General features: G+C 33.8%; 2 pseudogenes; both read right to left on the bottom strand.

Annotated features, from left to right (window-relative positions):
- Window positions 1–36,382: 36,382 nt before the first annotated feature.
- On the bottom strand, window positions 36,383–39,191 carry LOC149529155 (isoleucine--tRNA ligase, chloroplastic/mitochondrial pseudogene; annotated as a pseudogene).
- A 3,341-nt stretch (window positions 39,192–42,532) lies between these two features.
- On the bottom strand, window positions 42,533–46,350 carry LOC149529154 (isoleucine--tRNA ligase, chloroplastic/mitochondrial pseudogene; annotated as a pseudogene).
- Window positions 46,351–72,089: the final 25,739 nt, after the last annotated feature.

The following is a 72,089-nucleotide window of genomic DNA, read 5'->3' as shown; positions in this document are numbered from 1 at the left end:
GCCCCAATCTCAAAGTTTACTTTCCCTATTCTATTTCTAACAAATCTTGTCTTTTCGAATAAAAAGACAGAGTAAAAACTATATTCAAAATGTGAATGAATAGTAGAACTTTGTAAGGAGTCTATACCATGGGTCATGTCAAACCAATCTGGAACTAATTATCTAGAAATGTGCATCTTACATTCAAGTTGTGATCTCTAAGGGTTATGCTTGTATGCTCCACCTATAGTGAGAAAATAAGAATAAAGCCAAACAATTGCAATAAATATGATAACAACAAATCTCTCAACATAGGTTTCTTTCTAGGATCTCAAATCATCACAACTACATTTAGAGAGATTATTTTCTTTGGGTACCCTTGTATCTTGCAACTTAGCTTCATTAGAAAGGAATCATTAACTCTTATGAAGTTAACATAACTTCTATGTAACTACCTACCAAGCTTGATCCAATTATTGGCAAAGATTATGAAACCAAGAGAATTGTCAGAATTCTATCTCGAAGAATTAGGAACATTCTAATGTTAATCATAGAGGCTAGCATTGGAAAGAATTTTGTGGTGGAATGGATAGTTCAAAGGATTGTTGGAGGAGATGTGCCAAGGAAAGTTGTTTTCTACTAAACAGGTTCTTATTTTTAGTAATTTCAGAAAAAAAGAAAAAGCTTAAAGAGAAACATTTGAAGTTTAGGATATATTTTTAAAATATTTTTACTTGTAACTCTAGGTCTCCCTATGGATAAATGGAAGTAGATTTTTGATATTTGTATAAGGATTTTGTAAAATTAATATTTTTGTTTAACTTTACATTCAAATTTTTCTTTCGAATCAGTCTGTACATTATCCTGTTCAACATGGCACACCTTTTTTTAATAAGAAATTGATAGTTCAAAAGATACAACAAAATCCCCACTTGATATATTACTACACAAAGGAATTAATAAATCAAGAAACTTACACAAACTATTCTATGCTCTAGATATTTGGTTACCAGAATTCTCAGTGCATCCTTGTTAAAGATTGACAAATGTCCTTAAAAAAAAAATTTGTAACTCACCATTTTATAAAAATTGATGGACTTCACTATTTAACTAGGATTAGGGAAAGGGTTGGCATTAAATTACAATTTATGTAGGTAGTTTAAGACTATTGAAATTAGTCAATTGCCCCTTGAGCCAAATGCCCACCTACCCACCTAACACATTAAACTTGGTAGGTGAGTTTGAAAATAAAAAAGAAGGGGAAAGTTTTTGAGACAAGTCAAAAAAGAATGAAGTCTCATTCATTCAATATGCAAAGGATCGATAGAGAAAGGAAGGAATAGAAGAAAGAATATTAGTGCAGGATGTTCAGAGTGTAGAAGGAACAAGAAGAGTATCAAAGTTGCAATAGCACAGGATCAGCTCTTTTGTTCTCTACAAGTTCATTTTGTTTATCTTGTTGAAACACTGATTGCTCCAAGCATTACTATATGCAGCTCTTCAATGTTGTAAGCTTGTATTACAAATAATAGTTGTAGGTGAAAGTATTTTGGTTCTAGTTGAAGCCTTGTGCTTCCAAATTTGTATTTAGTTGAATCGGTTTATGAATAGAAAGCTTTTTGGCTCATTATTGTCTTGTTTCTATCTACTTTGCATTGTATTTAATATTTGAGAAGATCATAGTTGCAAGTTCTTTGTTATTATATTTTTTCTTTAATGATGGAATACACTAGACATCAAATCTATTAATGACTCACTTGGTTCTCTTGTTATCAGATTCCTCTTGTTAACTTAGTTAGCATTATTTGTGTTGTATCTATTGAGTTACAAGTGAGTCCATCGAGTTCCATTCCCGAGCTTACCAAATTCACACGGTCACTATATCTAGCAAGTTCACTTAGTCTAGTGTTGTTTAAGCCCTTATGTGCCAAGATCTTTTTGCTGGTGACTGAGTCACTTAGGTCCCATTGTTATTGACCTACTCAACATTTACTAGAGTTGAGTAAATCTTCACTTAGCTCCTTAATGTGTTGAGCAACTAGACACTCATTGCCTATCACTTAGCTACTTCAAGTATCGAGTAACTCAACATTAACTATTTTATGAGAAAATTTATTTATGAAGTTATTTTTTCCACATGGTATCAGAGCTTTAAGGCCACACATCCTTATGATTTTGGGCATTTGTTTTCTAGGTATTTGACATGGAAGGAGATGTAGGAAAGACATGGTAGTAGCCATTATCCTTTAATGCATAGAATTATGACACTTGGGCAAAGAAAATGAGAATTGTTATGGTTTCTAATGATTTGTGAGAGTTTCTGATGAATAGGTTTAATGACACAACCAACTCAACATAGTATGCTGCCCTCATGAGACTCAATTGAAGGAGTTAAGAAGAAAGGATGCAGAAGCCTTAAGTCTAATTCAAGTAGCCATGATAGAGACAATCTTCTCTAAGATAGAAAATAATAATTATTCAAAGGAATCATTTAATATTCTTGAGACAAACTTCAAAGGGACTAATAAAGTATAAGTAGTAAAACTATAAATGATCAGAAGGTAGTTTGAGAACCTTCAAATGAAGGATAATCAACCTATTTCATAATTCATCTCAAGAATCTCCATTTTGATAAACCAACTCAAATAAAATGGACAAGAGTATGAAGAGAAAAGGATTGTAGAGAAGATATTGAGGAGTTTACCTCAAAAATATGATAATTTTGTGATCACCATTGAGGAAGAAACATTGACAATGGATGAGTTGATGGGAACTCATCAATCCCATGAGCACTGGATTAACAGGTCAAACACATCTTCTCAAGAAAAATCTTTCAAGGCTCAATAAAATTCAAGAGGCATGAGGAGAGGAATAAATAGCTCTGATAGAGCCTCAAGAAGTAGAGGTCATGGAAGAAATGGTCAAAGGAATGTTGGTGTAGAAAGCTCAGGACCAAGAAGAAATCAAGAGGGAGCAAGTAGCTCTGAAAATAGCTCTAGAGGAGGTAATAAGAATTACAACTCCAATAAGAGAAATGTAAAATGTTATTATTGTCATAATTTTTGGAATTATGCAAGTAAATGTTGGAAGAAGCAAGGTGATTAGTCAAGACAGAATGCAAATGTTGCTGATGTGAATATTGAAAATGCAAAAAATCCCACATCCTTCAAGATCTGTAACATTGGTGAAGAAGGAAGCCCTGAAGTATGGTACTTGGATAGAAATTACAACCACCACATGACTAGTAATAAAATTTTATTTTCTTTCATTGATAGAAATTTCAAGTTTGAAATTAAGATGGGAAATAATAGAACCATTCCCGTTGTGGGAAAAGGATCTATTCTGGTGTGCACCAAGAAAGGTGAGAAGAAGGAGATACGAAATATATATTTTTCCCTAGGTATGAAACACAATTTGATGAGTGTTGGACAACTTATTCAAAATGGTTACAAGGTGATGATGGAAAATGAAAAGTGCATCATTCATGAAAAGGATGGGAGTAAGAAGATACTTGTAGTAGTCCAAATGACAAAGAACTGGAGGTTTCCCTTGAAGATAGAGACATGATTCTCTTCTCAAGTCATTGTTGCACCTCCCAAGCAAGCATGTACATTAGTACATCAGCAATCAGCTCTCAGAAGTATGATTGAAGACCCCTCCAAGATATGGCATCTCAGGTATGGACATCTTGGCTTTGTTGGTTTAAATTGATTGTCCAAGAAAAGAGTGATAGATGGTTTGCCAAGCATTGTAGATTCATGTGACATATGTAAGGCTTGTATTTTGGGTAAGAAACATAGGCTTCCCTTTAATTTTGGTAACTCAAGAATGGCAAGGACACCATTATAATTATTGTATTCTAATTTAGTTGGCCCTATGAAAATCACACCTATTGGGGGGAGTACTTATTTCATGACATTTATAGATGATTTAAGTCATAGGACATGGGTGAATTTGTTGAAAAGAAAATCTAAAGAATTTGATAAATTTGTTGAATTTAAAGCCTTGGCTGAAAAAGAATGTGGACACTATGTAAAATTCCTTAGGTTAGATAGAGGAGGGGAGTATACCTCCAATTTTTTTGGAATTTTTTGCAAGAAGAATGGCATCAAAAGGAGCTTATAGTCAGTTATGCTCCACAACAAAATGAAGTGGCTAAGAGGAAGAATAGGACCACTATTGAGATGGCAAGGAACATGATGAAAGAAAAGGGACTCCCAAATGAATATTGGTGAGAAGCTATAGCAAAAATAGTATACATGATAAATAAGTGTCCTACAAAGTTAGTTCATGACAAGATTCATCTTGAGGCATGATCAAGAAGTAGATGGATAGTTAAGCATTTGAGAGTGTTCAGATGTGTAGCATATGCAAATGTGTCAAAGGAACAAAGAAAAATGATGGATGAAAAAGGTGTGAAATGCATCTTCATTAGTTATAGCTCAAAATCAAAGGCTTATAGGCTATATGATCCAATCACCAAGAAGATCGTCATTTCAAGAGAGGTGGAGTTTCTTAAAAATCAGCCATGGGATGGCTTAGAGTGCCAACTATAGATGAAGAAGAAGATATTGGTGATCAAAAAAATGATGGAGCAGAAAACATAGATAGTTGCAGACAAAGGTGAAAAGGAAAGCAACCTCAAACATGCATAGTTTTAGCTCCTAGCAGCTCAAGACAGCTTCGAGTTGGCATGCAAAACAATAGTAGTAACAATACTTAAAATTCAGATGTTACTCTTGCCTCCCTATTTCCAAGAAATAATAAGAGTCTAAGGGAGATATACCAAGAAGAAAGGCATGATGAATATTTTGATGAGAGTGTTAATTTTGCACTATTTTCTCATAGTAATCCAATCTATTTTGAAGAAGCTATGAAGGAGGAGAAAAGGTGTAATATCATGGATGATGAAATAGATGCTATTTAGAGAAATGAAACATGGAAGTTAGCTACTTTTCCTCCTAAGAAACATGTAATTGGAGTTAAATGGGTTTACAAGACCAAGTGCAATGTTGAAGGAAAATAGATAGGCATAAGGCACAATTAGTGGTCAAGGTGTACAATAGTAGTATAGCAGAGATTATGATGAGACATATGCCCCAGATACAAAAATGGAAATAGTGAATGTTTTCATAGCACTTGCAGCCCAACACAAATGGAAGGTATATCAAATGGATGTCAAGTTTTCCTTCTTGAATGGAGTCTTTAAAAAAGAGGTATATGTGGAGCAGCCACCTAGTTATGAAGTTGTAGGTGAAGAACACAAGGTGTATAGATTGAAGAGAGCTCTATATGAGATTGAGCAAGCTCCATGGGCATGGTAAAATAGGATTGACTCATACCTTATGAGAAATGGATTTAGAAAAAGTGATGGTGAGCCCTCACTCTACATCAAGGCAGCAAGTGGTAAGGTATTGATTGTTGTCTTGTATGTAGATGACTTAATATTCGCTGGAAATGATAATTTTTTAATTGGTGAATTCAAAGAGGCCATGAAGAATGAATTTGAGATGATAGGCCTAGGTCTCTTGAAGTATTTTCTAGGCATACAAGTAAAACAAGTGCATGATGGCATATTCATCTATCAAGAAAATAATGTAAATTGGATCTTGGAGAGACTCAAAATGAAGAATAGTAAGGTAGCCCCAACCCCAATAGTAGTAGGTCTAAAGTTGAGCAAGGAAAATTTCAAAAAAAGTGTGAATCCAACATTATACAAGAGTACGGTCGGGAGCCTAATGTATTTGATAGCAACTCAGCCTAACATGATGCATGCAACAAGTTTGATTTCTAAGTTTACAGAAACACCAAAGGATTCCCATTGGAAAGTGGGAAAGAGGATCATAAGGTATGTGAATGGTACCAAGGGATTTGGCATTTTTTACATTATAGATAGTAATTTTAAGTTGGTTTGGAATATCGATAGTGATTGGCTAGAAGCCTAGATGATATGAAGAGAACTTCCAGATACATGTCTCATATGGGCTTGAGTACAATTTCATGGGAATACAACAAGAACCCCATTTTTTCTCAATCTATAGTAGAGGTTGAATACATAGGAGAAAATGTAGTAGCATGTAAAGCTATTTGGTTAAGGAGAATTTTGACAGATTTGAATAAAAGGAAAGAGATGGAACCACACTCTTTTGTAACAACATTTCCTCAATTGCATTGTAAAAGAATCCAATCTTTCGTGGGATAAGGAATCACATAGAAATCAGATATCACGTTATCAGAGAATTGGTGAAGAATGGAGAAATCAAAATGTAATTTTGCAACTCTAAGCAATAGTTGGAAGACATTTTCACTAAGCTTTTGGGCATAGCAACTTATGTGCACCTAGGAAGCAATCTTGGTATAGTTGATTTGGATTAAGAGTGATTCTTTTTTTTTTTGGCTTGGGAGAAAGGGGGGGGTGTTGAAATTAGTCGGTTGCCCCTTGATCCAAATGCGCATGTACCCATCTGACACATTAAACTCGGTAGGTGAGTTTGAAATTCAAAAAGAGAGGGAAAGTTTTTGGGACAAATCAAAAGGGAATGAAGTCTCATTCATTCGATAAGTAGAGGATCAGTAGCAAAAGGAAGGAACAAAAGAAAGAATATTAGTATAGAGTGTCCAAAGTGTTGGAGGAATAGGAAGAGGATCAGAGTTGTAGTAGTATAGGATCATCTCTTTTATTCTCTACAAGTTCATTTTGTCTATCCTATTGAAGCAGTGATTTCTCCAAACATTGTTGTATGTAGATCTTTAGTGTTGTAAGTTTATATTACAAGTAGCAATTGTAAGTTAAAGTATTTTGGTTCTATTTAAAGCCCTATGCTCCTATATTTTTATTTAGTTGAATCATTTTATGAATAGAAAGCAAACAATCAGGTGTATTAGTTAATCCAATTGTTTCTCTCATTTTTTTCTTGTTTTTATCTACTATGTATTTTGCTTAGTATTTTAGAATAGTAGAGTTGCAACTTCTCTATTATCATCTCTATATTTTAATGGTGGAATAGACTAGACATCAAGTTTATTATTGAGTCACTCAATTCTCTTTTTAACTGAGCCCTTCTTGTGTTAACTTGATCAACATTGGTTATGTTGTACCTACCGAGTTACAACTAAGTCCATTGAGTTCCATTCCCAAGCTTACCAAGTTCACTTGATCACTATATCTATTGAGCTCACTTGGTGTAGTGTTGTTTGAGCCCTTAGGTGCCAAGCTCTTCTGTTGGTGATTGAGTAACTTAGATCCCATTCTTACTGAGCAACTCAAAATCCACTGTAGTTGAGTATATCTCCACTTAGCTCCTTAATGTGTTGAGTAACTCAGCACTCATGGCATGTCACTTGACTACTTGCCAAGGAAAATTTTATTTATGCGGTTAATTTTTTCACAGGGACTTCATTAATTTTTTTCTTTGACATAATTTTTTTTGAAATGTTGGTATAATTTTCTTGAACTTAGGATGAGAGAATTGGATATGAGAGTGTGAGTGGCTAGATCAAAGTTTAGGGGTAAGTTTGAAGAGAGACTTAAAATTAATTTGAAGGAGGTTGATGAATTCCAAGGTGGATAATTCCCAAGGAAGAGTAATTATGTTTATTGATGAAATAAATTTGGTTTTTGGTGTTGGTGAATTTTTATTTTTATTTTTTTGTATTTTTCTTTCTCCTTTTAATTAATCTAAATAGCTATCATTATATTTGGCTCTCTTCAATTTGAAAAAGGTGTTTTTCCACAAGATTTTTTGAGGTTTCAATGAATACTACTAATTTATTAAAACCAATTTTGGCTTATGGCCAATTGAGGTGTGTGAGAGCGACTACACTATAGGAGTATCAAAAACATGTAGAGAAAGATGTTGCATATTGATCATTGATTCTAGACATTTGGCCCTTGATTTAATTTACCAGTGCATTTTATTTCTTGGTTCACACTGCTATAGGATCACCTTGTGAGTATCTTATCTTATCAACTATTTTAATAGGTATATGTGACTGAACCAAGTGTGGCCCACACAATCAACATTTTGCATAGTCTAGAAGAAAAATATGAAGATCACCATGGTGTGAGGATGGATAGAGAAATTCTGGTTGTAGCCTTTTTATCCATTACTTATATAACTTTTATGTTCTTCAAAATGATATTTATATGGTAATAGAAAAAGATGGCATTATTTGACAAGTCTTAAGTTAGGAAATCTGATCATATATGGATGGAGTTTTCAAATTTAATCAAATTATTGTGTAGAATTATTTGTTTCATTTTAAATTATAAGAAGCTAAATGAAGTTAAAATGTCCATCAATTCTTTGGATCATTCTTCTTTATTAGGATTAATAGCATTATCATGAAATGTAAAGTTTGAAACATTAATTTTTTATTAAGCAGTATGCAGTCATTTTGTGGGCTTCGTAAAATTTATTAATTGTTTTTTTTTCTTGTTTTGACTTTGAACATACTAACATCTTCCTAAAAAATAAATAAATTTAATTTATGAAGCTTGTACAAATGTGAGAATACAATTGGATAGTTAAATTGAAGAAATTGAACCACTTGAAAGGAAAAGAGTCCAACTAGAAATTGAGCCCCATGTTGTTGAAAAGGATAAAGAGAGAGCAAGCAAGGATTGGCTGGTGGAGGTTAGCAAATCTACCTTTCTTTTAAAAATCTTATTTTTCTATGTTACATTATTATTGTATATCTACACACCAATAAAATATTGTTGTGGTATACAAGGGGTTTTTTGTAGGATATCTTATTTTTCCAATTTTACAAGTTCAAAATGAGCTTGATATTCTAAGAGATAAGTTGTACCCTCTTAAAATAAAATGCAATTAAAGAGAGAGAGAGAGAGAGAGAGAGAGAGAGAGAGAGAGTGGATGGAATTCAATGGCTGAAGTATAAATGTGAATAATTACCATATACTCTGCTAGAGGAAAAGCATAGGATAGATTTGGAAAGAGTTGTTGATTTAAGAGATGGGACTCTTCAATAGATAGATGCAAAAATTTCTCAATATGAAACTAGTGGTCAAGGATATTTAATGTTAAAATCAGTTGTAGGACTTGATCAAATTGTAGAGGCGTGTGTTAGAATATATAGTCCACCAATATAACTAAGAGGGGGGTGAATCATTTATCCAACTTTTATCACAATTATCAACCTTAATGAGTATTAACCATATGAGAAATATAATTAGAAACCATTGCAATATACTCATGTAGAATAGCACTAGATATGTTGACTAGGGAAACCCTTGATCAAAGGGACAACCCTGGTGGGAATGGTACCCCCAAGATGATGTACTAATATAAATATTCCTTGTTAGAGGATGGACCATATTAGGAGTCTGTGATAACATTCATTACATACCAGTCCATTTTATTAAACTTTGAATCTCTATTAGGAGATTCCAACCCTGTTAGGAGTTGTGCCAACCCTGATAGAAGATGTAGAATGTAGATCGACCCACTGTCCATATAGCTTCAGGGGTAAGACCAATAAAGCCACTATCCAAATCATCTCTATATTATTCCTTGAAAAATCATAGAATTTAATTGTACTACTCATTCCTTTTTCTCTATCTTATCAATTAGACTTATGCTCCTTCTAATATCAATACTAGATCACAAAATTCATATCCAATAATCCCTTAGATCACTTACTCACATTTACCAAACACTCTTCTCTTGTTTAGACTTCTTTGAACACTTCACATTCCACACCCTTTACAACCAAGGAAAATAATTTTCTTTATACCAAGTCCTCAAAATAATTCCTTGAGTTGGCTTTGAGGCTTTCAAATCAATTATAATAGGACCATAATAAGATAATTAATTATTTCATAACCACATAGCAATGTGGGCTCAAATTCTACACAACTTCTCATGTGTGTGGCTTTAGGAGTTGTGTTGGTGTCATTAGCATATTGTTCTCTATCACTATATAACTTTTTGTTAATTATACCTCTATTAAGAGATAAAATCCAATCACCAAAAATTGCTTCTCAAGTACTCTATTTTTGCACTACTCTCTATAAATCATGTATATCTTCTATATATCTTCAAATTATGTTACATGTACTTAACTTCATCATAAGCATACAATGTGGAACATGTCCTTAACTATGTTTCACCTAATCATTAAAACTCTATTCTTATGATCGTGATCTTTGTCTACTACTTTTCCAATCTTCACAAAATTACTGCTATGTTCACATCAATGAAAAACATAGTCATGAATGCAACATATCAATACTTCCACATGCTCTCCAATTCTTAGGATAATCCCACAAATGAATACCATTAGAATTCATGCTAAATATCCCCCCCTTCAAAATTGATGCAAACATAGATGAAAAACATATAGGTTCAAAGAATACCAAACAATACTTTGTTGTTGCTACTATTGTTCTCATCTTTGTAAATCCTCTCCATCAATCAAATCTAAAATCCTCTAGAACACTACTCTATTCTAAATCTCTTAGGATTGGCATTAGTTGTTCACACACTAAACAACTATCGACTTCTTCCCCATACATTGTATCTCTTCATGCTATATATCTCCTGCATAGAGATATTCCTTCTTCTTGCTTACATGAATCTTTCTAAATCTCTCTAATAAAGTAGAGATTTCTATACAAAATTATATTCTCCCCAATTCATACTTAACAAAAAATTTTCATGCATTCTCTCCCCTATTGACATCAATTTTAAAGACCTCATTATGTCAATCATCTACTCCAAGTCTTCAACTAGATCAAGTGTCCAAAGATATTATTTAAGACCAATTATCAAGATTCCTTAATGATCTACTCATCATAGATACTGCCTCATATAGGAAGCATCAACATTCAGTCTAGTCTAACAATAGTGCTATGTACCATTGGACTTATGCATTCTTTGCATCATCTACTCTAAAGTAGGTAGGAGCATAACCCTAAGCATACCTCTCAAATACTCAAATGTATCTTTAGGTAGGGGCTTTATAAAGATATTTGCAATCTGATCTTTAGTACTAACATACTCCAATTTGATCTCCTTCTCTACTACTTTCTCTCTCAAGACATGATACTTAATAGATATATGCTTAGCCTTAGAATGCAATACATGATTCTTAGACACACTTAGTGTTCTTGTCTTATCAAAATATATGATAATAGGTTCTAAAAATTCTTTCCCAACATCCTTTAGCATATGCTTCATCTACATGACCTGATTACAATATTTACTATTACTACATACTCTACTTTAGCTATGCTTTGTGAAATACAATTTTGTTTCTTGCTTAGCCAAGAAATCAATCTTCACCTAGGACAGAATGCTCCACCACTAGAACTATTTCTATCACCCATACAACCTTCCCAATCTGCATCAGTATAAGAAAATAAAGTGAAATCACTTGATCTATCATACCATATCCCATTATTAGATGTACCCTTCAAATATCTTAATATCCTTTTTACTGATGCATAATGATACTTCTTAAGATTAGCTTGAAATATAGCTACAATCCCAGTTACATTTGCTAGAGCTAGGCTAGTGCAAGTTAGAGATTAAAAACCTCCAATCATGGATATGTACTTCTTCTACTCAATTGTAGGTGTCTCATCCTTGCTAAATAACTTGTGACTGGCTATCACTGGTGTAGCAATATGCTTACAATTTTCCAAGCCAAATCTTTTTAGTAGGTCATTCAAATACTTAGCTTGTGAAATGAAAAAACAATCATTGTTTTACACAATTTGTAAACCTAGAAAGAACTTTATCTCTCTTATCATGCTCATTTCAAACTCATTCTTCATTTCTTCAAAAAACTTATCACTTGTTTCATCATTACCTCAAAAACATATGCCATCAACAAATATTACTATTATTGCCAAATAATTCTCTATTTCTTTCAAATACAAGTTACTATCTATTGTACCTTTAGAAAATCCAAGTTTTTTCAAATACTTGGAAAATCTTGCATACTGAGTTTTAGGTGCTTGCTTTAGACCATATAAAGATTTATTTAATCTTCATACCTATTTTTATCATCTTTCAAAGGGAAATCTTTAGGTTGTTTAATGTATACCTATTCTTCAATTTCTCCATTCAAGAAGGCTAATATGACATCCATGTGATATACTTTGAACTTCTTATTTTATGCATAAGCCAAGAACATTCTCACTACTTTCATTCTAGTTATAGGGGCATATGTTTACTTATAATCTATTCCTTCTTGTTGTCAATATCCTTTGCATACAATTCTAGCCTTGTTTCATACAACTTCTCCTTGTTCATTCATATTATTTTTGAATACCCATTTGGTTCCTATAACATTATTGTCCTTAGGTCTTGGAACTAATTCCCATGTGTCATTCTTCACAATCTAATCCAATTCTTCCTTCATTTCTTGAATCCAATGATCATCTTTGCATGCCTCATCGGCACTCTTAGGTACAACTTGATAAATCCAATATAACTCCTCATTTACTTTGTTTCTTGTCCTCACTTCTTTTTCTTTGCTTCCAATTATCTACTCTAGTGGGTGATTCTTCCTCATGTTCCTATTATAAATAGGATTTGTTAACTCAACTCTTGTCTCTTTTCTTGGTTCAAATCTTTGTTCTCCTCTTTGCTCAACATTTTGCACATCATTCTACATATCTTTATTAGTCTCAAGGAAAACATCTACATTCTCTCTAACTATTCTAGTATTTTCTTCTTCTTTTGCATCAAAATTATAATCCATCATCTTTTTCTTAATTCCAAACTTTTCATCAACTTTTACACTTTCACATTCACCTATTGTCTTATCTCTATGATTAAAAAATTAGTAAGCTTTTCTTTTCAAAGAGTAACCAAGAAACATACCTTCATCAGTTCTTGGATCAAACTTACCAACATCATCATCTCTCTTTATGCAACACTTGCTTCTAAATATTCTGAAATACTTTTTTGAAGGTGAATGACCAAACCATAATTCATAAGAGTTTTTATTCATACCTTTCTTGATCTACTCTATTCATGGTGTATATTTTTGTATTGACTTCTTCTCTCCAAAAAGTATTGGATATATCATTCTCAAACATCATTGCTGTTGTATTGACTTCTCTCCAAAAAGTCTTGGATATATTGTTCTCAAACATCATTGCTCTTAGTACCTTTGATAATTGTATGTTTTTCCTTTCTGATATTCCATTCTTCTCAGGGGTCTTTGGTGAAGCTAAATGTCTCTTAATTCCATTGTCTTCACAAAACATGTTAAATTCTCTAGAGGTAAACTCTCCTCCTCTATCTAATCTTAAATATTTTTTCTTAACATTAGATTCATTCTCAACTCTATTCTTAAATATCTTAAACTTCTCAAATACTTCAAATTTATCTTTAAGAAATGCTACCCACGTCATTCTAGTGAAATCATGAAATACTTTTTTCCATAGAATCCTCTTGTGGGATTCAACCAAACATTATCCATTTTAGCAACCAAACATTTCATCTTAGTGGGATTCAACTAAAACAAATTACCTCTAGATCTTGTAACTATTCTAATTAAATTACCATCTTTATCTTTGATAATGCAGGTATTTTTTATGAATTGTGACTGATAATATTTATCTACCAGCTATCCAACACTCAACAAGTTATGTTTTAAACCATCAACAAAGTAAACATCGTTAGTGTTAGTCTTTCCATCAAAAGTAATAGATCTTATCCCTATAATATGACAAGATACATTGTTTCCAACTCCAACAATGCCTCCATCGTGATTCCTAAATTTAACAAACTTGTTCATATCACCAGTCATGTGATGTGAACATCCATTGTCTATTATCCAATCAGATTTACTTCCAACTTGAGAAACTAGAGCTTTCTCCTCTCTAATTTCTATTTCAAGATCATCTTATTTAATGGCTACAAATCCTATCTCATCATCACTTTCTCTCTGAACTCTTTCATCTATTTCCTCATCTTCATTTGCATACAAACAATTTCTAGTTCTTCTAGGCTTAAATTTTCTTTTGTACTTTTTCTCTCTTTTAAGACACTTAGATGTATAATGAGAAAATTTATTACAAGTCCAACATTTATATATATTCTTACCATCTAGTTATCTTCTTACAGGAATAGCTTTACCTTCTTCAATCTTCCTATCTTCATCAAATCTAGTTCTACTACTAGTAGCAAAATCTTCAAGAGTGCTTACACTTCTAGATAGACATGGATGAACACTTAAGACACTAAAAGTTGTCTCCACTCTTGTCAATTCTCTAGACTATCTTAAACCAGCTTGTATTGCTTCCCATCTTCCAAGCAAAAGTTTACCTAGTGAACTTATCAATACAGGGTATCAAAAGTTCAGTCATTTGTGCTACTTCCTTTAATAGTGGTGCTAAATTTTTCAAGATCTTCTACATGACCTCATATTCTTCCTTGGATCCTCCATTTGACTTGATTCCTACAACAATCCTAGATATTTTACCAGTATAGCTCCTTACATATTCATCTTCCATCATTGTAGCATCTTGAAATAAGCATATCTGGTTCTCTAATATTATCCTTTCTATATGTATATCACCTTCAATTTTAGATTCTAAAGCTTTCCAAATTTGATGAGATGTATCTAGTGACTTTACCTGACTATATTCACTCTTAAGAAGAACTAATAGTAAGGCTTCTCTAGCTCTCATATTGTCTTTCTGCTTCACTGCATTCTTCATGGTTGGCTTTTTACATAATCTTTTTGTTGTCTTTTATCAAAATCCAATATCTTCGACCCTTACATAGTAGATGAGCCTTCATATTTTCTTTCTATGTATCATAATTAACTCCATCAAACTTAGGACTATCCTTTTTGAAATGACTTACCATTGATCTCCCAAAGCTGTTAATATTTTCCTTGAAGGACTTGATGTTGTGATACCAATTATTAGAATATATAGTCCACCAATATAGTTGGGGGTGGGGGTGAATTAGTTATCCAACTATTATCACAATTATTAACCTTAATATATCTTAACCATATGAGAAATATAATGAGAAACCACAACAAGATACTCATGCACAATAACACTAGAAATATTGACTAGGGAAACCCTTGATCATAGGGAAAACCTAGTGTGGATGGTACTGACCAAATGATCTACTAATATAAATATTCCTTGTTAGAGGATGGATCTTGTTAGGAGTCTATGAAAACATTCAGCACATATCAATCCTTGTTAGGAGACTTTGAATCCCTATTAGGAGATTCCAACCTTGTTAGGATTTGTGTCAACCCTATTAGGAGTTGTAGAAGGCAGATGGACACATTGTCCAAACAACTTTTGGGGAAATACCACTGAACCCACTATCCAAATAATCTCTATATTATTTCTTAAAGAATAAATTAATTTAATTGTACTACTCCTTCCTATTTCTCTATCCTATCAACTAGATTTCTCCTTCTTATCTCGATACTAGATCACAATATTTGCATCCAATAACCTCTTGGATTTCTTACTTCCATTTACCAAACACTCTGCTCTTATTTGCACTTCCTTGAACACTTCACCTTCCACATCCTTTACAATCAAGGAAAATACTTTCCTTTATACTAAGTCCTCAAAAAAATTCCTTGAGTGAGCCTTGAGGCTTTCCCAATTAATTATAATAGGGTCATAATAAGATAGTTATTTATTTTTCAACCACAAAGCACTGTCAGCTTGCAATCTACACAACTTCTCACACATGCAACTTAATGACTTGTGCACTCTCTAAAACCATTGTCAGACTATCCTCTATCAATACATAACTTTTTGTATCCTGATTATACCTATATTAAGAGATATAATCTAATCATCAAAAATTGCTTCTCAAGTACTCTATTTTTGCACTTCTCTTTATAAATATATGTATATCTTCCATGTTTATTTGACTAATGTTATGTGCATTTAACCTCATTATCAGGACATAGTATGGAACATATCCTTAATCACATATCTAAAACAACATTTTCTTGAAAGAAAGCCTAATGCAACTGTTAGTGGTCTAATTTTTCTTAGTGTTACGCAAATAGAGATCAACATCAAATAGAAATGGGTAAGAGTTTGTGAAAATGGTATAAGGAATAATTCTATTAGATTATCTTACTAGATATTATTTTGAGTTTGAAAAAAAAGTAATGAATATTATAGAAATAAACATTCATGAAACCTTGGCCAATGTTGATCCCATTTTGTAATTCAATTTATTCTCAATGAAATAATAAGGGCATAGTCGACAACATTTTGTGTCTATGAATTGGAGAATGACATAACACAAAAATATATGCATGTGTATGGTTTCATTGATTTTGTAATTCAATTTATTCTCAATGAAATAAGAAGGGCATAGTCAACAACATTTTGTGTCTATGAATTGGAGAATGAAATAACACAAAAATATATGCATGTGTATGGTTTCATTGATTTTGCAAAATTGAGAGGGAAATGAATACTACCCTTTCCCCTAGTATTAGGTACAAGCTCCTAACCACAATGTTTCCCATGGGTGGAAATGTGCTTGAGATATCTATGTAAATAAATAAGGTTTTGGGGCCTTCTATTTTTTTATTTGTGAGGTGGTAAAAATAAGAATTCCCATAGATTTTAAGTCCATTAATGTCCTCCTACTTTCTTGTCAAATGCCTCTCAATTGCTTTTACTTCGTAAATATGACTTTACATGTTATTTTCCATATCCATAGTACAAATGGACTAAACATAAAATGTCTACATTAACGACATGGAATAAGTGCAACAAGGAGAATTTAGTTATGAAATCTAGCACATTGATGCACATTAAGAATAAAGGGAAGAAAAATAAATGGAATAGCCAGCCAAAGATGCCAGAAAGACTACATGAGGATCAGTAGATGAAATTGAAGGAATTTTGTCTAGTGATAAAGTGAAGTTCTAATAATTAAAGAGAATGCAAGAAAAAATACTTATTTTGAGGGAAAAGGAAAGGGCCACAAAATTAAGGAGATAGGGATCTATTTAGTCATGTTAGCAAAGCATGCAAGACACATGTGTTATACAATACAACAAATGGGTGGAATACAATAAAGCTTATTTTTATGTAAACAAAATCAAAATACAATCGGAAAAATCATCCCAAGCCAATAGGAGACTAGGAAATTTCAAGAGGAAAATAGTGAAAAATAGAAATACAGTAAGCAAGAAAATTTTTGTGGCATTGTTTTTTGTGTTTTGCTCAAATCTCAAGGTATTAACTACTAGAGAAATGCAATAAAAACATGAATCCCTACCTATGGGTTGTAGGGACTAATAAATTATGTAATCACTACCAACAAATTATAGGTTCCTATAAGATTAAGCATATAAAAGATATATATAAAATGCATAATCAAATACCAAGATCACATTGATACTTAAATAAATAGGAGTCTTTCCTTTCTTTATCTTTCCTTCATTTCTTAGTTTCCTTGCACTTCTCATTTTTTATTACTCTGCATGGCTGGGTCAAATACATTCATTTGATAGCTTTTATAGAAAAAGAAACTCAACATGCATGTAAAACATTCAATAGAAATTCTAGTTGTTTCTAAGAATTTTGTGAAGGTTGTAGAAATGGGCATAGATCTAGTAAGTGTCGGGCTCCTTCATGTTTTAGAATGTTCCCAATCTTTTGAAACTATGATATTCTCGATGTCATTTCCAAATGAAAACCTATTTTTCTTGCTATTGATTACATGCAATATATAAAATTCCTAGACAATTGGTTTGAGTATATTTGTCTAGATAAATTAGGGGACCAAATTTTATTTTAGATTTGTCCAAAAGAAATTTTTCATAAATTCTAAAATCTTATGTTATGTAAAAACTTTTAGTTATTCAAAAAAATTAGAATGTAGACCGATGCATTTTTAGGGTTGTAAAATGGGAGCCTCATATTGTCCATGATAAAATTTGGCTCTTCCATGAATTCAATTGATCACTATTAAGAATACACCACAACTTTTTATTGTTAATTATGTTACGTATTGGATAGAATTTTTTTTTTTGGGATGTTGATAATCAATTTTTTTCTTTAATGTCAATGTATATTTTATTTAGCTATTGGTTGTTTCTAATATATTGTGATTTTCGTTATTATATGCAAATTGGCATATTTGTACTGACATCATACAATTCTTCAAAGAGTGTGGTCATGGTTGTATCATGTAGAAAGAAAATAGAACTTAGGAATAGTTTTGCACGGTTTAATGTATTGATTTGCAAGAGTTATAGTTCTTTTATGAAGATTGGTCATAAACTACTGATAGGAAATTATGCCAAAGTCAATCTTAATATTTTTAGTAACAAATGATTGTGATTAATATTTATAGGATGTGAGAATCATACATAATATAGGACTTGGATTAAATTATATCATGGTATCTTATGTCTTAATTAGATCATGGCATGATTAGCACTAGTATGTGAAAATTACATAATTTCTTTTGGAAGCTAAGTAAGTGGTGGGGATGGCACCCATTAAAATAGTGTACTCATATATAAGTTCCTTTTACAAGGACGTAACCCTTAAAGGATTAAAAACTAATGCATTTTGTATAATAACACCTATTCAAGGATATATCCATGTTAGAATACCATGAAACCTTGTTAGAATACCATGGAACCTTGTTAGAAGGTTCTAACCCTATTACAAATTGATGAGAACAAAAAACACACTACCTGAGATCACTTCTCACTAGATGATGTCGGATCTACAATTGTTGAGAGCTTAATTGGAACAATTTTATATTGTCATTGATGTCAAACCTATTAGTAAGACAAGTGTCAAACCTACTAGAGAGAAATTCACTAATAATGTAGAATTCTATATCATTTGATTGATGAAGAGGATTTAAAAAGAAGAGATCATGAGATGATTTAGTGAAAGGTTGAGTTGAGATGTGTAAGTGAGATGGAATTACAATGGGCACTTGATAAATTAGTGCTTGACAGGATAATTTATTGATAAGTAGGAGATTTTTGCAAATGGGGTTTCAAAATTTTGATTTAACCATGGAGGAAACTCTATAGTTAAGTGTGCTCAGGTTGGAGTAGTACTAGGATAGGTGACCTCTTGGGAAGTTCCCATGCTTCACCCTTGTGAGCATCACCTAGATCCAATGAGTGCTAAGTGTTCCATTTATTCTCATGAGAGATGTATTCATGTTGAATCACTCCTCATGAAATATGGATCAATGAATTTGACTCAAAATCACATAGTTAAATCTTGATAGCAGTATCACAAGATAATTTATTGTTTCATCAATATATGAAGTGGAGGTGATAGTTGAATTAAGCTAAAAGTTGAAACAAGTCAAAATGATAAGCTTAATTGTGTATTAGTGTTGCACAGTCAATGAACAAGTTGAAGCAGAATATTAAGGAACTTGAGCATTGTCAAGCATAACATTGTTAGTCAAGTATTTGTGTTGGTTGAGTGATAGAGATTTCCAAGTGATAGTATCAATCAAGTTGAATAGTGAATACCAAGAAGAAGGATATAGTGATTATGAATTAATTGAGTGAAGAATGAGCAGAAAGGCATAGTGATGGCCAAGTAATAGAAAAAGGATAGTTATGAAAGAATCAAGATTTGTAGCTAACATAGTTGAAATATTGGAATAAGAAAAACATGTTTATGATAAGGATTGATGATTTGTATTATTTAATGAAAGGAAAGGATTAGTTGAGTGATCAAAGGATAATGTTTGAGAAGATGTTTCTAGAAGTATTTAGAAGAGAAGAAGAACAAGAAGATGGGCAAAATCAATGAATCTTTTAGATCTAATCGTAAACCCTAAGATATATGATTGTGATCTTAAGTGGAAAAATATCAAAGATACCTATTTAAGAAGGCATCCGATATGTTTTCTTTTGTTTTTGTTGGATTGAAAATTTGTGAAGACAAATGGTGAATAGACTTGAAAAGAGTTTTACAAAGTTGTGATGTGGAGGATTCTTGAAGAGTTCCAAGAAGATCTGAGATGATGATATTGATTGAGTCTAGTCAATGAAACAGACATGAGTCAAACAAAGTTGTAAATTTCCAAAGTGAGTTGTATGTTATGAGATTAAAGTTTTGTTGTGACTTTCAAACCATGTATGTGCCAATTATAAAATCCTTTTGATAAGTTTGACCTAATAGTCATTTATAAATCCTTTAATGAAGGTGATATTCTAATGGAATGTCTTAAGTCCTCTAGCAAGGCCACTCCTATAAAGGTGATTAAATTCTTTAGCAAGGTCACACCTAACCATGTTTTTTGTAAAATTAAACAAGGTTGGCTCCTAACAAAGATCTTTAAAAGAGTAAAAAACTGGTAGCATGTGATTGGTGGTATTTCCCAAATTAGGTTTTCAAGTTAAATACTGGTGTCAAACATTATGTAGATGTTTTTTGTGTTTTTATGCTACTTATTATTTTAAGTTTAAGTTTATTGTTAACTATGATAAGTTTCTACAAGTCGACACATATAAAACAAAGAGTTATAATGGAATGAATAAGTTGGGATTATTGTGAACAATTTTATTTAGTGATTTATTGGGTTAAGTTTCAAGTGTTTGATTTATATATCTAGAATTAGGAATAATTGATTCACCCTCCCGCTTAGTTATTCCAAATATTGTAACAATTTGTATCAAAGTGTTAGTGCTTATGTGTATGATTGAAGGACTTAAATCTAAAGGTTGAGATGTATAAGAGAGAGATACCTAAGATGAGCAAGGAGAATTTTTTAGCGTGGCAAAGTTTGATTAAATTTCATCTATTAGGTATTGGAGATTCTGCACATGATTACATTAAATTTTTCAAACCTCTAACTTTTGAGCAAATGAAAGAGAAGCAAGAGCACATTTAAATGATGCTTGAACTTGCATCTTCTCTAAGATATCCTAAATTTTATGAAGTAAAAGACCATACAAATGCAAAGCAAGTATGGGACAAGTTGACACTAGTTCATGGAGGTGACACATATGTGATGAGAGCTAATGCAAAAATTCTAAGAGAAAATTTTGATGACATGAGAATGGGTGAAGGAGATAATATAGCACGATATGTGAGATAAAACAAAGAAGTTGAGAATTCTGTTAGAAGTTCTGGAGGTGAAATATTTGAGGAGACAATGATCAGCAAGCTACTAAGAACTTTATTTCATATTTATTCTATTAGAGTTTCTATGATACAAGAATTGAGATGCACACCTGGTAATGATTTCACATTGGATAGTCTAGTTGGTAAACTCACATCTTTTGAGTTGGGTGATTTTGATATCTATTCCCTTACTAACTTTGAAAGTGCTTTCAAAGAAAAACTAACTCTTGATGGTTCTAGAAAGGAGAAGGAAAATGGACATGTAAATATTGACAGTGTCTGAGATGAACAACCTGGTGAACTTGAACCATTACTAGCTAAGGGGATACCTAGAGGAAATGGTATATACAAAGGTAAACTTCCTATTATCTATTTAACATGCAATAAAGTTGTTCATATTGCTTCAAGTTGTCTTGATAGAGAAGATAAGGATGAGAGGAAGGACAACAAGTACTGAGAGAGGAGAGATAAAAGTGATGGCACACATAACAGAGACTACAAAGGAAAATGTAAGAAATCTTGTTACTTTGTTGAAAAAAAATTTAGTAGTGGTACTTATGAAAATGATGAAGTTATGTATGTTGCTATGAAAGATGATTCTGATAGAGATGAAAGATGTGAAAATATTTCTCTAATTTCACACATTAAAAAAATGACAAATGGATAATTGATAGTAGATGCTCACATCATATGATTGGTGATAAAAGTAAGTTTGAAAGTTCATTTATTACAATGGTATAGTGTTAAAATAGGAAATGATGCACCATTTTATGTGAAAGGAAATGATCAATTATTCTGAATGATAAGATGAGATGTGATAGTGCATATTGGGTTGATGGTTTGAAATATAACTTGTTAAGTGTGGCATCGTTGATCAATTCTAGTTATAGGGTTGAATTTCTAAATATGAAGGAAAAGACCTATGATTCTATTGGTGAACTAATTGGAAGTGGAGAGAAAATGAGAGGTAATTATTCTATCTAGACATATCTGAAGATACATGCTTATTTACACAATATGAAGATGTTTGGCTATGACATAAAAGTTTGTGTCATGTAAATTTTGACAGTTTGATTGAGATCAGCAAGAAAAGAAAAGTAAGAGGATTGCCAAGATTAAGTAATACATATAAGGTGGTGTGCAAACAATGCCAATCGGGGAAAATGACTAAGTCTAGTTTCAAGAGAAAAACTTTTTCTTCTGGTGTTATTTTGGAATTAGTTCATATTGATTTATGTGGTCCTATATTGGAGTGCAGAGCTATTGTGGAGACAAGTACTTCATCATATTTGTTGATGAATTCTCTAGAATGATGGTTGTAATGTTTCTTAAAGAAAAATTTGATACATTTTAAATTTTTAAGTGGCATGTGGCTAGAGTGGAGAAAGAAATAGGTAAGAGTCTGAAGTGCTTGAGATGGAGAGTTTAACATATTCTACAATGATAGAGGAATCAAAAGGTAGATGTATGCACATAGTACTTTGCAATGAATGGTATAGCTAAAAGAAGGAAAAGATCCATAATGGATTGTGAAAGAACATTGATGATGGAAAATAATGTTTTATCAATGTATTGGAGAGAAGTTTTTAGCACTACACTCTATACGTTGAACCAAGTACAAGTCAAGAAAGATACAAAAAGAACACCATTTGAGTTATGTTATGGACATCCACCTAATGTAAATTATTTCAAAAAATTTGGAAGAAAATATTATATTTTGAAAAATTCATGGAATGGAGAGCTTGATGCTATAAGTGATGAAGCTATATTCCTAGATTATTCTATTAGAATTAAATCTCAGACATAAATAACAATTACATAAAAATATAAAAAAATCAGAAAATAATAGATCACATAGAAGAGGATACAAGACACCAAGATTTAAAATGGTTCACCCAATCCATGGGCTATGTCCACCAACAACAAGTCCAATATTGTTATTATCTAGTAATTACACCCTAATTAAAATTTGTAATCCCTTATATCTCAATACTACTACAAGAAGCAATTTTTGCATCACACCTTATGAAACAATCCCTAACCCTAAGCCCTTCTATACAAGTATTTTTTCTACTTTAGGGTTAAAATTATTTACAACATGTCCATAAAATGTTGATAAAATAGCCCCCAAAAAACATCTCAAGGGCTCCACCCCTAAACCCCTAATAGTCATGGCCTAATGGCCCTAGCTATATTGGGGGTTGTTGGCCCCAAACCCCCACATGGTGTTAGGATTAAACCATGGATAGAAAATAACAATTACATGCAAATATAACCAATAACAAAAAATAATAGATCACATAGAAAAGAACATAAAGCACCAAGATTTAATGTGGTTCACCTAATCCCTGGCTACTTTCATCAAATAACAAGTTTGATATTATTACAATCCAGTGATTACAACTTAATTACAATTTGTAATCTCTTATAGCTCAATACCACCGCAACAACCTATTTTGCATCACCGTTATATAAAACAATGCTAACCCTAAGCCCTTTTATACAAGTATTAAACCACTTTAGGGTTATGACATGTTGGCCATCAATTGGTGAATATTAACCATTACTTTAGTAGCAAATCTACGAATGGAAAATCTATGAATAGTACCAAATCAAAATAAAAAAGAATTTATGAAGTATGTACACTTTCCTGATCAGTCACCACAAACTAACAATCTCCCACTTGGGGACTGATTAGGCTCCACACTAAACAACAATCTCCCACTTGGAGACTGATCCTATAGTGATGTCATTACTCCATGAGGCTCCCACTAGATCAAAAGATTCTATTGTTTTGTTATTCATGTTCAGTCTAAAAGACCAACCAAAACTAAAGACGAGTTCAACTTCTCCCTTGTTATGTAACCTTTGTCAACATATCTGTTGGATTATCATGTGTATGTATCTTCTCTAGCTTTAACTACCCATCTTCCAAAATTTATTGAACAAAATGGTACTGCAACTGTATGTGTTTGGTCTTTGAATGCAGAGCTGAATTCTTTGCAAGATGAATGATACTCTAACTATCTGTGAACAAATAATTATCCTTTTGAGGATGTCTCAATTCTTCAAAGAAGAACTAAAGCCATATCATCTCCTTGGTTGCCTCTATAGTAGCTACATACTCTACATCTGTAGTGGATAAAGCATTAACCTTTTATAACCTAGAAACACAACTCACATCTGCCCCACCAACAATAAAGACATAACTTGTAGTACTCCACCTGGTATCAATATCCCCTACCAAATATAAGTCAACATAGTCTTGTAAATCATTAGTAGAGCCCCCAAAGTGTAAACACATATTGAATTTTCCTCTCAAAACATCTAAGAATCCATTTGACTACATTCCAATGCTCAATTCCTAGATGACTCATATACTTGCTAACAACTACCACTACATGTGCAATATCTAGCCTAGTACATACCATAATATACATCAAGCTTCCTACAACTGAAGCATAGGGTACCTTGTAAATCTTCTCCTCTTCTTCTTGTGTCTTAGGACACATCTCCTTAGTCAACTTCAAATGACCAGGTAAAGGTGTGCTAACAGCTTTAGCATTCTCCATAGAGAAATTTTTCAACACCTTCTCAACATAATTAGCCTAAGATAGCATCAATGTTATGTTCTTCCTATCTCTACAAATCTTCATACCAAGGATTTGTTTTTCTGCCCCCAAATCCTTCATAGAAAATGCATGTGCTAATTGGCGCTTTAGCCACTTAATGTGATCCATGTTAGACCCAGCTACAAGCATATCATGAACATATAAACATAAAATAATGTATCTATCATCATCTAGCCTCTTAAATTAAACACAATGATCTAAATGAAACCTATTATAATCATGCTCATGCATAAAATAGTCAAATTTTAGATATCATTACTGAGGTGCTTGCTTCAAGTCATATAAAATTTTCTTCAATTTGCACACTAAGTTCACCTTACCTTTGACCGCAAATCCCTATGGCTAGGCCATATATATCTCTTCATCCAAATAACCATAAAGGAAGGTTGTTTTAACATCAAGCTACTCTAAAAGTAAATCTTCAGTAGCCACAAGACTTAAAATAGAATAGATAGAAGTCATCTTAAGAACAAGAGAAAATATCTCATCAAAATCAATTCCTTTTTTTTTGCAAATCCTTTTACAACTAACTTGGCTTTAAATCTTTTCTTACCTCCTTCCTCTTCTTTTAACCTGTAAATCCACTTATTCTATAAAGTCTTTTTACCTACAAGAAACTTACATAAATCCCATGTTTTATTATGTAGCAAAGAGTCTAGTTCATCTTTTATTCCAAACTCCTGCTGAATCTTAGTATCCACCTGCATAGCTTCATCATAACTTTCAGGTTCACCAGCATCAGTAAGTAAAATAGAATACAAAGAGGGAGAAAATCTTTGTGGAGGTCTAATTTTCCTTGTTGACCATCTAACATTCACTGGTGTGTGTGATATTTTTGTGGTGGTTGTTGCACATCATGAGGAATGGTCGGAACATCAACTTTTGTAGTATCATCCAACACTACATAATCATCTTCTTTCTTCTCATGTTGTTACAACAGATCTTTGTACAACACATTCTCATTGAATATGACATCCCTGCTTCTTACAATTTTTTTATTTTCAAAATCCCAAAGCCTATAACCAAATTCATTCATTCCATATCTAACAAATACACATTTCTTTGACTTAGCTTCTAGCTTGGTTCTATTTTCAGAATCTATGTGACCAAAAGCTTCACAACTGAAGGTTTTGAGAAAAGAATAACTCACCTTCTTACCAGTCCATGCCTAATCTAGAATACCATAACCCAAAGGAGTACAAGGACCTCTATTAATCAAATATATAGTAGTATTAACAGCCTCTACCCACATGTGTAAGGGAAACCCAGCATGCAACCTCATGCTCCTTGTGCACTCCATTATAGTCCTGTTCATACATTCAGCCACTCCATTTTCCTATGGAGTCCTTGGAACAATTTTCTATGTATGAATACCATTAGCAGAGAAATAATATTCAAATTCATGACTATAATACTCACCACCATTATCAGATCTGAGACATTTTAATTTCTTACCAGTCTCATTTTCACCCAAGCATTTCCATTTCTTAAAAGTTTGAAATACATCAAATTTATGTCTAAGGAAATAAACCCATACTTTTCTAGTTACATCATCAATAAATGTAACATAATAATGAGATCCGCTAAGGGAAGATACTTAAGCTAGTCCCCATACATCGGTATACACAAGCTCTAATTTCTCCTTTTTGTTTCCCTTCCTAATCTTTACAAAACTCACTCTCTTTTGTTTTCCATATTCAACTTTCACAAAAATCCATATTAACACATTTCAAACGTGGTAAAAATTTCTTTGAATGAAGTACTTTCATACCTTTCTCACTCATGTGCCCAAGATTGTTGTGCAACAGTGCTATATCAGAATTTACAATAGCTATTTGTTCTCCATGTTCAACTATAGCAATTGTTCCTGATTTTTCCCTGAAACAATTAAAGTAGAAGGAACAATATGACCTATACAAAGATATAAGATGTCTACTTTCACACCTTTTGCTACTACAAGGGAACCTTTTGAAACCTTCCAATTTTTATCATTAAAAGTAACTACATAACCCTCTTCACTGAGTTTCCCTACTAATATTAAATTCCTACTTAGCCTTGGAACATGTCTTACCTCATGTAGTAGCCAATGATTCTCATTCTACAACTTAATCTTAACTTTTTCCTTTCCAAAAATCTAATAGGGTTCATTATCCCCAAAATAAACAAGTCCAAAATCCTCTTGGACATAATCAATGAAATAACCTCTATGAGGTGTAGCATGAAATGAAGCACTAGAGTCTAAAACCCATGAATCATCAACACTTTCTAAAGATAGAAGAAAAGCATCATCTTTTGACTTGTTACTTACCATATTTGCTTCCTTGCTTCGATTTGATTTATCTCCTTCATTTTTCTTTTGATTCCAGCAATCTTTCTTTTTGTGCCCTAGTTTCCACAAGTACCAGCAGTCATTGCGTCCTCTCGATTGAGACCTCCTCCCCTTTGACTTTCCTCTTGATTTCCCATGATTTCTAGAGTTACTTCCTCTCTCAATCATTTTTCCCTTGCTTTGTGCTTTCAAAGTGCCTCCTAAAGTAGATCCACCTGAGGTTTTCCTATGAGTTTCCTCACACAATAACATCGATCACATCATCATATTTTAGGGCACTATATCAAGGAATAGAATTACTCACAACCATTACCAAGCCATTCCAGCTTTTAGGCAAAGAACACAAAATCAAGAGAGCCCTAATTTCTTCATCAAAATTGACAGCCACAGAAGATAACTAACTAGTAATAATATTAAACTCATTTAAATGATCTATAATAGATCCACCTTTTTCCATTTTCATATTAAATAAACACTTCATGAGAAATACCTTGTTTGAAGTGGAGGGCTTTTCCTATAGTTTTTCTAGGGTTTGCATCAATTCTTTTTTCATCTTCACTTTTATAATATTAAATGTCACTTATTGTGCCAAGAATAACCAAATGCTTTTGAGTGCCTTTCTATCTAAAAGATCTGATTCGTCATTTGACATAGATCCCTAATTCTTGGCTTTTCCTTCTAACGGTTTCCATAAATCTTTTTGATAAAGATAGTCTTCCATTTGCATCTTCCATAACTAGAAGTTCTTCCCATTAAACCTATCAAACCTCAGCTTACCCTCATTTTCCATCACTCCCACTTGATCGTAAGACTCCCACTCAACAATGAGACTTTCTTGTAGAGGATAACTAAAAAACAACCTCGCTCTGATACCACTTGTTAGGATTAAAACATGGATAGAAAATAATATTTACATGCAAATATAACCAATAATAGAAAATAATAGATCACCAAGATTTAACATGGTTCACCCAATCCTTGGGCTATGTCCACCAAACAACAAGTCTAATATTATTACAATCCAATTATTACAACCTGATTACAATCTGTAATCCTTATAGCTCAATACTGCCACAAGAACCTATTTGGCATCACCACTATATGAAATAACCCTAATCCTAAGCCCTTTTATACAAGTATTAAACCACTTTAGGGTTACTACATGTCAGCCATAAATTGGTGAATATTAGTCATTACTTTAGTGGTGAATCTATGAATGGCAAATCTATGAATCGTACCCAAAAGAAGAATTTGGGGCAATGCCTTAAGCCCCAAAGAATTTATGATGTATGTATAGTACTTTCCTTATCAGTCACCGCAAACTAACAATCTCCCACTTGGGGACTGATCAGGCTCCACACTAGACAACACATGGGGCTCGGCTTGGCATTGAACCCCACCAAGGAATTATGGACTATAGTACTTCCCTGATCAATGACCACAATCTAACAATCTCCCACTTGGGGACTAATCAGGCTCCACACTAAACAATAATCTTCCACTTGGAGACTAATCCTGTAGCAATGCCGCTACCACATGGGGCTCCCACTAGATCAAACCACCTTAGACTCTATTTTTCTTTTATTCTTGTTCAGTCTAGAAGGCCAACCGAAATTGAAGAGGAGTTCAAATCTTTGTTGTTACTACATTTGTAAACATATTTGTCAGATTTTCATCTATATGTATCTTATCCAACTTTAACTATCCATCATCCAAATTTGACTAAATGAAATGGTACTACAACTAAATGTGTTTTGTCTTTGAATGCAGAGATAAATTATTTCCAAGATGAATGGCACTCTAACTATCTGTAAACAAATAATTATCCCTCTGAGGGTGTCCCAATTCATCTCCTTGGCTACCTCTATAGCAACAACATACTCTACTTCTATAGTGGATAAAGTATTAACCTTCTATAACTTTGAAACCTAGCTCACTGATGCCTCACCAATAGTAAATAAATAACTTATAGTACTCTTCCTGATATCAATATCCCCTACCAAATCTAAGTCAACATAGCTTTGTAAGATAGTAGTACAACCCCTAAAGTGTAAGCACTTATTGGATGTTCCTCTCAAATTTTTGAGAATCTATTTGACTATAATCTAATGCCTAATTCATGAATGGCTCATATACCTTCTAACAACTCACACTGCATGTGCAATATCTAGACTTGTACATACCATAGCATACATCAAGCTTCCTATAGCTAAATAATAGGGTACCTTGGACATCTTATCCTCCCCTTCTTGTGTCTTGGACATAGCTAATTAGTCAACTTCAAATGACTAGGTACAGGTGTACTGATAACTTTTGCATTTTTCATAGAGAAATGTTGTAACAACTTCTCAATATAATAAACCTAATATAATGTTAATTTCTTTTTTTTCCTTACAAATTTTCATACCAAGAATTTTTTTTCTACCCCCAAATCCTTCATAGCATATGCATGTGCTAACTATCAATTCTCCATAGAGAAACATTGCAATACCTTCTATCAGCCTAAGATAATGTCAATTTTATGTTCTTCCTATCTCTACAAATCTTCATATCAAGGATTTGTTTTTGCTACCCCCAAATCCTTCATAGAAAATGCATGTGCTAACTAGCATTTTAACCCCTTGATATGATCCATAACTAAACATAAAATAATGTAGTTGTCATCATCTGACTTCTTAAGATAAACACAATGATCTAAAAAAAACCTACTATATCCATGCTCATGCATAAACCTATCAAATTTTAGATACCATTATCAAGGTGCTTACTTCAAGCCATATAAACTTTTCTTCAATCTGCACACTAAGCTCTCCTTACCATTGACCACAAATCATTTTGGGTGAGCCATATATATCCCTTCATCCAAATCATGATGAAGGAAGGTTGTTTTAGCATCAAGCTACTCTAAATGCAAATCTTCAATAGCCACAATACTTAAAATAGTATAGATAGAAGTCATTTTAACAATAGGAGAAAATATTCATCAAAATCAATGCCTTTTTTCTGCACAAATCCTTTTACAACTAACCTAACTTTAAATATTTTTTTATCTCCATCATCTTCTTTCAACCTATAAACCCATTTATTCTGTAAAGCCCTTTTACCTACAAGCAACTTACATAAATCCCATGTCTTATTTTTCAGGAAAGAGTCCATTTGTTCTTTCATTATAGACTCCCACTGAATCTTTGTATCCACCTACACAACTTCATCATAACATTTAGGTTCACCAGTATTTGTTAGTAAAATAGAATACAAAGAATGAGAAAAATCTTTTTGGAGGTCTACTTAGCCTTGTTGACTATCTAACATTCACTCAAGTGTGTGGTATTTGTTATTACGGTTGTTGCAAATCATGAGAAATTGCTAACACATTAGCTTTTGGAGTATCATCTAGCACTACATAATCATCTTCTCTCTTCTCATGTTGCTACAACAGATCTTTTTACAACACTTTCTAATTGAATATGACATCCCTGCTTCTTACAATTTTACAATTTTAAAAATTTCAAAACCTATAACCAAATTCATCAATACCATATCCAACAATTACACATTTCTTTGACTTGGCTTCTAGCTTGGTTCTATTTTCATAATCTATATGAGAAAATACTTCACAACTGAAGGTTCTAAGAAAAGAATAACTCACCTTCTTACTAGTCCATGCTTCCTCTGAAATACTACAACCCAAAGAAGTAGAGGGACTTTTATTAATCAAATATACAGTAGTATTAATAGCCTCCACCCATATATGTAAGGAAAACTCTGCATGCAACCTCATGCTCCTTACACACTCCATTATAATCTTATTCATGTGTTTAGCCACTCCATTTTCCTATGGCGTCCTTGGAACAATTTTTTGTCTATTAATACCATTAGTGGAGCAATAATCTTCAAATTTATGACTACAATACTCACCACCATTATCAAATCTAAGACATTTTAATTTCTTACCAGTCTCATTTTTAGCCAAGAATTACTATTTCTTAAAAGTTTGAAATAAATTAGATGTTTGTCTGAGGAAATAAACCCATACTTTTCTAGTTGCATCATCAATAAATGTAACATAATAATGAGATCCACCAAGAGAAGACACCTGAGCTAGTCACCATACATCTGTATTCACAAGCTCTAATCTCTCACTTTTATTTCCTTCCCAGTCTTCACAAAACTCACTCTCTTTTGTTTTCCATACACACAACTTTCACAAAAACCTATATTAACACATTTCATACCTAGTAAAATTTTCCTTGAATGAAGTACTTTCATACCTTTCTCACTCATGTAACCAAGTCTATTGTGTCACAATATTGTATTAGAATCTATAGCATTCATTTTTTCTCCCTACTCAACTACAACAATTATTCCTAAACATTCATTTTTCTCTAAAGCAATCTAAGTGAGCAATTTGACTTGTACAAAGCTGTAAGGTGCCTACTTTCACACCTTTGGCTATTGCATGGGAACCTTTTGAAACCTCTCAATTTTTATCATTAAAAGTAACTACAAAACTCTCATCACTAAGTTTCCCTACTAAAACTAAATTCTCACTCAACATTGGAACATGTCTTACCTCATGTAGTAGCCAATGATTCTCATTTTGCAACCTAATCATAACTTTTTCCTTTCCAAAAATTTGACTGGGTTCATTATCCCCCAAATAAACAAGCCCAAAATCTCATTGGACATAATCAATGAAATAACCTCTATGAGGTGTAGCATGAAATGAAGTACCAAAATCTTAAACCCATGAATCATCAATACTTTCTAATGAAAGAATCAAAGCATCCTCTTGAGATTTGTTCCATACCACATTTGCCTCCTTGACTCCATCTTTCTTTTCTCCTTCATTTTTCTTTTGAGTCTACAAATATTTCTTCTTATACCCTAGTTTCCCATAGTACCAAAAATTGTTTGGTCCTCTCAATTGAGACCTCTTCCGCTTTGACTTTTCTCTTGATTCCCACAATTTCAAGAATTGTTTACTCTCTTAGTTGTTCTACCTCTACTTTATGCATTCAAAGCACTTCCTAATGTAGATCCACCTGATATTTTCTTACAAGTTTCCTCACTCAAAATAACATCAATCACATCATCATATTTTAGCGTATTAGATCCAAAAGAAAAATTACTCACTACCATTACCAAGTCATTCCATCTTTTAGGAAAAGAACACAAAATCAAGACAGCCCTAATTTCTTCATCAAAATTAATACCCACAGAAGATAACTAACTATTAATAGTATTAAACTCTTTTAAATGATTTATAATAGTTCCACCTTCTTCTATTTTCATATTAATAAACACTTCATGAGAAATACCCTATTTGAAGTGAGGGCTTTTCGTACAATTTTGCTAGTGTTTCCATCAACTCGTTCATCATCTTCACTTTTGTAATGTTGAATGTCACCTATGGTGCTAGACATAACCCAATACTTCCAAGTGCCTTTCTATCTTAAATCTCCTAGTCCTCATTTTTCATAGTTCCCTAGTATCTAGCTTTTCCTTCCAACAGCTTCAATAAATCTTTTTGATAGAGATAGTCCTCCATTTGCATCTTCTATAACTAAAAGTTTTGCCAATTAAACTTGTCAACCCTTAGCTTACCCTCATCTACCATTTTTCCCACTCAACCATGAGACTTTCCTATAGAGGATAATAGAAAAAAAAAAAAAAAAAACCTCACTTTAATACCACTTGTTATGATTAAACCATAGAAAAAAATAAAAATTACATGTAAATATAAATAATATCAAAAAATAATAGATCGCACAAAAGCAAACACAAGACACCAAGATTTAACATGGTTCACCCAATCCCTAGCATTAGTACATTTGACCCCATTTTTAGACCAAAATTTTTGACCATCTATTAAAATGGGGTCAAATTGGTCAGAATATGCAATGAAAAATATCTTTTTTTTAAAAATCCATGCCTGTGTTGGTCAAAATTTTGGCCAACACTAGCTTAACATATGAAAATAATTAAAAGGTTTCTTCATTGTTTCACTGAGCATGCAAGTAAATAGGGTTTCATTTTAATGGAGTGCATGGGAGCATAGGCATGAAGGAGCTAGAGTGGGAGCATTATGTTGATAAAATCTTTTAGTATCTTGTTTAAGGCATGCCCAATATGAAAATCTCCATTGGCATAAGGTTGGACCATCATGAAGAGTAAAAATATCCCCCGTGTTCTTGTTTGCAACTATTTCTCATTCCACAGCTTCTCTATTTTCAGTTCATGTGTTGTTGAATTGGCTCTAAATGGTTGTCTATCGATAAATTGTTCCTACTATGATTTGTGGAGGGAATGAGTGTTTAAAGGTTTGATTGAGATTGATTGAATGGACATTTGGCTTCTAAAATTTTTGGCATTATTCCATACCCCAGGAAAATTTGGACTTCAGAAGGGTTGTTGGTTCAATGATATGCCCGAGTTTTAATGGGGTTTTTAAAGGGTTTGAAGGCTGCTCTGGTATTCCATTTTGATTCCATTAAAATTGATTTTATGTACTCCATTTCAGGAAAATCATTGAAGAATAAGATTGTGTAAATTGGTATTCATAAGACATGAGTTAGTACCAACCAAATCATTTCTTATAAGTAGCAATCGATAATCATAACAAATAAAGTGTAAATCATTCAGTTGGTGTAAATTAATAATCATAAGTAATATGAAATAATGTAAAGTATGATTCTCACATAATATGATAAATGGAAATCATTATAGCATAAATCAATTCTCATAGAATGTGTTAGTTTGAGTCAATAACAATATGAAATGAGATGATGTAAACCATTTTTCACACAATACGATCGATAACAATGCGAGTAAATTAGTTTTAAAAAATACATTTTATGAATCAATAGTCATGAAAAAATGCAAATCATTTCTCATAAAATATGTTAAATCATTAATATGAATCAATAGTAACCATAAGAAATGCAATCTAAATCATATCTCTCATAAAATATAAGATATCATAAATCATATAAGTTGCTAGAATGGCCATAAGAAATCTTTCCCAATAAGATATGAATCATTAATCAAGAAGAAATAGTATAAATAATTCCTCATAAGAATCGTGTATGGTGAATCAATAATGATAATGATAGAAGTTAGATAATGTAAATCATTTCTTATCACATATTAGTGTAAATGAATAATCAATGAGAAGTGAGGTAGTCAATGTAAATCATTCCTAATATGAATCAATAATCAAGAAGACATAGTGTAAATTCTTCCTCATAAATTTTGAGTCAATGTGAATCAATAATCATAAGAAAAATGTTGATTGAAGTGATAACTAAGTGTAGATCATGCTATGCTGAGCTACTTCAAAAAATGATATCTTTTTCAGTATGTAGCTAGAGAAGCTTCATAAATAAAGGGAAGAGAACAATAGAACCTACATTTATTTGGGTATTCTCATTGTCTGCAAAGCAATATTCATGCATAATCCATTCTATTTTCTAGCCCTGAGGAGCTCTCCCAGTGTAGAAGACTAAGGTCTTTCTCATTTCAATCCTCTTGAAGTTCATATAAATGGCCTTATCATAGCCAATTGCCTTCCAAAACCCTGTAGTTGTTTCTCTATTTGTGCAGGTGCTTGTTGGGTACTTCTTGTCTTTATGATTGAAAAAGTACCACTCGTCTTGTGGAGCAGAACCTATCTTGCATCTCTCTAGTTCATTTCAAAACAACGATTAGGGGAAAAAATCACAAAGATAATAAGTCTTAAAGAAAATTCTATTAAGAAGAAATCAATCTATACCATGGAGGTCCCAAGGTTCAAGCTTGTTAAGATCAACATCTATGATAACATCAAGGTCAATGATCTCATAGGACACCTTTTTCTTCAAATAATAGTATAAAAGTTCTTCATCCATTGGATGAAACCTAAACCCTAGTGGTATACATGAGGATTTCCCATTTGTTAATAAGCCCACCCCTGTAGTACAAGAAAACATATATATGTACATCAATCATACACTTTATTTCACCTCCAAGAGTCATAACAATTAGCAATACCAGGAAGGAAAAGAGAAGAATCAAGAAGTCCATTCATATGATAGAAGAACATATATATCATCTTCTCAAATTGCTTAGTGTTCTTTTTTCAGAAGTCCTGACATGAAAAAAAATAAAATTATCAAAACTATTTTGAAATAAACAATATAAATTCATCTTTCTTATCTTGGTCTGATGGAGTATGATACAGAATATCTTGAAATATAATTCAAGATATCAAAAGTATCATGAAATATAATCCAAAATATATTGAAATATATTCTAAATATCATGAAATATAATCCAAAATCCTCAATATTCTAAAGAATTATCTAAATAGATTACCAACTAAAGTTATCATGGATAGTAAAAATGTCATATTAGGGTCTACTATGTTTGGTGGTGCCTACACCCAACTCTACTAAAAGAGTTAGGTAGCTTACATACTAGTAGACAACCAGACACACTAGGATGATATAACATAATACATATATATAGCAATAGCAAACTCTACACTTTGTTATATGTTTTCTTCTTGGGAGAGGAAAGAAACTACTACAATCTTTTTAGAAAGACAAAAGAGTGGTACATCAAGAAAATAGAGCTTGATTGCATACTAAGCTTATAGTTCTAAAGTAGTCCCTAGAAGGACAAGCCTCTTCCAAACCAACATAAAGACCTTGGTACATGTGTTATACAAAAACTAGCTACTCACAAGCACCAGATGCTTGAAAGAAACACAACCATGTGGCCTGAAGATGAAAAACTAAAATCAATTTCCAAACACAAAATTCTACAAGTTTTAATCTTTCTTCTACATAATTCCATGCCCATGTTTTTTATCGTACAAATTCATATCAAAACCAATTCCACTAACCCAAAATTCAGGCTCATATCTAATCAACACTTAAACCCAAATCCAACCCCTACAAATACAAACATCTCAACTCTGTAAAACATGAAATCTAATTATAAATCTTGATGACTACCTAAAAAGTTTTAGTTTTCTCAACTCTGATATCAGCCAAAAGTGGTGAATTTGAGCTCCTCCCTCTGGATTCTCTATATCAAGAAACCCAATCAATCTGAATCCACTCGGTCAACGATAGAGTGGAGTCTTTCAGACCTTTCTAAAGAAGAAAAAAGACCAAAAGACTACAAGATCAGCACATGAGGATTGCAAAGTGTTGTAGATTGTGTAGAAAAATGAATGTTATAAAAATTTAGCAATCTAAAAATGAAAATAGAGCTATTAAAACTGAACCCTATGGTTGCAAGATTTAGATTTTTAGAAGATGAATGATTGAGATGATAAAATTACTGTTAGGCTACCATAGCTACTTTAGGACTTTCTAAATCAATATTTGAGATCACTTTGTAGCATCGCTCACAAAGTGTAGGATGATCCACAAATGAGCCAACTACTTGAGAGTAGATCCAACATCTTTTGCATTTGGCACCATTTGCATGAGATACCCCAATCCACAATTCACCTACTCCTAGTGAAGAATAGATTCCAATATAAGCTACACTAGTACTAGATGTGTGTTCCATTGAAGCTACAACTTCAACCTAAGAAGTTATAAAAATCCTATGTAACGTGTCCACATCATCACCTAGCATAGACATCTCATGGAATCTTCAAAGTAGGTTTACATTAGAGCTACATAAATAAACCTTAGCATCTAAACTTGCACCTATCATCTTTGCACCTCTGGCCATCTCCAAGACTTTGTTTACTTTTTTTCTCATCTCAAGGACCTCCTCCTAGTACTCAACATTAGGATTCGTTAGCATTAGCCATTCATCATTAATCATTGGCCATTGTACTTCAAAAACAAACTCTATTTCAGATCCATCTTCCTTGAAATGTGTAAATGGCATATGCTACCATGCATCCTTGGCCATGTGAGGTAGAATTGGAGCTATAGCCCACGGAATGAAAAGTAGATGAGTTGCATGAACAGTTTGACAACCCCTCCTTGTTTGGTTGTTTCTACCACCAACATAAAGTCAATCTTTGGCAACATCAAAGTAAACTTTTGATAAGTCTACACTTGCAAAATGTTGAATAGTTTGGGGAATCTTATAGAACTGATAACTCCCGTAGCTTTGTTTGTTGTTGTTGATAACATTGGCTAGTTGGCATAGTGCATACTTATCAATCATTGGAAGATCCTTGTAAATAATAGAGTTTTCTAGCTTCTAATCATTAAGATTTGAAAGAAAATACATCAATGTTCCACGCAATTTTCTATATATATCAAACATTTGTTGACAATTTGTGGAGCAATCATTACATCACTAGAATAATCCACACTTAAAACCCAAAGTCTTAGGACATTAGCTTTGTACCTAGGAGCCTCCTTTTGATTCTTACCACTTTCAATTACAACTTGTAGATCTATCACATTTCCTAGTGATTTACTTATTTTCAGAACCCTCTCATCCAAGACAAACCCATGACTTAGAATGCTCTTGTATGGTGCATGTCCTCTAGTGGCTATGCTAGTTAACAGGGAGCTTTGAAACCACCCTCTATGTATGGTGCCTATCCTAAATGATTTCCTTTGAGCATCAACAATTTTCTTGGAAAATTGAGCAGCTTTCTTTCTTAGTTTCAATGGTGTGATTGTTGAAGTTTAGCATCTATCAAATTAATTATCACATTATACATACCTATGTGCATATATATACATATGCATATAATCATATGCATACATATACATACATACATACATACATATATATATATATATATATATATATATATATATATATATATATATATATATATATATATATATATATATATATATATATATATATATATATATATATATATATATATATATATATATATATATATATATATATATATATATATATATGTATATATGTATCTAATTTTTATGTTTGCCTCTGATTCATATCTAGTTGGCTAAATGACACTTGCTAATATATTGATCAAGGATCACATTCTTAATCACTAATCTTGCTATGTCTTATTGTGTAAGTATCCGATGTTGAATTGGGTAGTACATTATCTCAAACAAAGTCTGATGATGATCATTGTGTATATTGAATGGTTATACAATGTTTTCTATTACTTTCTATAAGTATTGGGCTTATTGCTTTGTCTAAACACCCGATATATATTGGTGTTGTTATCTATTAACTAAATAAAGCTTGTGCTATGATCATGAACCCATAGGGTCATGACCCTACATGGCCTTTGGTCATGTAGAGTCATGCCCCTATGGGGGGACATGACTCTTCAATGTATTATATATGCTCACCAAACTTGGAGACAACACAACATATCATGTACAAACATATATTGCAATCCCAAGATTGATTTAACCTAAACATTCAGAATACACATTATCAGCAATTTCCATTGAAGAATAAATCTTAAGATCCATACATCAGCACCAAGAAAGGTAAGATTGTAATTATCTTTATCAGTATTTCTAACAGAGATCCTATATGCAATAATAGTTAGCTCTTTCCTTGCCTCTTGGTCTATGGACTACAGAACTTTGAGCTCAAGCAACTCATATCAATTTTACGTTGAGATATTTTATGCACTACTACCATCATACAAACCTTCTATCGAAATGAATAATTTCCTAGTCCATAGCCCACAACAAAGACAAAGATTGTCAGTCTGTGGTGCAAGTTAATCGCTATTAATCATTGGTGCAAGTTAATCTCATGTGTGTGTGTGTGTGTGTGTGTGTGTGTGTGTGTGTGTGTGTGTGTGTGTGTGTGTGTGTGTGTGTGTGTGTGTGTGTGTGTGTGTGTGTGTGTGTGTGTGTGTATGTATGTATGTAATATATATATATATACAAACTATCTCCCATAAGTATATATACCTGTATATGTATACATATGTAGATTTGAATCATTCATACACTCTCCTCTGTATATGTATATTTCTATTTGTGACCAAAGCTAGAAGTGTAAGGTGCTAAATAGTTTTATGGATTCCTATTTTGAAAATAGGTATTTTTTTTAGGAGGGTAAGACCTATTAACCCCTTACCTCTTTTCTTTTCATTGCCATGGAATATTGTTTTTTTATTACAGGTTATTCAAGGATTGCAACATTTACCTCCAGTGTCCACCATTTCTTTAACTAGACTAGAGATCTCCTCATTATTTTGTCACTCCAATTTCCTCCAACATTAATATTTGTAACCCTCTTAATTGTTATTTGTAATCCCCAATATGTTGGGAAGGGAATCTAGCTGAGACAGATTTTGATCTAACCTTGTATTTTTTTTGGAGGTTCTTCTATCATAAACTCTCCCCTTGTATAAAAGGAGGTATGCCTTCTTAAAGACCCTTATAAAGGGCATCTGTGATGTATATAGGACTCTAATCCCAGCCTACACCAGGGGTTTTCTTTTCCCTATTCTCTTTCCCCCGATGCCTACAATTAAATAGGGAAAAACTTTTGTAAAATCTTTTGATAATATAATATAAAGTCTTGATTACTATTGTGTATTAATGAATTTTATATCATATTAATGAATGTTATGTGATTGTATTGATTGAATGTTATAGTTCATAAATGGATGAATGAAATGAATGAAGTATGTAATTAGATGTTAATGGGGAATTTAGATTGATGTTAAGGGGAGGGGGTGAGGCCAAATGAGCTTCCACCTTCACATGGTTGGCCTTGTTAAGTAGAGAATATTATAGTATTCTTGAAACCAAGTGAAGCTCAAACTAACATACCAAGTAATCGCAAAAGCAAGGGCTAACCCCAAAGTTGTAGCAGCTTTTGCTGAGAGAAGGGAGTTTGATAAAATACTTATTTACTCTAAATAGGTATGCCTTGGATTTGTTCATTTGTCATTTATGATGGAAGATAGGGCTTGTTTATGTTTAAACTAATTGGAAAAATATATTTTTCTTGGAAGCATTTGTTTCTTTTACTTCAACATTCTCTTTGTTGTGTTTAATGCTTATAGCTTTACAGATTGTGAATGAGGCATAATATAGGGCACTCATGAATTTTGTACATTGGGTACACTCTAGATTAATTGTTTCTCCTTCAGATAATTTTGCACTCCTAATCCCCATGTGTTATCAATTTATAAAAATATATTTTTGATAGTGAATCTAAATATGTTTTAAAGAAAGAGGTCTTATTTGTTGAAAATTATTTCTAAGGAACTGTTAATTTTGTACTGATAATGTCTCAAATGGAGGAGGGTTGTCCTGTTGACTACAATGTCATCACAAATATTTTTCTCAGGTATATGCTTTCTAGATGTTGTAAGTTCACATATTTTCTTCTTATTTATAAATAACTTTTGGATTTTGATGTTGAAGTCTGTAGTTGAGGTGACTATCAAACTATTGCTCTTATTGCAATTTGAGGTGACTATCAAATTATTGCTCTGATTGTGGTGATTAAGAAAGATAAGCTTGAGCATGATGAAGATGGAATTATTGCTACTACCCTTCATGAGCTATCCATTCTAAGGATGTTATCTCAGAATCTTAACATTGTAAGATAAGTATTAGGCTTATTGCTTTGTGTAAACACCCAATATATATTAGTGTTATTATCTATTAACTAAACAAAGCTTGCAATATGATCATGACCCCATAGGGTCATGATCCTATGTGGCCTTTGGCCATGTAGATTCATACCCCTATGGGGGGACATGACTCTTCCATGTATTATATATGCTCACCGAATTTGGAGACAATGCAACATATCAAGTATAAACATATATTGCAGTCCCAAGATCGATTTAACATGCAGGCTCAGAATACAAATTATTAGCGATTTCCATTGAAGAATAAATCTAAAGATCCATACATTAGCACCAAGAAAGGTAAGATTATAATTATCTTTATCAGTATTTCTATCAAAGATCCTATATGCAATAACAATGAGCTCTTTCCTTGTCTCTTAGTCTATGGACTGTAGAACTTTGAGCTCAAAGGGTAGCCCGTGGAAAATTTTATCAGACCCATAGAAGTTTGGATGACTTATTTTATTTAATTTTCCTCAATTCCTTACTTGGATGGCTCCTATCTTTTCAAGGTGCTTCATGTCTCTTAACAAAAATCTCTAAATGATATAATTTCCCTCACCATAGGGTCTAAATTGGTGTAGGCTACAACCATTTCCTCAGTGTTGGTGGTGAGTGGATTATTTCTTCTTCCTCGATTGTATATCATCTCTAGGTAGGAAAGAGGGTTTTGGTACCCTAAATGTGGAGGATTCATTATTATTTTTTGAATGATTTGAACTTATGTCTCTCCTATTTGAGGAATTAATCTTTAAAACATTATGTAAATTATAGATTCTTTGTAAGGCATGTAGATGTTCTTGGGTTTGTACTTGGGTTTTTCTTTCATTTTGGTCCATTAATCCTTTGGTTGTCATCTCTATGAATGTTCTTAAATCATTTTCCCTTGTTTCACACATGTTATTGTTTTGAGAAGGGTTAGAATTTTGTGTCAGTTTTCTTCTTTCCCTTTCTAAGCTACTTTGGGCCCTTTGGTTAAATTGCATTAGGTTACCTTTCATGGGATGGAAAGATAAACACTAACATACCAATTGTGATGTCCACTACTAGGAGGCTATGAATTTTCAATGATGAACATTCAACACTATGCATTTAAATTGGATTAAACTAAGAAATAGTGAATGATTCATAATACATTTGACAATTAACATACTTAAGCCCTGATTCACTCCTCTTCTAAACATCAAGACAGAGAATACTTGTCATAGGGCATTCCAAGACCATCTACAAACAAGCTTCCTCAAGGTTTCCACAACACCTAACTTGTAAGGATTTACACCCATTACTCCTTATAAACCTATCTATCCTCCTAAGGGGCTTTAGTGTGTCATTAAGGAATAGGCTACATATATACTACAAATGGATCAAAAATAACTAAGCATATATGTAATTCTGATTTCACTATTTTAAACTGATACTATTTCTGCACAATACACTCTAGACCATCTATTGGCCCCTTTTTCCTTATGGCATTTAGATATAATATTCTATAAATCAGTATTGGTTCATAGATAATAATAAAAATATCAACTTGTTGTTATATGATTCTTTACAAAAACTAAAAATGATTTAATTCCCTTCTGATCTCTTGCAATTAGTACCAAATATATGTTTAGGATAGATCTATTAATCAAGGAAACTATGAACCACAATTTCATAAAGTGCACAATGGGAAAATGTGAATGTCAAAGTCTATATTTAAGAAGGAAATGTGCACATACTGCTGCTACAGTCGCAACTAAAACTGTACCCAACATCTTTGTGTAAGGAAGGTCTTCACCTTAATAAAAAAAAATAGGGAAAAACTCAGCTGTCAAATTAAGGAAAATAAAATAATAATAAAATTGTATCATATTACTCATTTAAGGAAACTTTATATTATATTTCATAGTTGACAAATAAGAGTCACTTTATTATTTGTACACTTCTTCCATGATAAGACATGAATGCTCATCTAAGCTCTTGACAATTTCCATATTTCCATCAGCCAAGACATCCAAACCAACAAACTACCTAGTTTCTTCAGTAAACTTGGCATTCTCATCTATAGGAGATAGTACTAGAATCTTATATTTCATGCCAATCAAAAAATCTTCTTGACTATGGCCTGGGGCAATATGAACTAGTCCTATTCTAGATTCCATCATTATTTAATCTCCAGCCACAACAACAAGGAATTTCCTATTTTCTAAAGGATGGATATAACTGCAATGTTCAAGATCTGAACCATAAAATGTTCCCAACACATCAAGCTCAAACCCCCACTTTAATTGTAGAGTACTAACTAAATTTTCTGCAACAATAATATGTTGGTTACTTTCAAAAATAGGCTTTTTGACACCTTCTATAGTAGTATCTATAGATGATTTTTTTCTTACCTAGATCAGTACGTAAAGAAGCTAACCATTGACTACAACAGTAACATTTCTAGGAATTCTCCATGGGGTTGTAGTCTAGATAGCCAAACCCAAACTGGGTAGAAGTCCTTTGAGAAAAATAGGAGTTGAGTTTGCTACATTAACCAACCACTTTGAAAATAGCGTAGACACTTCTTGATATGTGTCACTCTAGATACTCCAATTCAGCCTTAGCCAAAGCCATCCCAAATGAGGGACTCCAATGAATCAATTTTCAGTCTCTATAAATGTGGCCCTACAAAAACATTTACCCAAATACTTCAATCTGTGAAGCTTCATATTCTAGAGCAAGTGTTAGATAGGGATTGTCCCACTCTCCCCATATTCCATATCTCCTAAATGATTTCCTTTGAGCATCAACAATTTTCTCAGCAAATTGAGCAACTCAATTTTTAGTTTAATATTGCCATTTTATGGAGTTTATGAGTTATTTAATTAATTAAATTCAATTGAATATATCGATGAGTATAGAATATATAAGGGGTCAAGTTTGCATCTAATATGTTCATGTCAAAGTATTTAATTTATATGCCAATGGGATGCCAACTTTGCGATAAATATAGCCTCCTTAGCTTGGTGTCATTATAATATTCATCTACATGTTTAGTTCATTTTGTTTTAAAGTTATAATATTGTTAAATTCACTATTCCATTTGATGTCCCTGCCACCATCAAATATAATCTTTATTGTGGCCTTTGTCAAGGAAAAGTCAGCCCATTTATATCATTTACATTTCTCAACATATAAATAGTTGCCTTGTATCCTCAACTCATTGTGTCCTTTAATGATCTTAATTAGTAGTTGTCTTCTTCTTTTTATCACATTTTATTAATGTAGTTTATAATCACATAATTACTAACAATCATCTCTATTTCTTGGGCTATAACATGTCTTTGTCTTGATAAATGATAGTGAAGTCAGACTCTTTGTGAAACATGTTTCACCACTTTAAGAGTCAGCTAGCATAAGCAACATAGCATTATATTACAAAGATATCTCTAGAAGAAAGTGCCTCTTTGAAGGTGAGTTGGCCATCATCATAGACTTTATCTTGCATAAATCAAATGCCAATATGGCATAACTAAACTTGCTTTGAGTGAGGAGATCTAAAGCTGATTTGGATTGGCCTTTGGACTGTGATTAGTGGTCGTTATTGATTGTGTTCATGCACATTTCACATCAAGACAATTATTGCCAACAATATTAGACAACAAATTCCTCTTGACACCAACGACAACAATATTTCCAACATGAATCACATACTAAAAACATGGTTGAGCCTAGTGACATTAGCAAGAAGGATTGTGATATTTTGTTTCTGCTAGCAATAGAGATGCCATGTTTTTTTATGCAAGTCCTTCTATATAAATATATATGCTTTGTGCAGAGTGATGTTGTGACTACAATAATACAAATCTCAAAAAAAAATTACATTGATATGTTTGAGAGATTTCCCCAGGGCTTATATGCTAAACCCAGACATCTAGAACATTATGGGTATGGGCATCAAGAGAAGCTAACTCTTCAAAAAAAGAGGCATATTGAACAATATACATTTACTTTGTTTTGACATTTCAATAGAATTGAGAATATTTAACAATGTTACAAGAACATGAATCTCAATAGATCTCAGTAGGGTAGCAAAGCCAAGCCTAACTAATACCATGTAGCATGATGCAATAAAAAGCTAAGTGGATCTCGAAATCTAATCTAGACGAGATAAGCTATAGTGAAAAATTAATCACATTGAAAAACTTCTAATATATCTAGCTAAGTTGTTTATTAAATGCTTTAATTAATTTTTTACCCGCTATATTTTTATTTTATGATTTATTTATTTCATTAACCTAGATATTTTTATTTTATGTGAGTGTTTTATTTTCCCTTACAAAGAGATTCACATATATGTCCAAATGAACGTGCATGTGTGTAATTGTAAGGGTGAAAATTAAATAATTTTTCATCTCCAATTTGGCCTCAATTTGATATGTGTACCTCAAATAATTAACACACCTTGTCTATGCTTCCATAGTTTGTAGTTTTTTCTAGTAGAGATGTTCCAACTACAACATCACAAAATTCATTTATTCTTGTACTTTGATGGATATCTAAAACCTATTCCAAAGCTTCCACTTTGGCATATGCAGGTAGTATGCTGGTAAAGGTTGTGGAATTTTCCTTTGAATGTGTCTAGAGGCTTTTTGTCAAATCTAATTTATGCATATCCTGAAAATTATTGTAAGAAATAATAGCATTTCTTTGAGGCATCAAATCAAAAAGATGACATACCTTGTGTATGCTTTGAGGGATGTCCATGCCCTTTTCCAAAATTTCCATTTTGGCATAGGCATGTAGAATGCTAGCAAGGGTTGAAAATTCATTACACCTACTAGCTGAATTTTCTCAAATATAAAAGTATGCATGCATCTGTCTATATGTTCAACAAATCCATGTTGTTCATATTATTCAATCATGGCTTACCATGAGACCACAATTTATTCAAGATTTCTATAAAATAGTTCACATACCTTGTCTATGCTCCACATTTTGCATGCTTGTCTACAAGGGAAATTGTAACTAAAACACATATGCCCTCAATGAATCTATTTTGTGCATTTACTATAATCTTTGCAAGCCATGACCAGAATTCTTTTAGGCATTCTGTCAAGCTATCATATGCCTTGTCTATGCTCCAATTTTGTAAGTGTGCCTACCAGGGAAATTGCAAATACAACATTTGACATAATTCCTTTATGATTTAATGAATGCATGTATCATATTCCAAAGCTCCCATTTTGGTACAGGCAAATAGTATGTTGGTAAAAGTTGTAGAATACATACATACACACATGCACATACATATGCATGCAAATATGTTATACATATGTGCATGCATACATGTATCTATGTTATAGGGCACATTTATGCATGGTATACATATGTACATAAGCATGTATGCACATATACATACATACACACATGCATGCACATACACATACACACTAACTTGGAGACAATGCAATATATCAAGTACAAACATATATTGTAGTCTTGAGATTGATTTAACCTACAGGTTCATAATACAAATTATCAACAATTGCCATTGAAGAATAAATCTATAGATCCATACATCAGCACCAAGAAAGGTAAGATTGTAATTATCTTTATCAATATTTCTATCACAGATCTTGTATGTAATAAGAGTGAGCTCTTTCCTTGCCTCTTGGTCTATGGACTATATAACTTTGAGCTCAATGGGCAGCCCATGGCAATAAAAACTAGGCACATAGTGCATTTTGTACACTTCTTCCATGATAAGACATGAGTGTTCATCTAAGATCTTGACAATTGCCGCATTTCCATCACCCAAGGTATCCAAACTAGCAAGCTACCCAGTTTCTTTAGTAAACTTGTCATTGTCATCTATAGGATATAATATTAGAAGCTTATATTTCATGTCAGTCAAAAAAAAATTGGACCTAGGCATTGGTGGAAATTTCCACCAATGCCTGGGAGTTTTTGACCAATGATGGTCAAACGCGTGGGTGCAAATTGCACCATGGCACCACAAACTTTTTGACCAATGGGCTGGTTGAAATTTTGACCAAATTTTGACCAACTAGATTTTGGTTGAAATTTTGACCAAAAATATTATGACCAAATGGTTGGTCAAATTTGGGTCAAAATTTTGGCCAATATTTTCGAAAAATGATCTCAAATGTACGAGTGTAGGCTATGTCCACCAACAGCAAGTCCAATATTATTATTATCTAGTGATTACAACCTGATTACAATCTATAATCCCTTACATCACAATACCACTACAAGAAGCAATTTTGACATTGCACTTTATGAAACAATCCCTAACCCTAAGCCCTTCTATATAAGTATTTTTTCCACTTTAGGGTTAAAATTAGTTACAACATGTTGGCCATAAAATGCTGATGAAATAGCCCCAAAAAAATTTTCAATCAAGGAATTATGGAGTATGTACAGTACTTCCCTGATCAATCACCACAATCTAACATATTCCACAAAGAGTAAGGCATAAAAATGTTTGAATTCTGTGTTGCATAAAATTGTAACCAAGATTATGCAAACCTCAAACTATGAACATAACAATGGAGAGTATTGTTTGGTATGCTCTTAGGAACACAATAATGGATGAATCTCTTGGATGTGTGAATGCAAATGGGATGATGAAATATGTATCTAGACTAGATGATATGAGAAATCAAAAATGACAGAATGATGATGCAATGATAAGAAATTCTAATGGACTTCTAATGAATCCTAACCTAGCCGGGGTTCTCTTCTCGTTAGAAAATCTTGAGACAAGGCATCTATTTAAAGTGGATGGAGGAAGCATCTAGAATGTGCTTAGAAACCACTAAGAGATAAGGATAGGGATTGACAACTAAGCACGGGAGATATGGATAAGAATTGACAACTAAGCACCCTATCTCACATTCTAGATAGATGGATAAGACTGATGAGATGGCATATGTGTGTAGAAGGTTCCTATGGTGTAGACAACATGTGCTTAAAATATGTGATGACAACTCATATGAATGCACATACTTCTAGGCAGTTTGAATAAAGATTAAATTAAATGAAATTTAATTTAATCAAAGTCTAGAAGAATTAATGGGAATATGGAGGATTTTAAATAAATAAAATTTATTTAAAAAAGGAATACGTGGAGAATCATGTGTTAATTTAAATTAACACATTAGAGCTAGGAGTATTTAAATTAAATTTAAATACTTGGACAAAAGTGAACTTATTTAATTAAAATAATTTTAATTAAATTAGTAGAAGAATGTGACTAGTATTAATTAGATTAATAAAGTCATTTAGGACAATTTTTAGTGTATACATTTTGCCCCTCTTTGATGTGATGTCGGCATGGCATCATATCAAAGAAAATACAAGTTGCCCTTGAGAAGATAGGAGAGAACTGGTGACAACGACAAAGGAGAAGGGTGATGGAAAATGATAATCTAAATGCAACTTAACTACATGAATGCAAGACATTCAATTGTGTTCATATGGAGAGAAACCCTTATTTTAATATTGCAAGAGGAGTTATACACCAAATGCTATAGAAGCATAGATGACAAGATTCCTTTGTGTGTATTAGACTCTTAACACAATGGATGTAGATTTTTGAGTCATGAGGGAACAAATGACATATACGCACTGGAGAGGTCTGGGCACACCCACAGTCTTTTTAAGGAGCTTGGTGGAAAGTGTGCTAACCCGTTGCCCCCAATGAGCAATGCATTAACATAACTTGAAACTCACATAGATGTACTAAAAAATCATGAAAATAGATCATATTGCAAAATAACATGTGTAATCAGGATAAGCCGTCCAAATGATACTAGGATATGGAAGATCGAGGCACACTGGGGGAGGCTATCACTGACACACAAAGATAAAATTAACAAAAAGACATTATGACTAAGTAGTCATTCAATTCACCATGCTTGCCATGAACCTGATAAATTTGTTAAATTTGTTAAGCCTTTGTAGGAAGGATTCATCCTGTAAGGCAAAAACTGATTGATTGATGAGATATTTGTGATTGGCTTCTAGCAATGACAGTAAAAGGAATGATGTTCTCAAATCATTGAGTCTAAATGTAAATTTGTGTAAGCTTGTTTGCAATCACTATTTGATGAGGTTGGTTTTATGGATGGAAGCTTAGTGTAATGAGAATATGGATAAGATAAGATGAGATAATGGATGAATTGAATTGGAATGGAATGAAAGGAAATCGATTACGAAAATATAAATATATTCTGTTAGAGGAAAATGTGTTGAATGGAAGACTAGAAATTTGATAGATGCAAATACAATGAAGGAATTGATTATGGAAATGATATGAATGAAGTGATTGGAAGAAAAGAATATGATGAGATTAGAGGATAAATGAATTGATTGAATGATTGGGAGACTTGAATTGAATTTGAGATGAATGAATAGATAGAATGGATAGAAATGAATTGATTGAATGATTAGGAATAAAATGGATTGAGACCAATGACAAGGGAGAGCCAAGGTATTTGTAAATGGATAGGAAGGTTGGGTAGATATATGAATGAAGGAATAATATGGATGACCAACGGATATAGTGTCAGATAATGGGGAACCAAGAACCATATTTCAATGAAGTGACCAACAATGCCCCATGAAAATGGAAGGAAATAATGGTGAGGAAGGATTGCATGAAAATGGACGAATGGTGTGAAAGCTCGCATATAGAGGAAGAAAAGGCATGTGCTCCTCTTAAGCATGTATGAGCATTTTTGTTGTTGTGCCTCTCGTATTGATTATGAGCATGGGTATGAAAGTGGAATGAAGGAAGGCATGAAAAAGGGATAATGATATGAAGGATATGGAGGAGGGATAATTATATGAAGGATATGGATGGAAAAGGGATAATGATATGAAGGATATGGATGGAAAAGGGATAATGATATGAAGGATATGGATGGAAAAGGGATAATGATATGAAGGATATGAAGGAAATGCATGATAAGAAGTGGATGAAATGAAAGTGATAACCAAGATCAAGGGTATATGGAAGAAGGATAGACATGCGTAGGATTATGGATGGAAAAGATATGAATGAACCGGAATACGTATGCATATGGATGGAAAATGGATGCATGAACATGAACGTGACAAGGACTATGGAATGCAAGATAGGGATAACATGTCAAGATCAAACATATGGAAGAATGTAGGAAGTATATAGGATAATGTATGGATAATGGACAAATGAACATGAACATGACAAGGACTATAGGATAGGGATGTCAAGATCAAATATATGTAAGAATTATGGGAATATGTAGTAAAGGATATGGAAGGTACTTATGGATGGAACTTGCCCCTAGTGTAGAGTGCAAGTGGAAAAAGGGAAGTTAACGAATAGGTATAGTAGGAAAATGAAGGGAGGACTCAAGCATCTAAGTATATGGATGTATCCCTTGATATTTATGCTTCTTTAATTTGTTTATCATTTTTTTATTTTCAAGGAATTGTTGGTATTTTCTCATAGATGTTGATAGGGTAAAGAAAAGAATGCTAAAGTGAATTTGAGAATAGAAGATAATGACCTATGAAAAAGTTTGGATTAAGGGAGTTGAGTATGTAGGAGGAAGACATGGTTGATGGATACTAGATTGGAAGACTTGTGAAGGAAGTGAAAAAATCTTCATTGGCACACACCTTGAAGGGTGGTGGAAAGGAGTAAATTGTGACGGATGTATAGGAGAAAGTTGGAAGTTTGGGATATAGGGACCCAAAATGGATGAAGGAGATGATAGAGTTGGGATGGCGGATTTGGGTGTATAAGGACCCAAAATGGATTTGGAAAGTGGAGGTTGAGAGAATTTATGAAGGAGGGAGACCTTTGGATTAGCAGAATTGGATGTCATTTGGAATCTTTCTTTGAGATTCTTTGTTACATTAAGTGGCTTTGGTATCCACATAACTTTTACACTTTTGATTTTTAGCCTTTGTGGCTTTTCGATTGCATTTTGGATCTGATTTTTCTTTTCTTGGACATGTCACTTAGATGGGACATGTTGATCCTTACGCTTTTGTGGATTTTCGACTTTGTTTTCTTTTTCTCTGGCATCCAATTTGCTTCCATTGGCCATGGTATGGGTGCATGAAGGTAAATAAGATGGAGAACGTATGAAAGGTGAACGTTGGAAGGAATTCAAGGATGTGCGCCTTTTTTGATCTTTATGAGGGGATAATTTGGAAAACGTGGATAAGGTAGAAGGATGTATATAAGGGCCTAATATGGAAGGAAGGGAAGAAGAGTTTGACGATGGAACATAAGGACCTAGAATGGATGGACTGTAAGAACCTAGAATGGATGGACTATAAGAACCTAAAATGGACTTGGAAGATGAAGGAGGAGAAGTTTTAGGTGTGGATGGAAGAGTTTTGGAATTGGAAAAAGTGGAAGGTGTACCAACATCTTGAGGAATTATTTTTTTAAGGGGATACTTAGTATTCTCAATGCAAGATGAGAGTCTAGGTGTATGGGGTTCATGAGGAGATTGGATAGGTGTAATAGGATCAAGTGAAGAAGTAGGGTTATGAAGGGGATCATGAGAAACAATAGGATCATGAGATGGAGAGGGATCGTGAGATATGGATCAAGGGGTGCATTGATCTTGACTTGGAAGAGGATCATTGAGTGGAATGAGTGGATTGTGAGATGGAATAGGTTCATGAGATGGAATGGAGGGAGTGGAACTATGAGATGGAGTACTTTGATCTTGACATGAAAGAATATCATATAGCTCAAGGAGTGGATCATGAAATGGACTAGAATTATATGAGGACGTGGAAGGAATGGAATCATGTGGTGAAAGAAGATCATATAGCATGGTAAGTGGATCATCATATGTGGGCGTGGAGGAAATGGAATCATGAGATGGAGTAATTTGATCTTGGCATGGAGGAGTATTAGTGAATGGAGTGGAAGAAACTTTTTCATGAAGGGGAATATCTATGGATGCTAATACTGGAGATGGAATGGAATCGGTAATGTGCATGGTAGGTGTAATGTCTTGATCTTGATTAGGAGGGAAATCAGAAGATGGACTAGGAGGGATGGATGAACCTTGAGGGATAGTGGAATGATGAGATGGAGAAGTGCTCAGATCTAGAGGAGAAACATCATGCTTTGAAGGAAGGTCTTGAGATGAAACTGAAGATGTGGCTTTAGGTGATTGGCTCACATTATGCTGAATTTTCAATCTAGCCAAAAGTGATGTGAAATACACCTGACAAGGTGGGGATGACATTGTTGGAGGCTTAGGAGATGATGTTGTTGGAGTATTAGGGGATGATGTAGTTGTAGGATTAGGATTTTGTGGAGGTGGAATTATGGATGAAGGATTTGGATTAGGTTCATAGTAAGGAGGATTACATGGAGGATTAGGATTGGATGGGACATGAGAACTAATGCCTTTGAAATATGAGAGACAATTCTTCATTTCCTCCATTTTCTTGGCAAGGGTATTTATGTCTAAGGCATTGTGTGGGCCATGAATGGAATTGTATGGAGGGATATGAGAGCTAGAAAATGAAGGACACATAGCAAAGAAAATGACCTTTTCCTGCGGACTTATTTTGTCCAAGAGTGTGTTCTTTAGTTCCTCAATTTCTATGGTGAGGTCATTTATGACGGAGGAATTATATTGGCTATGGATGGAATTGTCTACAGATGAAGGATAAGGAGATGGATTTCCCTTGTCAAAGGTAAGAGAATGATGAACATGAGATAGATTAGAATTGAAGTGTTGAGAAGGAATTTGATATGGAGAAGGTACGAGACCATGTTGTCGTGCAATATTTTCAATCATTGAAAGAAGCGGATTTGAATCCATGGATGCAAGATGAAAAGTGATGAAAAGATTTGAAGAGGGAATATGAACTTGGAATTAGGAGCTTTGTGCTGATTGGACTTTGATTTGATTTTATTTGAAATTGACTGCACTTGATATGATTCGATTTGATTGAATTTGAATTGATTTGATATTGATTTGGATTTGGATCGGATGAGGGTTCGATTTGATTTGATAAGAACCCTATGATAGTGCAAACAAAGTGAATGTTTGATTTGAATGAAAGTCCAATGATAAGACAATGCTCCTATGTCCGAAGTAGAATATGTGATGTCAAATTGAAATAGAAGAAGGCGTGAATGAAGTTTTTGAAAGATTAATTATGACTTGGATGATTAAATTTGACAAGGAATTGGATTAGAAGAATGCTGATTTGAAGGATCGAATTAAGAATGCATGATGAGCTTGACTAGGGAAATTGAATATGAATAATGATGTATCATGACTAAGATGAAGATTAGGAATGTGATTAAATGACAAGGAAATGATTTGGATAAATAAAAATGATGAAGATGTCAAGCAACATTTTGAATGATGAAGGTAAGATGTGTAAGAGGGAACGGTGTCTTGGATGGAAGGAATATATGACATGAAATGATTTGGAATGATGATTAAGAAGAGGTGTTTTTTTGTGTTTTTGAAATGTTTTTGATTTTTTTTTTGGATTTTTGAACTTTTATGATTTTTTTATTTTTTTTTAGGTTTAAGATGCAAAGGCAAACAATGAAATATGTACAATAAAAATGTGTTTCAAACACCCCAAACACACCAACAATCCTATAAGGTTAAACTAGGCTGTACAAGGCTCAACTAGGGGGCATCCTCGATATACGCAAGGTATGTGAGGCTCGCATCTGTAGATGAAAGGAAATACTGCCACACAGCCGGGGGGAGACGGTAACCCAATCTCCTCCTTCACTTCCCAAAGGTATAAAGTTCTTTGGGGCTTAGCCAAGAGTGACAATATTACGCTTCCAAGAGAGGTGTCTTTCGATTCACCTCCCGATTTTTATACTCCGCCAGAATGCTGGAGTTGAGGTCATCCCAAGGGGTGATGAAATCCCCAAGCAAGCCTCCTAGAAAAATAAAAAACAAGTCCACTTATTTCTTGTGCACCCAAGATCACCCAAAGGCGCGAGGGGAGAGAATACATAAGTGGACCTAGGGTTTAAAAGACACTTGTTCGTTGCCAAAGATATTTTAAGTTTTCTAATCTAATTGAAGACACGTGATTAAAATGTACAATGTTCGTTCAATGTTGCAAAAATCAGACACACGAAAAGCAAAATTTTTTTTTAAAAAATTTTTTGAATGTTTTGGCTAAAAGGAAAATAAAAATAAAAATCTAAATGCAGAAAATAAATTTAATTCTAAATAAAATTAAAGGAAATAAAACGCAAATTTTGAAGGAAATAAAAAAAACAAATTTTTTTTTTTTTTTTTTTTAAATATATATTTTTTAACTTTTTATTTAATTTTTTTTTTTTTATTATTATTATTTTTTTTTTTTAAGATTTTTTTTTTAGAAAGAAATTGCGTGATTTTTTTTTTTTATTGCTGACAAGTGAATCAAATGGCATGTACAGGCAAACAAAAGCGGGTCGAATCTGTCCTGGAAAGCGCTCGACTATTCTCCACCGTTCATGCCCCAGGTGGAGAAGAGGGCTTTGGAAGAGGGGATAGCTGATGCATCTTCAGAAACTCCAGAGCGACTTCAAAGCTTCCTTACGGAGGCTGGATTTACATTTAAATCAAGCAAAGAAAATGAGGACGCATCGAGGATATGGAAGGTGAAATGCGACTATGTCGTAGTGGGATCAGGGGCAGGGAAGAGGCGTTGCGGTGGGGGTTATAGTAGGGTTTGTTGAAGGAGGAGTTGCAGCAGGAGGAGTTGAAACTGGTGGAGATGAAACGGGGTAAAAATGAAATGACTAGTGCAGCGGCAGGAGGAGTGGCGGTGGTTGTGTGTGGTTGTAACCAATCGGAGGGCCAGGGATTCTTCCAGAGGACATTGGAGGTGGCGTGGATTCATGCAAGTGCAGTGATGGAGAAGTTGTAAGCGCGGGTGGCGGTGGGCACTCATTACTCAGCTGTGGCGGTGGCGGCGGCACCAACAGGCTGCGATCGCGAGAGAGGAATAGCACCGTGAGAGGAAAACAATGGCCATGAGGAGGAAGAACAGTGCCGCGAGGAGAAAGAAGTTAGCGCCCAGAGGTGGAGTGGCGTGATCGGTAGCTAGGGCGCAAAGGTGAGGCCGCAGTGGCAGTAATGTGCAGCAAAAAGAAGGGGAAGTCACTGGCGTGGCAGCGACACCAGGAAGAAGAAGAAGCCGCTGGTGGAGGCAGCGGTGGGATGGCGGCGCCAGGCAGAAGAGAGAGCCACTGGGGCGGCGGCGGCGCCGGAAGAAGAGGAGCTGCTAGGGCGGCGGCAGGGCTAGAAAAGAGAGGGAGCCGCCGGCGGAGGCGGCTTGGGCTTATACAAAAAAATAAATTATTTTTTTGAATTTTTTGTTTTTAGATTTATATTTTTAATAAACACACCCTTTTTTTTTTTAATTGTTGTCTCCCCTCCCCATATGCAAAAATGAAAATAACCCCCCTATCTCACTTTTTTTTTTTAATAACCTAAATAGCATAAAGCAAATTGAAGAAAACCTACCCCAAGCCCCTATACTTTATATATATATATATATATATATGTTTAACAAAGAAGAACAAAATATAGGGTACTCACCTCATGCGCTCCAAAGATGGTGACTGACCTCGTGGCTTGATTAGACACTCCTTACGCAAGTTATTCTCCAACTGCCAACCTCCAACCTTAGCTTGAATTAATTTGAACCCGCGAAGTGGGTCCCACTGGGCATGCCAAAATGTGTTGCATAAAATGGTAACCAAGATTATGCAAACCTCAAACTATGAACATAACAATGGAGATTATTGTTTGGTATGCTCTTAGGAACACAATAATGGATGAATCTCTTGGATGTGTGAATGCAAATGGGATGATGGAATATGTATCTAGACTAGATGATATGAGAAATCAAAAATGACAGAATGATGATGCAATGATAAAAGATTCTAATGGACTTCTAATGAATCCTAACCCAGCTGGGGTTCTCTTCTCATTAGAAAAGCTTGAGACAAGGCATCTATTTAAAGTGGATGGAGGAAGCATCTAGAATGTTCTTAGAAACCACTAAGAGATAAGGATAGGGATTGACAACTAAGCACAGGAGATATGGATAAGAATTGACAACTAAGCACCCTATCTCACATTCTAGATAGATGGATAAGACTGATGAGATGGCATATGTGTGTAGAAGGTTCCTATGGTGTAGACAACATGTGCTTAAAAGATGTGATGACAACTAATATGAATGCACATACTTCTAGGCAGTTTGAATAAAGATTAAATTAAATGAAATTTAATTTAATCAAAGTCTAGAAGAATTAATGGGAATATGGAGGATTTTAAATAAATAAAATTTATTTAAAAAAGGAATACGTGGAGAATCATGTTAAATTTAAATTAACACATTAGAGCTAGGAGTATTTAAATTAAATTTAAATACTTAGACAAAAGTGAACTTATTTAATTAAAATAATTTTAATTAAATAAGTAGAAGAATGTGACTAGTATTAATTAGATTAATAAAGTCATTTAGGATAATTTTTAGTGTATACAAATTCTAACACTAACAAAGTTGTGGAAAGTGAAAATGTTAGAGTTGATGATTTTATAGAGAAGAATGATGTTGAATGCAAGAAAGAACCTGAAGACTACAAAAATTTTGAATATGTCTATAAAGGATAACCTAACACCATTCCCCCAACTCGAGAAACCAACTAAAGTAATACAAAATCTCAACATTGTCGAGTCACAATAGAAAGACCCTATTAAGAAATAGAAGCCTACCAATCATTAGACTATAGATGATGAGAAACATGTAGAGAATATTGACCATCAAAATGATGTACATGTGATATAGACAGGAATATAGCAAGAGAAATCTGAAGTGATTTAACATGTTGAACTAGGTGAACATAGTGAACATTAGCATGAACAAAGAAGAAAAGAACATGCCCTAGAAAAGTATGTTAGAATAAATCATACACCAAGCCCAATTATTAGAGACAAAGATTTAGGAGTTATGATTAAGAAAAAGACTGAGGAGTGGTTCATGCTTATTATGTGAGTATGAGCCTAGATCAATCAAAGATGCACTAAAGAATGAAGCTTGGATTGCAACCATGAATGAAGAGATTGAGAAAATTTAAAAGAACAAGATATTGACTCTAGTACCCATGCCAAAGAACAAGAATGTGATTAGAAAAAAGTGGGTATTCAAGAAAAAGATGAATGAGAAAGGTGAAGTCACAAGGAATGAGGCGAGACTAGTTTGTAAAGGATATGCACAAGAAGAAGGAATTGACTATGGAGCAACTTTTTCTCTAGTTGCAATATTTTCTATTAATCCTTAATAAAATCATGTGATGGCTATGAAAAGGATATTGAGATATTTGAAAGGAATAGAGGATTATGGCCTATATTATAAGAAGAATGATAAATTTGAGCTAAAAGTTTATATAGATGTAGATTGGGCTAGAAATGTTGATGACAAAAAAATACCAGTGTAGGCACTTTGTTTCTTGGAAGGAGATTTGTTTCCTAGACAAGCAAGAAGTAGAATTACATTTCTCAATCTATAGTAGAAGGTGAATATGTTGTTGTAGCACTAAATTACTCTAATATTATTAGGATCAAGTAATTGTTGAAAGGTATGAAGGAAGAGATTACTAATCCTATAGTAAACTATTATGAAAATATAGGTGCTATAAACATTTCAAAGAATCTTTTGATGTATACTAAGACAAAACATATTGAGATCAAGTATCATTACTTGAGAGAGTTGGTTCAAGAGAAAAAAATGAGGCTTGAATATGTAAGCACAAAGGAACAAATAGCTAACATATTTACTAAGGCATTGCCTAAGGAAGCACATTAGTACATGAGAGACAAGTTAGGGTCCATTCCTCTCTCTATTACTAACTAAGGAGACATGATGCATTACATAAAATGTTTTGATTAGAATATCATACACATTGATGTAGAAGATCACACTTAGGACCTACCTAAAGGTTTGAAATGATGTGAAGAGATGATTTTGAAGATAAACTTGATGATAGAGGGAGAAATTTTATAATCAAGACTGTTGATATCTACATACAAAATATGTATGATAGTATACCTAATATTATTATGGTGACTAAGATGTCTTTAGGATTTTTTTAAAAGAGGGAGGGATGGTAATGAAGACTATAGGTAGTTAAAATAGAGAGAGATGATGATGGAGATAATGAAGGCTATAGACATAGAAGGAGATGAAGATCACAAGATAGGAAAAGGTTGTTATTATCACTGAAGTTGACTAGATGAGAAAATGAATAAAACTAAGAATATTATTGAACATCTACCTATTAAACATAGAGGGAGTAATACAGTTGAACACTTACATTATTGAGTCATTTTTGGATTACATGGTAGCTTTAGGTTGTTTCTATCAATGCCAAAGAGGGAGATTGTTGGATCTAAAATTGTTGAGAATGTAATTGGAACAATTTTCATATTTTCATTAATGTCAAACCTATTGGTAAGAATAGTGTCAAACCTACTAGAGAGACATTCACTAATAGTGTAGAGTGCCATATCATTTGATTGGTGAAGAGGGTTTCAAAAGAAGAGATCATGAGATGATCTAGTGAAAGGTTGAGTTGAGATGTTTAAGTGAGATGGAATTACAATGGGCACTTGATAAGTTAGTACTTGACAAGATAATTTATTGTTTAATTAATACATAAAGTGGAAAAGATAGTTGAATGAAGCTAAGAGTTTAAGCAAGTTAAAGTGATAAGCTTGGCCAAGTACCGATGTTAGCTAATGAAAGAGTTGAAGTGGAAGATTAAGGAACTTAAGCATTGTCAAGCATAATAGTGTTGGTCGAGTATCTATGAGTATATGTGTTGGCAGAGTGACAGAGATTGTTGAGTGATAGTATCAATCTAGTTGAGAAATGAAGAACAAGAAGAAAAACATGGTGATTGCTGAGTGATGACTAAGTGACAGCAAAAGAACATTTTATGAAAGAATCAAAATTTGTGGTTGACATAGTTGAAATCTTGGAATAATAAAAATGTGTTGAAATTAGGGGTTGATAAACTATATTATATAGAAAGGAAAGGATTAGTTGAGTGATCAAAGTCTAATATTTGATTAAAAAATTATACAAGTGTTGAGAATAGAAGAGGAACAAGAAGATGGGTAGATTCATTGAATATTTTGGATCTAACCATAAAACCTAAGATCTATGATTGTGATTAAGTAGAAAAAGATAAAACCTACCTATTTAAGGAGGTATTTGATATTTATTTTTATTTTTTGTTAGACTAGAAATTAGTGAAGATGGGTGGTGAAAAAACTTGTAAGGAGTTGTGCAAAGTTTTTGATATGGAGAATTGCTTGAAGAGTTGCAAGAAGATCTGAGATGATGAGATTGATGGAGTCCATTAAATGAACCAGAGATGAGTCGAACATAGATATGAATTTGCAAAGTGATTTGTATGTTATCAGATCAAAGTTTTATTGTTACTTCATAACAATTGTGGTAGTTATAAAATCCTTTTGATAAGGTTAACTTAACAATTATTAGTAAATCATTTAATCAAGGTTACATTCTAATGGAATGTTCTTAACTCCTCTGAAAAAGTGAATAATTTCTTTAATAGGCCTATCAATGTGTTTTGTAACCTTTAACAGGGTTGGCTCCTAACAAAGCTCACTTCAAAAGAGTGAAAAAGCAGTAGCATGTTAATGGTGGTTTTTCCCAAATTGGGTTTCCATGTTAATACTAGTGTCAAAAATTGTGTGGATATTTTTTGTGTATTTATATTTCTAAATATTTAAAATTTAAGTTTACTATTAACTATGATAAGTTTCTACAAGTTAGTGCATATAGAGAAGAGAGATATAATAGAATGAATAAGTTGGGATTATTGTGAACAGTCTTATTCAGTGAGTTACTGGGTTAAGTTTCAAGTGTTTGATTTATACATTTGGGTATCAGGATAATAGATTCACCCCCACCCACACCCCTACCCCTTCTTAGTTATTCCAAATATTCTAACAGATCAAATTTTAAACTACCCCTACAAAAGGATAAAAAATTCCAATAGTATGAAGTCATTGATCTAGAACTTACTTTTCTCAAAATAGTTCTTTTGAAGTTCACTAGGAATGATAGATTCCATAGTGGGTTAACTAGTAGGTTATGACCCAGTCAAACTATTCACTGCCATCTTTTTTGCAATTTTTTTTGTGATTTACAGTGGGGTAGCCACCTTAGTACTTGAGGTAATCACTTATTTTTTCCTTTCTCTCCCTTTTTCTTTTATTCTACTATAAATATATCATCAAGCTATGTTATTGATGCAGGAGCATCTAGAGGTATAAGGGCAATCCTATGTCACCCAAAAAAAAATGTACTTAGACTTAGTTTCTGTTTCATGTGTTTTCATTTTTGGACACCCATTTGGGTCAAATAAATGTTCCACTCCCATAGTTCCACTATTAGTGTGCTAGTAAATCCCGAAAAAATAGGAGTATGTAATTGGGCCATCATTTTGGTAAACTAGAAGGTGTAAATTGGCTAGATGAATGTAATTGTAATTTAGAGCATTCCAGAAAAAGAATCAAGTCAAAAGGCCCCATGGTTTGAGAGTTATTGCATTTTTTCAAGTTGTGGAGACCTCCTAAGAATGCTTCAAAGTCAAGTTAGGGGCATTAAATGACCTCAAAAAAGGCCAAAAAATGGGGGACGAGCAAAGCTGGTCCATAGGGCTATAGAGCGCTTCAAGAGCTTTTCAAAAATATAAATGGTTCGTCAATCCAAGCTACAGTTCAAAAGTTATGCATCTCGGATGTTTGGTTACCATTTTTGGATTCTTCTAGATTTGCATCGACTTCTAACGCAGCTTCTAGAACCTTCTATTTGGTCAGTGGATGCCTACTAGCACTTTCTAGAATTTACTCCTAGTCCTTAACCCTCTGGGGTCTATTTAAGGAGATTTCTGGCATTGTAAAAGGCAGTTTCGAGTGCAGTTTGAGAGGAGGTACTGAAAGGAGAAATTATCTCCAGATTTATGCTATTGTAAGCCATAGGGCATGTTTTGAAGTTTATTTTCTCTGTACTATTTGTACTAGCTCATTTTCTCAGTTAATATAATTTCCCCTTTTTTGTTGTGTCCATTCTATGTGGGTTGTGTCCCCATCAAGTGGTATCAGAGCTAGTTTTCCTGAGTGTGTAGATAGAGCGCTGACTGTGAGGCAGTTTCTACTAGAACTGTGTGGTTGTGGGTTCAAGTTAGAAGATGCCTCCATGAAGAGAGCATGGTAGAAGGGCTAGAGCTATTAATCTTGAGGAGGTTAGAGCCCTCCAAAGGCAGGTACAGGCATTGCAAGAGGAGCTCCGTAGAGGAGCAAATGTTACCGTAGGTGACGACAGTAAGGATGACAATGAAGAAGAAGAAATGGGACTAGAAGGGGAATTTTACGAGGAAGTTCTGAATCATGCAGAGGAAAGGCTTTTTAGGGACATTACTAAGTTTGCGAAAAGACCTAGATTTGAAGTGGGTGTATTTTCAGGAAATCTAAAACCAGATGAGTTGATCGATTGGATCAATGAACTGGAAGAATACTTTGAGTATGAAGATATCAGGGACCCAGATAGGGTTAAGTTTGCAAAGGCCAAACTGAAAGGCCATGCCAAAATCTAGTGGCAAGAGATTCAATTGGAAAGAAATAGAAAAGGAAAGGAGAAGATCACAAGATGGGATCGCATGGTGGACAAATTGAAGAAGCAGTTCATTCCTGTGGACTACGAGCTTGATTTGTTTAAGAAGATGCATGGGTTAAAGCAAGCAGGAAGATCAGTCCAAGAATATAAAGAGGAGTTTTACCGACTCTTGATTAGAGTAGGGCATGCAAAAGAAAATAAGGAGAAGGTTGTTCGTTATATCAGTGGGTTGCGACCTAGCATCCAGGAGGAATTAAGTCTAGTAAGAATGACCAGCATTGAAGAGGCATATTAGTTTTCCCTACGAGTTGAAGAGAAGCTGAATAAAAGGTTTGAAGGAAGACAAAGAGGGCATGGTCAAGGAGGAAGGGGAAGTGGTAGATCATCTGGATGCTGCAATGAAACCCAAAAGAAAAATGAAGATGTGGGTACTAGTAGGAACCAGAGGAATGAGGGTTTCAACTGCTCCCATGATCAAGACTTTGGAAATCAGAGAGGAAGAGGTAGAGGACATGGACAAGGAAGAGGAGGCTTTCGTGGTACCTATTTTCATTGCAATGAAGAAGGTCAGCGTGCCTTTGAATGCCCTCAGTGACAAGGAAGAACAGATAGGAGAGTTGAGGGCCAAGCTAGGGTTGCTCATGTGGATGAGGATGCACAATCATCACATTTAGAGGATGCAAAAAGAGGAGAGACCTTGGTAAATGAAAGAGTCCTACTAAGTGGTGAGATTGAACCAGGACAATAGAGGAGTTTGTTCCATACCAGATGCAAGTGTGATGATAAATGTTGTAACGTGATCATTGATGGTGGTAGCATTGATAACTTGGTATCAGAAGAGATGGTCTCTAAGCTGAAGCTCAAGAGGGAGAAACATCCTCAGCCCTATCAGATTGCTTGGGTAAAAGATGATCATAAGGTCCTGGTAAGTATAAAATGTTTATTAAAATTCAAAATTGGGAGTTACCATGATGAAGTTCTCTGTGATGTTATTCTGATGGATGTTTGCCATCTATTATTGGGTAGACCATGGAAATTTGATAGGCATGCAATACATGATGGTCATGCAAACACATACTCTCTAACAAAGGATGGAGTTCACCACAAATTGAAGCCCATGAAAAAGGAAGGCAAAAAGGTATGTAGCAATGCTAGGATTTTTCTTGTTGATGGAAGGAAGTTTTTAGATGGCATGAAACATCAACATATGTGTTATGCTTTGATTCCTAGGAAAGATAAAGAAGGTAGTAGTGAAATACCACTTGAAGTTTCAGATTTAATAGGTGAGTTTGGAGATATTATCTCTGATAATGTTCCAAATGGATTGCCACCAGTAAGGAAAATTAGTCATAAGATAGATCTAATTCTAGGAGCTAGTTTGCCTAACAAGGCTACTCACAGGATGACTCCTTCTAATATAGAGGATCTAAATAGACAAGTTTAGGAGCTGTTGAGGAAGGGCTTGATTCGAGAGAGCCTGAGTCCATGTGCAGTACCTGTAATACTTGCACCAAAGAAGGATGGAGAGTGGAGGATGTGTACATATTCTTGAGCTATAAATAGGATAACCATCAAGTACCGATTTCCTTTGCCAAGGATGGATGATCTTATGGACTGCTTGAGTGGAGCTCAATACTTCAAAAAGATAGCTCTCAAGAGTGGCTATCATCAGATACGGATTCGAGAAGGAGATGAGTGGAAAATAGCCTTCAAGACCAAGGAGGGTCTTTATGAGTGGTTAGTCATGCCCTTTGGATTGACGAATGCCCCAAGCACCTTCATGCGGCTCATGAATGAGGTACTTAAGAAGTTCTTGGGAAAATTTGTTATTGTTTATTTGGATGATATTTTAATTTTCAGCAAGACTTTGGAAGAACATTTACTACATAGTCGTAGTGTCCTTGAAAGGCTAAGGGAAGAGAAATTGTTAATTAATCTGAAGAAGTGTATCTTTGCAAAAAGGGAGTTAGTCTATTTGGGGTTTGTTATATCACCCGAAGGTCTCAAAATGGATCCAGAGAAGGTAAAAGCCATCTTGGAATGGCCTACTCCAAGGTCTGCTGCTGAGGTAAGATCATTTCATGGTCTGGTTAGTTCTTACAGGAAGTTTATTAAGAATTTTAGTGGCATATGTGCACCCCTAACTGATACAATAAGAGGGGATAGAAAAGTGTTCAAATGGGCTACAGCAGTTGCGAGAAGTTTTGAATTGTTGAAGAAGATGGTGACAAAAAAGCCTATGTTGGCACTTCCATAGTTTAGAAAGGTTTTCCAGGTGGATTGTGATACCAATGGCAATGCTATTGGGGTTGTATTAAGACAAGAAGTAATGTAGGTTAAAGTAGTTGGGTTTGATGAACTCAAGAAATTGTACCCCAAGGATCCTGATTTTGTTGAAGCATGGAAAGCTTGTAAAGAACCTATTGTTGTAGATAGAACCAAGTGGTTAGACTATTTGATTCAGGATGGCATGTTGTTCAAGGGTAGTCAATTGTGCATTCCAACGAGTTCCATGAGGGAAAATCTGATTAAGGAGAAACAAAATGGAGGGATGGCAGGACATTTTGGTCGAGATAAGACCATTGCCATTCTTAGAGAACATTATTTTTGGCCTCAAATTTCACAAGATGTGAAGAATTTTGTACAAAGTTGCTAGGTTTGTCAAGTTGCCAAGGGGTTTAGTCACAATACTGGCCTATATCAGCCATTTCCTATTCCATCAAGGCCATGGGAGGACATAAGTATGGATTTCATTCTTGGATTGCCAAGGACACAAAGGGGTAATGACTTAGTATTCGTGGTGGTTGATAGGTTCTCCAAAATGGCACATTTTATTCCATGCCACAAAACTCATGATGTTGTCCATATTGCAGACTTATTTTTCAAAGAGGTGGAAAGACTACATGGTCTTACAAGGAGTATAGTTTTTGACAGAGATACTAAATTTGTGGGCTATTTCTGGAGGACATTGTGGAAGAAGTTGAGAACATACCTAAAATTCTGTTCCATGAATCACTCGCAAACTGACGGCCAAACAGAAGTGGTAAATAGAAGTCTGGGAAATTTGTTGAGATGTTTAGTTGGGGATAAGCCCAAGGGATGGGATTTGATTCTACCACAAGCAGAGTTTGCTTACAATAACTCTATAAATAGGAGTACTGAAAAATCACCATTCCAAATTGTATATGGGAATAGCCCAAGGACTACACCAGAATTGAGGAAGATAGAGCAAGGGGAGAGGATAAGTGCTAAAGCGAAGGAATTTGCTGAACATATCAAGCGACTACATGAGGAGGTTCAAGCACACATTACCAAGATGAATCAAGAGTATAAAGCTAGGGCTCATCAAAGGAGAAGACATAAGGAATTCCAAGTAGGGGATCTAGTCATGGTGCACTTATGAAAAGAAATATTTCTAGCCGGTACTTACAACAAGCTGAAAATGAAGAAATTTGGCCCCTACAAAATTTTGAAGAAACATGACTCAGGAAATGCATATGAAGTGGAGCTGCCAGATGGTATTCACATTTCTCCCATTTTCAACATTGCAGATTTAATAGAGTATCATGATGATGGTGCAGATGAGGAGCTAGTGTTAGAGCCATGTCCAATTCCTACTTCTAAGAAGGAGGAGATAGAAGACATTCTAGATCATCGTGTGGGTAGGAGTACCAGAAACAGGCAGTATGAAGAGTATTTGGTCAAATGGAAAGGACGACCGATTGAGGACTCAACTTGGATTTCAGCAGCTGAGGTTTCTCATTTGGGATTTCCTCTACCATTCATAAAGTGACAAGGTCACTTTTCAATCTACCCTGGGTGTTTGATGCAGGAGCATCCAGAGGTATAAGGGCAATCTTGTGTCACCCAAAAAAAAATGTACTTAGACTTAGTTTTTGTTTCATGTATTTTCATTTTTGGACACCCATTTGGGTCAAATAAAGGTTCCAACTCTCACAGTTCCACTATCAGTGTGCTAGTAAATCCCAAAAAAATAGAAGTATGTAATTGGGCCATCATTTTGGTAAAATAGAAGGTGTAAATTGGCTAGATGAATGTAATTGTAATTTAGAGCATTCTAGAAAAAGAATCAGTTCAAAAGGCCCCATGGTTTGATATTTATTACAATTTTTCGGGTTGTGGAGACCTCCTAAGAATTCTTCAAAGTCAAGTTAGGGGCATTAAATGACCTCAAAAAAGGCCAAAAAATGGGGGACAAGGGAAGCTGGTCCATAGGGCTATAGAGCACTTCGAGAGCTTTCTGAAAATGTAAACACTTCGCCAATCGGAGCTACAGTTCAAAAGTTATGCCTCCCAAAAGTTCGGTTACCGTTTCTAGATTCTTCTAGATTTGTGTCGACTTCTAATGCAACTTTTGGAACCTTCTATTCTGTTGGTGGATGGCTACTAGCACTTTCTAGAATGTACTCTTAGTCCTTAACCCTCTGGGTTCTATTTAAGGAGATTTTTGGCATTGTAAAAGGTAGTTCAGGGTGGAGTTTGAGAGGAGGTACTGAAAGGAGAAATTATCTCTAGATTTATGCTATTGTAAGCCTGAGGGCATGTTTTGAAGTTTATTTTCTCTATACTATTTGTACTAGCTCATTTTCTCAATTAATATAATTTCCCCTTTTCTGTCGTGTCCATTCTGTGTGGTTTGTGTCCCCATCAATTATTTATGATGTTTCTTCTACCTTTATTATGTCAACAACTATGCTTTTGTTATAGGCTTCCAAATATGATAATAGGGGGTGAGACATTGATGGCCAACTTCTCTTCACTAGTTGATTTGAGTTTTTTTTAGTACTAACCCTTTTTGTGTCTTTCTCTTGGTTTTTTGGCATTGCTTATTTTTTCTCTTTCTTTTTGTGCCCTTATGCATGTGTGTGGACATATGACCCTTTGTCTTGGAGGCACATGCAGTTTGACAAAGTAATTATATATGTCATTATGATTTTCCAGAATCTTTCTCTACTTTACCATGACCATGTTGAAGCCCCATACTCCCACTAAAGAGGGGATAAATGTATCATCCTAAATTGGAAGAACTTTAATTTAGTGACATTTTAGTACTTTTTCAATGTAATTTTATATTAAATTTGCATTTAGGATGAATTTACATATATCCTTTTATCTTTCCAAGATGGAATTGGGGTAGGATCTAATGGATCATTATTGATATTCCTATTTAGTAATACAAAACTCAAGGTATGACCTATTCGCATGATGTCATTTTCATCTTCCAATCATAAGAATCCTTTTCTGCATGAAAACAAGCCTTTTCTCAAAGTCTACATTAGATATCGCAAAATCATTGCCTTTTTTGGGACCTTGGGGGTATCCCACTAAATTTTTGGGCCCTAGGACTTAGATTTATTACATCCCTATCCAAGGACTATGATGTAGCACATCCCTATCCTAGGACTAGGATGTGGTGCATCCCAGTTCAATGACCTTTTTTGGGTCACCTTATTGGCCCTTGTTTAGGTTTGATCTAAGGCATCTTTTTTTTACCAGTCAACCATCATAAAAAAGTTTATTTTGAATCCCTTTATAAGCACACTCAGTTGCTTTGTTTGGAATAGATAGATATATGGAGGTAAGGGGAAAATCAAGAACAAGGGTAATCAATAAATATATCAATAATTCATCCAATATCTATGAGCATAAAATCATTCAAGCATTCTACAAGAAATCTAAATATTCAATTTAAAATTTTCCATTAAAGATCAAGGATTCAAGAACTCAAGAAATTGAAGGAGTTTATGCAAAGTATTTTATATCATTTTGAACATTCAAGATCTCCCTTAATGCATTTTAGATCCTTTTTGCCATCTTCTACATTTATCTCTCCAAGATATACATTAATTCCTAAGGTGAATCTCAAGAAATTCATTCATGAATATTTTGGTTTTACTTTAATTCATTTCCTAGGGCTTTTGAAGTGGAGTCAAGGCTATTATATCAACACATTTGAAGCATATGCATAGATTAATATTACTTAATGTTAGATATACTTCTACTACATGCTAGCATCTCTATTTTAATTTCAAGGTTAGTTCCTAAGCTAGGGTTTGACCAAGGAAAAACCATCATCAAGAAATAAAACCTCCTCTTCTTGCAATTTACAGGCTTTAGAAAGTAGAAAGGAGTACATATCCAGATACCCATTTCATCAAACATTGGAGATCTAAAATCAGATTCATGATGAGGCACAAGATTAGGATTCATTTCTTCCCTATCTTCAAAATAGGATACATTTCTTCCCCATCCTAAAAAATTGACTCTATCTTAGAGCTAAACATTTTTTTGGTTTTCATATCTTGCAATTTCAATTCTAGAACCTCATGTTTACTAGTTTTTGATACCATCTAACAACATATTTGCATGTTTTTATTTCTCAAGTTGTTTTTTCTTCCCTTTTATATTTAAATATATATTTCTATTCCTTTAGGTTCATACTTATATTGCATATCTACCTACATAAAACCCTATCTTTGTGGAGGTAAGGGAGAAGTAATTCTAAGCATTTTTTGGAGGTGAGGGAGAAGTAATTCCAAGGATGGTTCATTGGTTCAATAGTTATATTTGGTGGGAGATGGAACTTGGGTCTTTAGTTCTTGTATCCTCCATGATATGAGTTCTATCATATGTTCATTTTTTATGTAATTGGCAACCAAATCCTCTTGTAATTTCATTTCTTAAATTCCCATTTATCTTTCATAGGCATACCCCTATTAATACTCATCAAAATCTAGAGGTCTATATGATTCTTGAGATCTATTGCTCTCAACACCTTGGCTATGGAACTCCATCACTATGAATTAGAGTTCACTGATCATATTAGATATCAGAAGTGGGGGTATAAAAGTATGCAAGGGATATTGCATAAATGGTTAATTACCAAAATGGATTTTTGGGTGGACTTGCACAAAAGGGGATTTTGGATAAGGAGAAATAGAAAATGAGTTTCCATAGTGAAGACTTGTGGTTACAGATTTATAAGACTAGAAAAAATTCACATCATGATGCTCTTAACTATTGTAATTAGTGGGTGTTTTATGAATTATAATATATAGTCCCATCGAGTATGCCAAAACAAAAAATTATTAACCATTATAATTTCATTTTGGTCCAAAGTTTCCTTCATTAGATTGTAATATGGTATCTCTAACTATTGTGGTCTATAGTGCCAAACACTTAATTATATACTAGGTAGAGTCATAAGGTCATCATAGTGACCAAGGTAATCTATATAGGTCAAGTCATATAAAGACTTGTGAATAAACATGTATATGTCAAGCTCTATAGGAGCCAACCAAGTCTTTGGTCGCTAAGTATTTTCAATATAAGTGAAGCCTAATCATTTATAAATAGTCCAAGTACATTCAAACCAAAGTTACACAGAAGATTTGGAGCACAGTAGAGAGTGGAAAACAACAACGTGTATAGTGAATGTCAAGTATCAAAGAAAGTAAGTGTCGAGTAACAAAGAATCAACATTCAAGTCAAAAATGATGCAAACTTTGAGGTAAACCATTTTGGGCTGACATTGACATGATATTTAATATTTTTAGAGGTTGTTATAGAGACTATTATGCATTTTATGATGTGGATCACAGATCCTTATGTCTTGTGATCAACCAATTAGATGAAGAGGCAAAAAACGGAAGCATCTAGAAAACTCTTTAAGAAATCTTTAAATAGAGAGGACCAAACCTATTTTGATATGATGATGAGAAGGAGTGAGCAAGCTATTCATGCAATAATCAAGTAGATCAAGCATGAAAGTATGAGCATTGTGAAGAAGGAAAAAGAGTTAATTTTTTTCTATTGTAGAACAAAGGAAGCAACCTTATCAAGAAATGAAGGATAGTTAAGATTTATCATATTAGAGTTTAGATTAGATTTAGGAGAGGAGATCCAAAACCATCTTTTCAAAGTAGATTGGGGATCAGGTGCTAAGACGATTTTAGCAGATTGAGTCAAGGATAATCTCTTAACAGATCTTTTATAAATCTTTTAACTGAGTCCTTAATTTGTTTTAAGTGTAAAATCCTCTCACATGGTAAGATCTAATAGTCTTAACAATCTGTAATAGGACAAACCCATCATAAGGTAGATCATCTAAAATGATCAACATTGTAACCCTAACTGTATAAGAGCAATGTTAGTATGCTAATAGAAACCAAATTTAAATAAAGCTTCTACAAACTAAACAAAATTCATAAACTTCAAGATAGACTAAGATGAGCTCTCAATTGAGAATATGAGCCATTAATGGGCTCTCTCAATGAGAAGCTCTCTTGTTGAGTAGCTTTGTCTAAATAGATAAGATGTATGCTCAAGCTTTATGCTTCAAAAAGGGCTTCAAATGGAGTTGGAATTTGGGTGTGAGTGTATGGTTTTGATGTAAAATGGCTTCTCAAAATGGCATTATGACTTTACTTCATGGATTGTGTTATTTTCCAAAGGGGAAGGATCCAATTTATAGGCAAGAGGCTTGAGGGATTGAGGGCTAAGATGAAAGGATGGGAAAAAGCTCATGGAGGGCTCAGATTGCATGAGAAGAGAGCACATGGATTGTGCTTCCTTACAGCCAATCAGGGAGTGACACATGTCATAGGGTGAGAGGATGGAGGAAAAGGGAAGGATGAGTCAACAAAGGAGGCTCAAGGGATAAAATCTTCATAGAGACCCTCATAATGGCTTGTAAGAGCAATAAAAGAGCTTGGAAGAGTCAAAAATGGCCTAGTGGGCTTCATAAAGTTTTATGGTTGGGATATTTTGAAGGAGATGAGAGGAATTTTGACTTGGGCTTGATTAGGAAGGTTTTAATCTTGCTTAGGATTGTGCAAATGATTAGAGGATGGATTAGGATGGTTTAGGATTAGCTTAGGGATAGATAAGTGGATGGCATTTAATGAGGCTGGGTGAAGGAGGAGATATTTGTTAACTTTGGCTTGGGTTAGTAAGTTTTAACCTATGTTTAGGGAATGTGACAAGGTTAGGAGGGGATTAAGATTAGGTTTAAAGACATCTTCTAGAAGAGTCTAGACTTTGGATGAGGATAAAGACTTTCTAGAATAGTCTAGAACTTCCTAGGATGAGGATGAAGACTTTCTAGAAGAGTCTAGAACTTCTTAGGATGAGGATAAATTAGATTTTTAGGAAATAAATAAAGTTTTATTTATTTCAAAGGTTTGGGTTGAGGAGATATTTATTAAAACTTTTTTAATAAACATGAGGATTAATATTTAATCTTAACTAAATATTTTGAGTTGGGATTATGGGTAGGAAATGATGGGATTAGCCTTTAATCAAAATTAAAGAAGGATTAGAAGATTTTGGAAGAGGTTAGTGGTCTTAAGGAAATTGGCCAAGTTTTGGGCAAAAAATAAATTTTTTATTTATTTTGCGTTTTTTGGTCAATTTATTAATTAAATAATTAATAAATAAGGAAATAATGTTTAAATAAGATTTAAACATTTTTGGGAAGGATTCTTTAATTAAATATTTTTAATTAAGATAAAGGGATTTAATGGCATAAAAATAAATTAATTAATTAAATAAATAATTAATTAATAAATGATGATGTCATCAAGATTTTTTTAGAAAATAAAAATACTTTATTTTCTAAAGGTTTTTAGGTATCTACATTTTGCCCCTCTTTAATGTGATGCCGCAAGTGGCATGGCATCAAAGATAAGAAAATAAGATGCCCAAGGCTAGAGCAGAAGAGGAGAGAATAGACTGCAAGATGCCCCCTCAAGAAGGTGGTGGGGAGAGAAAGCGAGGCTCGACGACTTCTTGAAAAGTATAAGAATCCGAGATGAGCAAGAAGACTCATATTGGCTTAAGAAAAGAGGTTTAATTAGCTCAAACTCTCACTACGAGAGAATGATAAAGGGAGAATAAGAGGCACAAGAGGAAGCAAGCTTAAGATCTCAGGGATTGCAGAGGATGAAGGAGAGGAGTGCTATAAAAGGAATCCAGGATGGGGAGATGGATGAGAGGATTAAAAAGCTAATGCAACAGGATTTCAAAGAGTCATATTGGTGGAAGATGGGTTTCGGAGATCCCTAGGACTAGGATTATGGATCTCGAAAGATGAGGCTTGGTGGATTGATTTGGATTGGTGGATCCCTAAGACTAGTATTTTGGATCCCTAAAGCTAAAGGTGAGGAGTGATTCAAAGAGATACTAATGCATAAGCTAGGGTGGGAGAGACAGATGTTGGATATGGATGGGGGACAATGGAGATGAAGGAAAACCATTGAAGCTTTTTGAGTGGGGGGATACTTCAAAGAGAAGTACCACCATGTAGTTGAGCACTAGATTTGCTATAGGATTGTTGGTTAATTGCCAAGGTTATCAAGAACATCAAGGCCTTTTCACCAACTGTCTAGAGGACCAACGGACTGACTCAAAACAAACATGCAAGGATTGCCCCAGCATCACACATGAATCTCAAAAGAATCAGAGTGGAACTGACACTGGGTAACCCACAAGCATAAAACAAACAAAAGACTTGATCAAGACATTATGCCCAGATTGTCCCATTCGCAATATACCATGATATGGAAGATCATGGCAACCTTGAGGAGGGAACAAAAAGATTGCTTGGAAAAGATACCTCAAGACCCAAAAGGGAAGATTCCAAATCGAAAGAAAGTGAAAATCCAAAAGAGAACTGTTTGCCAATGAGATGGGTAGGACAAGGTACTAACGAACCAAGATCAGACATGAGGAAAGCTA

Source organism: Cupressus sempervirens, chromosome 11, assembly GCF_028749045.1.
Source record: "Cupressus sempervirens isolate cs-2001-9-10 chromosome 11, ASM2874904v1, whole genome shotgun sequence".
Lineage (NCBI taxonomy): Eukaryota > Viridiplantae > Streptophyta > Pinopsida > Cupressales > Cupressaceae > Cupressus > Cupressus sempervirens.
Note: the sequence above shows the minus strand (reverse complement) of the source record. Positions and strands in the feature narration are given on the sequence as shown.